We start from the raw sequence: 69,745 nt of genomic DNA, 5'->3' as shown, positions 1-69,745 counted from the left end.
CGTTACGAATGGGAGTACAATATTTTATTGATTTTAAAGACAGTTTCTACTAATTGTTTCACAGGTGAATTGTTTTTCCTAATTATTTCAAAGAAACAAATAAATTGAAGCAGCAATGTCATGTTTAGTTCCTGTAGCTGACTTAGCAAATCACGTTTTTACACCTCAGTTCAGCAAGGGTCAGCTACGGCATTTTTACTGGTGCACTAGGTCCGAACCGTATTGCTAACTATATCATCATCATCGTCCATTACCATTATCATCATCACATCGGCTTTAGCAGGGAAATCTTTCCTGGACATCAAATCAAATATTTGACAATTTAAGTTAAATTGTCACATTAGCAACGCAACTCAAGATGGCCAAAACCCGGGGAGAAATCAGAGTTTTCGGGTGGCTTAGGTTAACTTTATTGGCTCAGCCCCTGCTCCAAACCGATTTTAGAAAGTGCCACTCTTGCGTCCATCCTTGTTCCGGAGCAGCACGTGAAAACAGTTCAATAAAAAGCATTGAGCCCGCACGTTCGCACTTTTAGCAGAAACACCGATGGCCTTGGTTGCGGTTTCCATCAAAGCGAGCGGCGTAGGCCGCTGCAGTAAACACCGGAGGGGGTAGAGCCTGGCGCGCGAGAGCGGCCATCGTAAAATATTGCATCTGAAAGTCTTTCAAAACCAATTCTTACCGTTCAACAACTGGATTGGGGTGTAAATTTTACTTGCAAAATCCTAAGGATGCTCTCTAAATAGACAAAAACCGCAACACCAAAATGGAGCTTCCATCTTCACTTACCTAGCTTCACCACCAAATCTCGACGCCGGTTCGCAGTGCTGTGTGCTAATCAGTTCCTATCATAAATATACAGATGGCGCTGATAAATCGCAGATTGCGTAGATTGAGCGTTTCATTTGCGATCCATTCGAACTGAGGCGGGTTAGGACCGATTTTCATTCAGCGGCACAACAACTTAGAACGGTGTCTCCCAGAAGTACGGATGGTTCGCGACGCGTGTCGGATGAAATGAGCGGGGAAATGCATCATCAAGATGAGGGCATGTACTTTCGCGCTTGCGAAGGGTTGAGGACCATTTTATGAAAGGATGCGTGGGGAATGTTCATGTTTTGTTTCACGTTTACTGGAATGCATGTTTTAGAAATGAAATTTTGGGGTGTCGAGAATCTTCGTGTAAGCGGGATTATGTGACATCGTGGACACTTATTGTTGTGAGTACATAAATAAATACAATGAAACTCCCCAGAGAACAGCATGGTAAATCATCCGCGGATTTCACTTTCCAGTTACGCAGAAATGTGCAAGTGTACCCCTTCAACCGCACAAAATAAGTACGCTTATAAGAAGATAATGCAAACTATAAGGCTTCCATTTGTGACTGCTCTGGCTAAAAGCATGAGTTCTGTGTGCATACATGAGCAAGTTTAGGTTATATATATATATATATATATATATATATATATATATATATATATATGTGTGTGTGTGTGTGTGTGTGTATATATACACATATATAATTATAATGTATAACCAGAAAACCAGAACATAAGCGGATGATGTCCGACAGCTTTTTTTGCACCCCTGCTCTTATCGCGACTTCCAAGACTCTGACCCTTCTCCCAACCATGTTGAGAAATCGGCACCCGTGGATGTAGGTCGACAAAAACACATATAGCTGACACAACTATGCGTGGACATGCCAAAAGCCTACCTTCCCGCCCTTATTGGGCTTCCTCTAGCGTGTAAAACATAGAAGCAGCATGGGGTTTTACCTACAGTTCTGTGCCGCAAACGTATCAACAGGCTGTCTCGAAAGTGGCGAAATCGCGTGACCTAAGAAAGGTCAACCCTATCCAAGACCTTGCAAAAACCAGGTGGGGTGATTGGCCAAGGATGCCTAGAAACATCATAAGTTCTTCGAGGTTTGACAAGCTCATTTTGCAATTGTGGTAAAATCGAATCATCGCATCTGATTTCGTTTCCTTTGATTGCATTGCTCCTTTTTCCCAATTTTTGTTCATGAGCACAGTTTCCAAAGGCTCAGAGGTCTGTGCGTCAACTGGAAACACATCAAGAGACTAGAGCCTTCCTTAATGAATAGGATGCCACACCGCTGATCTTATACTCGTCTCTCATGCGCTCTTTGAGTCTCGAAACATTTTTGTCGTGCCAGGGCTAAGCACGTTTGTGAGGCGTTTTTCTGCCACGGGCCTGGAGCTGAGATTTCGCGGTCCCCTCTACATAGTTTCCCTGCCCTATTCGTGGTGCTGCGCGCACCGATGGCCATTTGCCTGGGTGTTGGAACCATTGGTGGACCGGTGCTAGGTCAGCACGCCTCCCCCGCTCCCTGCCCCAGGCGCCAGCGCCGTGGGGGGGGGGGGGGGCGACGGCTGCATGCCACAAAAGACTCCGCACTCGGTCCTGTGGCTGGTCAGCACGTCGGCCGGACACTGATCCGATGTGCGGCCCATTTGATCGTTAGTCTAATTTACCGCACCCATAATGGTTTCGCGACGGCCACCATTCATCGGGCGACCGGCAGTGACGTCAGCGTTTCCGGGGGGGGGGGGGCGACACGGCACGCGGCCCGGGCTGGCGACCCACGGCAGGAGAGCGGACGGTGCGCAGAAGCGGACAATGACGAAACGGCAAATGGAAATTTAATGGAACCATATATACCGGCTTTGTTCATTATTTACGCCAAATATTTTGCCTCAAGACGCTTGAGGTCACGTTTTTTTCGGTGATGAATTTCGAGCGAACTATCTGGTATGCATCGTTGTTTCTGCAGCGGACCTTTAAGGCGATGTTCTCGTTTTTCTTGTTCAAGTTGGTTGATATTAAACGGGCATTTTTCATTCACCCGTAATTGAAAAGCCGTGCAGGCCGCATTCTCTGCCATCAGAGCTTATCTCCGCCTTCTTTGGCATTTGACCCGGCACCGAATGACCTCTGACCGGCCAGCTGGATTCCTGCATAGGTCGTGGAAGCTCAGCAGCTGGCGGCGTGACGTAAGCAGGCAACTCGTAGCTGTCCGAAGGGCTGCAGAAACACAATTACGTTGGGTCGCATAGTTGCGGCTCCTGCACGTCTAAAACCATGATAAAAGCTATATGCCTATAAACCTATGCTCGTCTTTTATATAACCTATATACCTATAAACCTATACTCGTCTTCGAATGCGCCTGAATTTGTAAGTGCATTTTCCCGAAAAATTGCTAATAAAGTAACTGTCCGGTTATTATTCAAGTTGTGATAACCTGGCTGACAGATAAACAGCCTATGGATAGCGGCTGATTTGGCCATGCAACGAAAGGACCGTTACACTCTGCTATGCTCGTGTCAGTTTTTAACCGCCAGGGGTCCGCTCCGCATAACAAGTCTCGGCATAGGGCATTCCAGCGGAAGATACACGTGTGGAAGGGATACAGGGCATTCCAGCGGAAGATACTCGCGCGAAGGGGGTGAAGGGCATTTTAGCGGAAGATACACGTGCGGAAGGGATGCAGGGCATTCCAGCGGCAGATACACGTGCGAAAGGGGCGCAAGACATTTTGGTGGGAGACGTACGTGCGGGAGGGGTACAGTACATTCCAGCTTCAGCTTCTGCCGTCGCTTGATGAGCCACCGGCGCTGGTGCTGGACAACGCACCAGGCATGCTGGTGGAGAAGAGCTGCAGTCCCGCCCGTTACCAAGGTCGCCAAGTCGCAACGCCTCCAGGAAAGCTGACATCACCAGTCGGCTGGCTCAGCGAGGAATGCCACTCCCATCGGCTGCCACATGGCGTGAGCTGCTGCTGATCAGTCAGTGGAACAGACCTGAGCCGGTGGCACACGGCGTGAGCTGCTGCTAACCAGTCGGTGGAACAGACCCGAGCCGGTGCTACACGGCGTGAGCTGCTGCTGATCAGTTGGTGGAACAGACCTGAGCCGGTGGTACGCGACGTGAACTGCTGCTGATTAGTCGGTGGAACAGACCCGAGCTGGCGGCACACGGCGTGAGCTGCTGCTGATCAGCAGATGGAACAGACCTGAGTCGGCGGCACACGGCGTGAGCTGCTGCTGATCAGTCGGTGGAACAGACCTGAGCCAGTGGTACACTGCGTGAGCTGCTGCTGAGCAGTCGATGGAACAGACTCGAGCCGCAGTACATGGTGGACAGCCTGATCGGCCAGCGGGCACACGAGGTGGCCCGTCTGCTGCCCAGTCACCCGTGCTGAGCGCCATCGGGCGGGTCAGCTGCTTCAGGAAACCTCGCGTCCGCCAACGGTCGCCGCTAACGCGAGTCACCGGTGCCGGCCTGCAGGCCAGGCTGGAGAGAGCAAAGCTGAGCGTGGCTGGTGAGACGCCGAGCGCCGAGCCGGAGCCTTTGAAGACAATTGATGGTCCAAGGGCAGCCCAAGATGCCCGTGCGCGGGCATGGTGCCGTGGAAGCCATCATCATAGATACCATAGACTCATCTCTAAACGATTACTCTGTACATGACAAGTCTTTTGTGTGGGTGGTGTGGAATGACACCATACAAAATTCACACCAAATGCATAAAGACATTTCTGATCCTCCCCACTGCGAACACTTTATCTGCTGAGTGACCCACCAGTGTCATTTATTCCGACAATGATTTAATTATTAAAAAAGACGACTAGGTCTTCCGTCGAGATCATCGCCATTTACACAAAATGCCCTTACGAAACTGTCCGGCCGATGGGACGGCAGGAAATAGGGTGAAACAGCTTAACGCTATGCAGATTGCTCAGCCTATGCGTTAGTTTTACATAAGGGATCTGTGATCCACACGGCTCGTGCGCTGTTGCACGTGGGACTTTGTGTGTGATTGTTGATAACCCTTTTACAGCGCTTAGATAAATGTCGAATTAGCTATGCAATTCGACGTTGAATCCAAAGAAGTGAAGTTGCATGCCATAAACGTTTGTCAGTCAAGTTATATGATGAGGACAATGTTGTCACACAAACAAGTCTCAGAATTGACGACAGTGTCGGTAGCAGCATTCAACTCTTGCTGTGTGAAAATGATTGGGATATTTATTTTCTACACCTTTCCAGGTTGGCCATGTCTGGGAACAGCGCATGACCTGGTCCCGTCACCACCACCTCCATTTCTACTGTGCCAGCAGAGCAAAGGCGTCAGCAGGTCCTAGCCTCTCTCAACGCTGAGCCCACTCTTGGTCCAAGTGCTTGTACGCTGAAACTGATTTCAACTCTTTTTTCGAAGTGCGAAATGCGCTAAGCGAAAAGTTCAAGTCATGCATGGCGACGATTTGGAGCTGGCCATATCTGAACCCAAAAAACAGTGATATGACAATATGAAGTGTGTGCTTTTGTTTGATGCCCATTTTCATGCTCCTCCCCCACACACACGCAAACGCATACCAGGCCCATCCGTCCGGCAGGACGGCCTTGCCAGCGGTCGGAGTGACGGGGCAGAGCTCAGGTTGCGACGAGTGGACGGAGTCGAAGGCTCAGCCACAGAGTGACCGCGCGATAGCCTCTACACAGGCTCGATGACCTGTTTATCACTCCGAGGGAGTGAAAAGTGCCCTTCATTTTCGTTTAGTCTAACAAATCTTGATACAAAATTAGCACCCGGCCTGACATGCCCGCTGCTAAAAACTTCCACCTGTACCACGCTTCCGTTCGAAATATATCGTAAAAACGGGCTTGAAGTGGTTTACACCAGCAGAAAACGCAACACGAAGTGGTCTGACACCAGCAGAAGACGCAACACGGAAGTGATTTGACAGCAGCAGAAGACGCCACATGTAAATGATTTGACACCAACAGCAGACGCGACACGTAAGCATGCCGCAATGAAACGTATGCAGGTTTGTTTGATCAGGTGAAGGGCCTAAGTGGGCCAAAATGACCAAAGGAGTTCCGTGAGTTGATTCAATGCGGGTCTATCCTGGACTTTGCCCGATTCATAATACAAAGGAAGTGCTGCACTTTCCTCGAAGCAAAATAACTCCAAAAACAGTGCTGAGGTACTACCAGGGACAAAACTACGGTTTTGCCCATATTTCACCACTCCATATATCACCACCTTAAATTTTGTGCTTTACTTTTCGCATTTGACATCACTTTGGATTCAGATAAAAGTATGTACGCTGCCACGCAGTGACATTGCCTGCTGGCAGCCTTGGGAGGCGGAGTATGCCTGCGAGTCTTGCCCGCCGGCAGCCTCGGGAGGCGGGAGACGCCTGCAAGTCTTGCCCGCCGGCAGCATGGGAAGCGGGGGGGGGGGGGGGGGGGGACGCCTGCGAGTCTTGCCCGCCGGCAGCCTTAGGAGGCGGGGGACGCCTGCGAGTCTTGCCCGCCGGTAGCCTTGGGAGGCGAGTGACACCTGCAAGCCACCGCCCCCCCCCCCCCCATGCGTGCCAGCGCGTCCATTTCGAGCGCACCACCCGACCCCACCTAGCTCTGGAATGAGTCGGACCACACGCACATCGTGCACACTGGCGACCCTCGCAAGCCCACGGAAAACAACACTGTCAGAGCGGCCTCTGCAGCCCACCGGGCCGAGTCAGCCAAGCTGCACCCGTTGTGCGTATGTGCCTATATCGGTCGCCGGTGTTCGTGTGCGCTGGTGCGGCGAGCAGCCGAGTAGAGCGCATGCGCACCTTCGTGACGAACAAGCGTTAGTTGCTGCCTTATTAGGAAACATGCGACAGATTCTCTCACACTAAGGGGTGATCATTTGCACTAAAGTCTGAATATTCACTGCACTCCATTTCGCCCACTACATTCGTCCTATGCTATTCTATTCTTTATATTATATTCACTAGGACATAATATGTCATTCACGACATGTCAGCTTATTCATTAGTTCGGAGGGAGCGAATAATTTGAACACGATTCCAAAGCCTCAATGGAGCGGAAACAACCAGTTCATGTTTAAGACATGGAAAACTTTTGGATAAGTAGCACAGGAGTCAAAATGGCAAACGTGCGAAGTAATGCCCCTAACGTATTGTTCCAGTGTGGTTACCTCCGAGGTCCAGCGCTGCGGTCCAAAATAGCCTTATCGTTCGTGCGCCACTACGAGTCGTTTCCAACTTAGAGGAACCCAATTTAAACTTACCAGGTGGAGACTGCGCACCTCTTTCGGGACCTTTCGTCCAATCAGTCGGATTATCAGTCGGCCGCGTCGGGTGATGTCGCGCGAAAGATCCTTAACAAAGGCGATACAAATCTATCAGATATGAACTCCGGATGCTCCTAAAACTGTTAAGCACACATTGGCAACAAGGGATCACCGCACGTTGAGGCGATGACTAAATAAGCTCTATGATTCAACCTCGAAGCACGGAGTACAATGAATTCTGAGCAAAAATAGCGGTGCGTGGTGTGCAGGTTTTCACCAAGGGCATGTGCAAGCGACCTCCATTTGCTCGATCGTACTTATCTATCGATCCCTCGGGGCTCGGGCGTATCGTATCTACTCGATTATCTACTTGCGTGTTTGAAAATAAGCCAAAAGAACAAAAGTGTACGGCTGGAGGGACCTACGCACGCGAAGCATGTTGTGCGACCAATCTGTGGCGTAGGAACAGGGGGTCGATAGAGCATGGACCCGTACTTTTCGCGCAAGTTAAACATTAAGCTTATGGCGATGCATGAAAAGAAACGGCTTAAAAATGGTAACGTATTTACTCAGTCTCACTTGACACTCTCGAATCGATTTCTTTCATTGCCCAACAATTGCACTGCAGGTGCCGTGCACATAGTGTAAAGTGGTGTATCTCCCCACAGAAATACAGGGCATCAGACAAAGGAACGGCGGCCCGCAACGAGGAAATTGCGACCACTATGCAAATGACGTCACTCTCTGACATCAAAGGCATGTGCCTTCCGCATCAGCAGCTCAAAATGTTAATATCAATGCAAACGTCTAGCCCTAAAACTGACGTCCGCGGAGCAGCGCAGTCAGGCAAGCACCTCCTGCGAGGTGGCAGCCCACTGACATGGCGGAAACGGACCTCACGCTATGCCGAACCACACGCGCGGGGCTGCACGTGCCGTCTGGGGACGGCCGAGCGGGCCAGACTAGTGTCGGCCCTTAAGCAAGCCGAGAGTCGGAAACAGCGCAGTCGGAAGGGGAGCCAACCGAAAACGGGCTTTTTAGGCGCCATGGGCGCAATATAACCTCGTCTGAAACAATCAAAATGTTCATCGCGTAGCAGAGACCCGAGAGCGTTCAAGATGCAGAAACGATCTGAGAATCCCAAGAAAGGCAAGCTGGCACGGACACTGCTAGCCTCTTGATACGTTCCAAAAACCCTTGGGGATTGTAATGGGTTCCCGCAATGCCCGAGGGCCTAGAAACGCCAAATGGAGCGTAACACAGCGCACTGAAGAGGCTGAAGCCCCGGGATAACCGCGGCTGCCAGGGACTCTGTAAGGGCGCGAGGCAGACCACGGGATGAGCAAGGCCGCCAGGGGCTCTGTTAGAGCGCGAGGCAGACCACGGGACGGGTCTGTGTGTATCTTATGCGTAATTATGACCGCGTATAAGGCGCGAGCCGGCAGTCGTCGAACTAGGAGGCTGCATCGGCGACGAAACAAAGCAGGAAATCACGTCAAACATGCGGGCATGTAACGTTTTACAGCCCCTCGGTACAGACATTTCCCTGGCTAGAAAACGGGGAACAACCATTCCAGAACGGAAATTGCCAACATTTCCACACCAGAAGTACTCACAGTTGAACACCTCTGCGCCGTACCATGTGCTTTCCTCAGCTGGACCTCTTCGTTCACTCTCTGCCCCGGCCGTGACCGGCCTGTCCAGTGCAGACTTGTGTCAGACTTCAGCGGAATCGAGCCGAATCGGAATCGATTCTGTTGTGGGAGGAATCAGGTTTGGATTCCGCCGCGTACGTTATTCTTTTTCTGTGATTATTGCTTTTACGCTGGGCTGATCCACATCATAAGTTAAGTGGAACATGTTGCTGATGCACCAAGGCACCTCTTGGTTGATATCGGTATGCCCGATTTGTCCTGTTCCCTCACACGCGGTAATAATTCCTCTGTATGCTCCGTGAATTGCAATTCCCTGAAAGCCACCATACCCACTGGGGTATCCGAACAATTAGTTCATGAGTCCACTGGAGTATCTTTATGCACACACGCACGGACCCGTGCGCACACACGCGCGTGCACACACACACACACCATATACGTATATATATATATATATATATATATATATATATATATATATATATATTGCTGACTGCCCCTTCTTTAACAATAAAAGCTTTTGTCGGCCTGGGAATCACCTCTGGTAATTATAATTGTGCCCGAGACAAACGTCGTTGAAGTCTAATTTGCGACAGGCGCGTTGTCATGTTCGGCTTCAGCTCCATTCCATTTTATTCGGATTTTAAAGCACTTCCAACCCAGCGGAATGAAGTGCATTTCAAGTCAGGTGACGGCCCCCCCCCCCCCCAGCATGCCTGTGGAAATAAGATAAAATACAGAAAAATAATGCAACTACAAGGCAAAGAACGTAATGAATAATTACACGCCAGACAGCCGCGTCCTTAGAGCTCCAGCCCCACCATTGCGAGCCGGGCGTAAGCCGAGCTTAAACAAACCTTAATGTTGACGACATGTTTACTTTCCATTAGGATTCCAAGGCTTATGTGTAGGCACAAACACAACCCCATCAATGTTGCTAATTATGTTACTAATTTGCAGTCAAATATGATGATGTGGTTCCAGACATCACCGCACGCGCGAGCCTCGGAAAGTTCGGTGGCGACAGCACACAATCATTCAGTCAGTGATGATGGACTCCACGAACCCGCCACCAGAGACGCTGTCCAACTTCCCGTGTGTAAGGTGTCCTTCTAGGAATGAATGCCACCTTTGCGTCGGGTGGAAGGGTGCACTACGAACTTTCACTCCAATAAGTTGGATCGCGATTCGGGACTTCCTAGACTATGGCGAATACAGTATCAGGGTCATTGGGGCAGCAAATATCGACGCATCGTCACAACAATGGACGACACTTAGTCCCGCTAAGTGGCTGGCAATGCTGGAAAATAGGGAGACATCAAAGAGCACGCGCCTGTGCCAAACGGCAGCCAATCGGCACAGGTACGTATACTGTATTCTGCTTCCCAATTGTACTCGATGCCAGGCAAAATGTACTCCGCCTCCCCAACTGTACCCGATACCAGGCAAAACTGTATTCTGCTTCCCCAATTGTACTCGATGCCAGGCAAGATCACCCGCTTACAAAATCCCTACACAAGTCATACAACCGGGTCCAACATTGCGTGGTCCTACGACCACGTGTAGCAGCCAATGTATAGAACGGTTGAAACGGGCCAACAACGCAACGCAGCAGCGAAACAGCAGACCGGCTGACGCGCCGTCACAACGGGCTTGAACGGGAATTCAGAACTGTCCCGAACAAAATCACGTGGGTTGGCGAAAGACAAACGTTTTACTTAAGGGCGGACTCAAGGGACACAATTTGATTTCGGTTTCCGAGACCTCAAATGACGTCCTGAACCGAAATAAATGCATCAAAATCGGCGACCGTCATCTATTACGATTAGCACACTGCAAAACATCCAAGTTGCCTGACACACCACCAAAAAACACCTGAGCATCTGTTGCACCCTTCCTACGGTCCTCGCTACCCTACACCAGACGGCTACAGGTCCGCGCTCACTCCAGCCTGCCGCGGTCTGCCCCCCCCCCCTCCCCCCCCCCCCCGCCGCTACCCGGCGCCCTCGAAGTTGGGTCGCGGCGCGCGCCGCTCGTGTTGGCCGCTCAGCTCGGCCAGTATCGCGGCGGCCAGCCACGGCTGGGCGGCGGCGGCGGCTGTCACCAGGGAGCGACGGCTGGCGGCGAACACGGCGTCGGCGGCGGCCGACGAGCCGCGCGGCAGGTCCTGCACAAACGTCCAGTCCAGCTGCGCCTCCGCCGCGTGCTGCAGGCGGCGAGGGAGAGGGGTCAGCAGGGCGGGGCGGGGAAAGCTTCTGTGGCACTGGAGGACCGTTGCGAGCACACTGCATGGTGGTCTGGCACACGGCCATCACGCCAGGAGCTCATCATACAGACATAACTCTAAAATTCCCCGCACGGCCATCATAGGACAACTTTATCATGTGATCATCATATGGAAGGCCCACAACGCAACCACCGCAATGGAGGACCGTCGCCACTTTACTGTTTAACCGTTTCGCCTCGACCGGTACGTAATTATGACGTATACTTATTCTAGGACGCACATTTGAGGTATTCCCGCAGCGGCATAGCGAAACGGTTGCAAATGGCCTGGAGTGCTTACGAAAAGGCAGCGCATGACGATGACGACTGACAAATACGTCAGCGTACGCCATCGCCGCAGTCCGTCTTTGAACCATTTTTGTATAACCATCATTCCCATCCGGGGTGATTTCGAGCGAAACAATTGGCGTTGGCTCAGCAGCTCTGTCCTACCCCTTACCCGCCTGGGCAGAATCATACGCGTTACCCGCACGTTTGAGACTTGTTATCGAGGTATCACAAACATCTCAGCTTTAGTAGTCATGTCGCGTTGTCTGATCTTACCAGCTGCCTACTAGCTGTGAAAAATGGTGTGCAAGAAAAGGGCCACTTGCAACAAAATACGGCATTGGTTACCCATCAAACGGACCTAAAATTTCACCCGAAATGACTTGAAATGGAAAGAGGATTCCTCAAGAAAATGCAGATTCCAATTTGTTGTCGTTTCGTCGCATGATAGATAAAAATTGGGGATTTGGTTGCCAAAGCGAAGCAGGCGTTGTGTTTATCTTGGTGCGTTTAAACTACTCGTCTTTGTGGAGAGGGTGAGAGATAACATTAAGCTGGCGATTTGTAATTTCTATAAACATAATACGTATTGCTTATCGCAAACATTTCGATTTGTGTTCACATAGTCATCTAACGCATACTGCTATCAAAAAGGCCTACATGACATGCATGTCACCTCTTGTAAGCTTAAAAAAGACTTCTTTTGGAATCTCGCTGAGTGTGGTGGGTTCAGGAAACCATATGTTTCGTCTCGAACTTGCTTCGTAATTGCGTGTCACAAGGCGCTGTCAACATATTACGTTGTGCATTCTTGGCCATTCCCAGCCCGCGTCCCCTGAATGCATACTGGTTAAGGGGTATGTTTCACATTTAAAGATAGTGAAGCAGGCATCAGATATGAGACAAGCCCACCTACAACTATTGGCATACTTTTGAAGTGGAAAAGGTGCCCTAGACGGCTTTAGTACCCACGCTCATCAATGAGTCATGGTTTGATTGCGTCATCGCACCTTGCACAACACTGACTGAAAGCCAATTGGCGGCCGTTACGTCTGGAAATCGTGCTCACGAGCGCCACATACGAACGCCTCAAACATTTTTCTTTCTTGGCCTTGATCGCCGCATGTCTCATGGAATGACAGGATTTAAATGACGTCATTATGACGCCATGAATGCCCAGGTGACTTTGAAATACTTTCCCCGAAATGCTACCTCCATTTTCGCAGGCGTGTAGCTCAGAAACTAGGAGCTTACGTCTCAAGAAGGGCAGGATTGTGAACAGCGCCGAAAGGTCTTAAGGATGGCTATTTCAGTTCAAAACCCCCATACACAGGTGGAACACTTCATTGAAGCCTGGCGAGAACCTCTCCCTGCTGGTTTCATCGGCAGCATGCGTAACGTTCAAAATAAAATATTCGTTTGGCTCCAAGTAGAACTGGAATTAGTTGCGAAACAAAAGCGGACGTGTCGCCCGCCATGAGGGAAAGCTAAGGGCGTCCGGCCTTCGCACGTGAAAACAGCAGACTTCGGTATCAAAACCCCCCTCTCCCCTTCAGGCGCAACATAATCCATACACCGCAGCTGACACCGCACTCCTGACAGAGATGACGTCAGCCAGCACGAAGGCAGTCCGCGCACTGATGCCTCCGCCAACATACATACGTGATTCCTGTCGAGCGTGAGGGCTAATTAAGAGCCGCAGCTCCAGTAACTAGCAGATTAAACACGAAATAACGGGCTCTGATCCTGATACATAGCCTCACATTGTGACTACCGCCTGAGATTACGCAGGGCAATGGCCTGGATTACCAAACGTACTCAGCAATTTTCTTTTCAGCTTCATGCCTTTTTCTCTTTTTGTAAGCAGAAATCTGTTGTTTAGCCACGGAACCAGTTTACAAGCACGCGATCATCACGCCACATTCACAAGCGAACTAGGACCTTGAAGCATGTGCCCGGTCGATGAGTATGATTGATGGACTAGCCCTTGTCTATTTACATAGCAACGAGCCAACAGCGCGCCGCCTTACATCATACCGGCCAGCGCCGCTATTGATTGGAGAGTGACGTGCCCGGGCCGCGCAGTACACACACCATTCTCGCCGGTGTTCGGCGCCGCAAGCGGATTCTGACCCGAGGCGGACGGTGTACAGGTGCCGTCACGTCAGCCTGACGCCTCACCGGCGGTTGGGACGGACAGGCTCCCGACATTACGCCACAGCATGCCGCCTCACTATGTCAGTCACTATTCTATGGAATTAACTGGCGTTCGTTTTCATCCTCATTTACATTGGCTATCATGTGAATACCATGTGCCGCAGCAGCAGGTGGTCCGGAGCCTCGACTGCATAAATTTTACTGGGAGTTTACTGCAGTTAAATGTACCTCCATGCCCCGTGCCAAATTCATGTATGCCTCAGCATGCATGCATATCAAACCCTCTGTGCCAGCTGAACCCTGCGAAGCCCTTGGTCACGAGGAGCGCGGAGCTGCCCCCGGTCCGAGCCCCGCTGTGAACTGCCCTCCTCATAACGCACTGCCCACGCGCGTCAGAGCAGCGCGGAGCTGCCCGCCGGTCCGAGCCCTGCTATGAACTGCCCTCCTCATGACGCACTGCCCGCACGCGTCAGAGGAGCGCGGAGCTGCCCGCCGGCCCGAGCCCTGCTATGAACTGCCCTCTTCATGACGCACTGCCCGCCCGCGTCAGAGGAGCGCGGAGCTGCCCGCCGGTCCGAGCCCTGCTACGAACTGCCCTCCTCATGACGCGCTGCCCGCACGCGTCAGAGGAGCGCGGAGCTGCCCGCCGGTCCGAGCCCTGCTATGAACTGCTCCCCTCATGGCGCACTGCCCGCACGCGTCAGAGGAGCGCGGAGCTGCCCGCCGGTCCGAGCCCTGCTATGAACTGCCCTCCTCATGACGCACCGCCCACGCGCGCCAATGGCCCGGTTATATCCCGGAAACATTATTGTACAGCGGTGTAATTACCTATGCCGTTAAGAAGCGTCCACCCCTCCTCCTCCCCCCCCCCCCCTCCCCCACACACAGAGTTTGAGAGGGCAGTGAGCCAAATCCGGGGAAAACCCTGTTTGTTGGCTGTTTTGAGCGTAGGCATTTTTCACAGCCAAGCTCCAACCCGAACTCATTTTGCGAAGCTACGTCCCTGTTACTGTATCATGACGCATAGGAGCACAATAACCCAATCAGCGACGCGCAGCAGAAGCTCCTCAGCTTCTTTGCGATTGAAACTATGAGCATGTGCGCGCCAGCGAAGTCTTCAGTGACCCCAGCTGGAGACCGAAGCCCACGGCGTACCGTGTAGTGCGCCTCCTCGAGATTGCCACAACTCACGGACGGCCCAGCCGCCTGGTTCGCCACTTTCCATCCGCATGGAGCATTCGGCGGCGCTCCCCGAGGCGGGACAGTCAGCCCCCCCCCCCCTCTGCAGCCGCACAGAACCGGGGCGACGCCAATACACTTAGCGCGCGACCCCAACCTTCACCGGTATTCCACTCCGTCGCCAGGAAAATGGCGCAGTAGTGACTAAACTGGTTGTGAGAGGACGACCCAGTTCGGCACAATGGTGAGGAAGGAGAGCGTTTGCTTGTGTGGATCACTTGTTATTGTTTTATCATGCATGCATCACTCCCGCTGTTCTGCTTTGTTTAAGCGGACGGGCGTCTTGAACAAGAGCCGAAGTGGAACTAGCATGCCTAAAATACATTCTCCCGCACAACTTCGGCAGGAACGTTCCGTTCATTGTCATAGGTTGGTGTTTGCATTATGAGCTTATGAGCCAGTGAGGCGGACAGCCAAAAGCTACTTTGTTGGCATGCACTGGAGATATTGTTTTTGTGATTTGTAATTTTGTGTGTCTGTGTGTGTGCCCTGTTATGTTAGTCTTGAAGGGTTTAGTTACTGGGCTTCGAGCTCTTTTGGGTCATGTGTGTCAGGAATCAACTGCAGGAAACTGTCGTAATACTTGGCAAATATAACTTATCATAATGCAGAGTTTGTGTTGCAAACGTAAACACAACGGGCCGAACGGATTATGTTATGGGACGTTGCGCTTAGCACAGCGCCACCAGGGGAGCGCCTGGCGTAACCAGTGCATAACAAAGGGAGGGGGGGGGGGGGGGAGAATGGCAAAAACTGCGTAGTGCAATTTCTGAACGATCTCCATATCACTTGTTGGCCCTATAACCCGTGCCTGAATACAAAATGTTTGCATTTTAGAGGTAAGAAGCGGACGTAACCAGCGCTGACGAAATGCCGAGATGTTTTAATTTAAGGAAAAAGGCGATCGCAAACAAAAAGAACAAAAAAATCGGAAGTCTTTTCGGTGGAAGGGTAACCTAAATGAGGTCGAACGTTTATCAGATGGAGAGTCCCCCCCCCCCCCCCCCCACATACACGCGGTGAGATGTGATCGGCCGTGCTAGCCGACAGTGCCGCGCCTCAGGGACGGCAGCGTTGATGCCCTACCTTTTCGCCGATCCGCAGGTGTTCGTGACCGTGGCCCGTGGTGGCCAGCACGTGCGCACGGTACGTGGCCTCGTCGACCGTAGCGCAGCGGCTGAACTGGGTGTTGAGTCGGATCGTGCGGCGCACCAGTTCACCGAACTCGGCCTCACCGACGTCCTCCGTCTGCCAGGACAACAACGCTGACTTTAACAGTTACGATGGGGGTTGTAACCGCACTGAAAGTTTCAATGCGTGTTTTGCATATTTGTAATATGCGGTCTTTTCCTGGAGCGTCTGGTCACAGTTCGCAAAGCTATGGCTGCAACACGCCTAACAATGTTGAGCGCTTATCCGCAAGGTGGAGGGCAGAACTGAGGACGCAGGTCACCGGCACTAGATCTGAGTCCCAGACGTAACAAGCGAGCCGTCCGCTCACAGTTTATATAGTGGTCGGTTAGCAGAAGCTCAAAGAGGGCAGGGTGGCTGTGTGGCGGCGTGCGCGGTAAAAACAGATCCATAAGCGTTCATTTATTTTGTCGTTTTTTCTTTTTGCTTAAAGACCGGGCAAGGTAAAGCCTGAGCGAACTAGCTATCAGCTAGACAATACCCGAGCCGGGCTGCCAAATGATGCGTTCCGCGGCAGGACAGCTCACTCTGGCTATCAGCACGGCCTCAGTTCGACGGGCTCAGTGCTGGTCTGTATTGTGCTCCAAAGCCCCACATATCGGTTCTCACGCCTCAGCAAGGCAACGCTTGCATGCTGAAAAGATGGCTTCAACACTGATCTCAGTCAGCCGGTTCCTACACAATCTCGTCGGAGAGATCAGTATCGTTCCTCATTGGACATGCTGCGACCAACACACTTGGCCCTTGATCTGGGAGTCCGCCGGTTCCGCACAATCTCGCTGGGAAAATACACATCATCGCTATTGCTGCACATGGCCGCAATCCACCCGTCCATCCCTGATACGAGAGTCGGCCCGGCTGCGTGCGAGCCTACGGGGAAGCCTCGTACCGCCTGCCGCCACCACCCACCTCCGGACAGCAGAAGCGCAGGTGCATACCGAGCCTGGGCATCATCTGCAGGTAGGTGTAGAGACGAGCACGCGCCGGACCCACCCAGGACAGCGTCAGCCGTTTCAGGTGGCTGGAAAGCGCGCGCCGCACGGCGTCACATGGAGCCGCGGTGCGCCGAAGGAGGACACCCACTCTCATTGCTTTGCTTCAAATACATTTAGCTGATGAGGCTGAACATAAAAGTCCTCAGCAATGGCTCGATGACTAGGCTGTAGGGCGGTATAAATGAGGCCTTTCTAGCCACGGGAGCACTTTCACCATGCACTGCAACAGTGGCATTTATTAGCATTTATCGTCGCGAAGAGGTAGTTACTGTTGTGTTGGCCGCGCCATAGCGTGAAATTTAAGCTCACTGGAAGACTCTACACTTTCCCGAGCAAATCAGCATTCATCAGTTCTCAGTTGGGAGGGCAAATACATTTCGAGTCGCCTACCCATAGTGGTCCAGCATAGCAAGCAGCTCTGCAAACACGGTGATCGGGTCGTGGCCCTGGCTTCTTAAACAGACCACCGGGACGGTGGCGCCATCTGCCACGCGCTGCACAGACGTCTGGTGGCGGCAGCTGACAGCGATGACGTCACTCATCGCCGACAGCGAACTGCGGGCAACTCCGGCACGCGCGAGGTCGGTTAGCACGGCCATCGACGTGGATGCTGTGTGTGACAGGAGCAAAATGTTTTTGTTGATGTCATTTATTGTGAGCAAAGTGGGATGAGCATCATTCTTCAATTGTTGAACATTTTCATAACTGATCCCCTTTCACAAATGTTGTGGATAATGCACCAAGGACCATGTTCACCATGGTTTCATTTCCATTGCCCATTAACATTTAATAATTTGATCACTGTCCAACCACAACTTATGAATTGTGAATGCAGTCTAGGGTAGCAAAACTGGGCAAACACATACCTAGCCATATCAGAGGCATCCACTTCACTAAAGTTAACAACCATCTTGCACACATCTCCACCCAGGCAGTGGGTGGCTCTTGTTATAGCCACTGAGCTTAAGGTGTCTGGTTCTCCATGTTCCTGGAGCAAAGTCACTGACTTTCCCTTCAAGTAGATGAGTGCCTGAAAGGGAATGTTAAACAAGCTTCAGCCATAACTAAACTTTTGTTCAGCAATCCTGACTCTCAAAGGCCAAGCATGACTCCCAAAGGCCATGGCAGGTGAATGCAGCTGGAAATATTAAGCCAAGTGCAATCTGAAGATAAAAACATACTTTTTCCTGCTGAACCCATTTCTACCAAGTATCTGCACATTTCTTCTCCTCTAAGCCTTTCAGATCACAGTAAGCCATGGTAATGGAACTGCAAAATAAAAATTGTAATGATCATCCATTACTTGACAGCAGCACCTTGTTTGAGGCATGAAAAGCTAGACTAAAAATTGCATTGTCTAAAGTGAGAGAGCAAGACAACATGCTCAAAACATAGGAAATCTACCTTGCTTAAATACCTCTTTTTCCTCTCCAACCCTGTTCCTGATGTCTGTAGCAGTCCATAATACTGTCTTGAGCTCATCAGAACTCAAATCACCATTTATGATGTCACGGCCCCTCAGGTTTGGCCTGTGGATAAATACATTTTTCACCAATAACACTTACAAGATCACTGAGAAAATTGGTAGTTTGTATGTCAGGCTACCTAAAATCTGGACAATTTTCATGTTTACCTTGAACTAAAACTGCACTACCCAGTACCTGCCAACCAGCAGTGGGAGGCTGGCTACAGGCAATCATGGTATTGTGACAATTATTATTAGCCAGTCATTGTGGTGACTGATGATAAGCCAGTCTGAAGCACAACATAGCATAGCAGCATGGCATAGTAGCCAACTGATCAAAGAATGCACTTGCTAATAGCAACTGAAACCTAGCTTGTAAGCAGCGCACTTCAAAACAGAGCCACGCATGGATCACTCATAGCTCAATGCAAGTTTAAAACCTACCCACCGATGATCATTTGATAGCGTTCTGATGCAAACAAGATGCCTCAGCCTTCGCTGCAGACAACGCAGAGTTGAAACCGCCCAAACCATGACGAATGAAATGAACGCAGGCCTTGGAGCTGATCAGCGCCATGGATCTTGTGCCCGGTCACCCAATTTGCAATTCATCCCCAATCGATGAAGATGAAACACTGATCCACGTCTCGCCCTATTTTTTTCAACGGGAAGACAGCGTCAGCAAATCTCCAGGGACATGCCCAGCCGGGGCTCGCACTGCCCAGGACCAGACCACAGCACAAACGCTGGGGCACCAGGACCACGTCATTTGGCTAGCGCATAGAATCGTATCCAATGACGTCATGAGGCGGAAAATATTAAGCTACCATATCTTGGTTCCTCAGTTAAACACACCCTTGGTTGCAGTATTTCGCGGATTTGAGAAGGGGTTCAGTTTCGCAAGGTGAATTGATAATTCGTTTGGTGAGCTTGTGTGTATACCAATTGCTAGCTATGAGCCATGAGAAATAAAGCATGCATGCACCATTATCTTTGTTTGACGATGTTCTTGTTTATTTTGAGAAAATTATGTTTCCAAAAGTGCATTTATGACAATGTGTTTACGATTTTTATATTTTCTTTTCCTAATTGCTGAACCAATTGATCCCCAAATATCAAATGGTGATGGAGCCACATGCTTTCTATTGCCAGACTGTAAAAAAGATGCATTACACCATACATCTATGTTGTAGAAACTAGCAGCTCAAGCTTAAAAGTTCTTAAAATGCATTTTTTATGAAGTATTGGTGCAGGATGCATGTTAGTTTTGTGCATTTATACTACACTACTGCACAAACATTCTAACAAATACTTACATGGTTGCTGACATGGTGGATGAGGATGACAGTGAACACTTACCACAGGTGAGAAGCAGCCATGGGGAGCACAGGCCTGGCTGACAGCACCATCTGCCGCCTTTGTGGCTTTGAGAGTGAAAACTCAGTCCTGATATTTGACACCACTGATGAAGAGCCTTTCTACATCAAGATCAACCGCTACCTGCCCATACAGGTGAGATCCCATTCTTCCATGCCATTTGCAACAATGCCATCCATTTCTGGAATCAAAAGCACCAATGTCTGCACCCATCATTAGGGGTATGGTTGTGGAGGGCAGCTGATGGGTGCCACAATTAACTCTGCTGTTCACCAGGTGTGCGACGATGGCCAACACCCGCGCCGCGTGTGCAGCTCCTGCTACCTCAGCGTCACAGCCACCCAGGTGTTCCTGGACCGCACGCTGGACGGCCAGCGCACCATCAGCGTCCTGCTGCGCCGGCCGCACGCAGGTCGGTGGTCTGACTCCGCCGCTAGGGGGCGTGACGCTACCAGCTGGTCGCTGGCTCATCACTGCGAAGTTCCGAGAATATTGTGGCCTGTACTGCTTTGCAAAGGATCTGCCTCCAGGTGCGGCCACGAGCAGTGACGATGTGTATCACGTTAGCTCGAATATTCGCGATCTGGCGGATGTTGCTCACGGCGGCCCGTACTCTGTCAGCTTCCCCTGCTGGCCTCTGACTGCACGTGGCCGGCGGTCTCCAGGCGCTGCCGACACAGGCCAGCTGTACCCGGCCGGTAACGAGCTGCAGCGACAGCTAACCGAGGACGGCGTGGTGCTGCAGAAAAGACGGCCCGGACGGCCCAGGAAGGCCGAGCAGAAGCCAAAGGGTGCGTCGCCGGCCGGCGGTAGTCCACCTCTTGCGCTGGTGTAGTCGGATTGAGTTGTCCGGGTGCAGTGATTTCAAAAAACGCATTTTGCACACCTATGTGTCCAACGAGGTACTCGAGTGACTTCCGCTGTGATGCGCGTCTCCGCCGCCAGAGCCGAAGCCGGCGGCGGAGGCCGCGCCGCCGGCGCCGCTGCTGCGCTCTCGGCGCTCGCGCGGCCGCCTTCCGGCCCGCTTCCGCAACAGCGTGGTCAGCCGGGAGCTGGGCCGCGTGTTGCGCGAGGAGGCGCCGGCCGAGGAGGAGGGCAGCGACGCCGACCGGCCGGCGGACGGCGAGGACAATGGTGAGGCGGCGACCGGCTCGGCCGAGCGGTGCACCGGGCACCGTAGGTGAAGGATGGGCAGGCCGCCGCACTGTGGGGACATGGAGCCGACGGAAGGCCTTGTATTCTTGATATTTTGGGGGCCTGTCCCGGGACATTTTCGGGTTACTGGTATAGACGCATTTGCACACCGTACACTATACGCGGCAGAGGTTTCGTACTTTCGGCACCCTTGTGGGATAGTCTCGACAACGCGCTAGCTGTCGGGATGCCCGTCGTGGCGCGTAATAGCTCTGGGCTATTTGGAATTTCGGAAATTGGGACGCGGGCCCGTCCCAGTTCCTCGGGGCCGGTGGTCAGAAGACTGACTCCAGTGTCCTGGAGTGAGGCCGTACCCTCGGGGTGGGTTACCAGATGGGAGGGTCCATTTAGAGGCAGGCCATCTCGTGAATCCAACACCGCGAGCGCCGATCAGCACAGCGTAATCCCACAGCAGGGAGTAACCCCCCAGCTGCTGCCTCTAAAGCTCCTACCCCATTTTCCGGGTAGTAGTCGGTCGACGAAAAGCCTGCCGAAGTCAGGTTTGCGCGAAAGATCTCCCATCCATGTTTGCACGCGCACCGAACGAATGCGCTACCCAGGTGGTTCACAGATAGCCTCGTCGGGACGGCGGGGGGGGGGGGGGCTTATGCCTCTGCGGCGACCCGATAATCCGGGGTGTAGGAAGTTACCGGTCCGGGTTCGGTATTTTACGCCGCCGTCTGGTCAGTCTGGGCGGAGCTTGTCATTTAGATTAGCCCGTTTCTTCACAATTGAGCTGTTTTTACAGATGACGTACGGATGTGTTATGTGGCCATGTGCTGTCCCCTTGAATCGTTGGTACATGAATCGGCTGTTTTGGTTTGATGTTAGTGCCTGCAATTGCCGAGTTGGTAGCCCCATCAAACGCACATGCCGTCACCTTCCTCCCCAGCCTCACCTTCAGGCGTTTTTCACGCTTCCACCGTGTTCCCGCAGCATGTTGCAAGCTCATCGCGGTCTGTGATGCCTGTGTCGTGTCTCAGCTCGTTAACAGCTCGTTTCTCGGTGTGCCGAGGACGACTATCACGTCGCGCTGCGTTACGAACTCCTCCCCCTCTTGGTATGCCAACAACTCTTGCGGTCCCGGGCGTGTCGGTAACACCCGCAGTCCTGCGGAGCGTCGCACCCCTCACTCCGCCCGTGTGTCACGCCACCCCCGCCCCCGTGCGACGCCGCCAGCTCCATGCCACATCCAGGTGGCGGTGCTGTCGCTACCGCCGCCGGCCGGCCGCCCACTGCCCGCCGGCGCCGACGAAGGCGGCTGTCCCCAGGACGGGGCGGAGCCGCGCGCAGGTGGCAGCACCACCGCACCGCAGCAGGGGCCGTCAGGTGAGGGGGCAGTGACTTCAGGTAAAGAAGCTGTCTCCCGGACTTCATTTGCTCATATTTGAGCTCAGTCACACATGGGAAACACACTTCGTACAAATGCACCGCGTCATGTTCATGATGCTGTTGAGTCAGTGCTGAAATTGGCGCGAGCAAATATCGCATATACGGGACAACGCCTATCTGGCATCAGCGGTCACCAAGCTGTCATTAGCCGTCAACAGCAGTTGTGAAATATGTTTCTTGGAGGCGCTTTCGCCACCTGCCTTATATGTTTTAGTCTGTAATGCATCTCCGAGAGGCCTGCGCACCTTTCAAAAATTCGCATCGCATCCTATCGTTGCAATCCGGAGGACAGTGTCCCTGTCTGTGCGGCGCTTCAGTGGCCCGTGGCGCCGATAGCCCAGCAGCGGTGCCCCCTCGCCCTGACCCTCGGCAGCCCGCTGACCGCAGACGAGCAGCCTCCCCCGGCGAGAACGCAGCGCGGCCGACGGCGCCTGCTGCGCTTCCAGTGCGAGGTGTGTGGTAAACGCTTCTACCACGAGGGCCGCCTGCAGTTTCACAGGTGCGTGGGACGTCTGGCAGCCTGACCTGAGCCGTGACCCGGCCTGGGGTCGTGACCTGGGTTGCTTCGCTCCGGTGCGGGCACTGGAACCGGCCACATGGGTGGGCGTCTGGCCATGTCGGCGCATGGATAGATCCAGCGGTGGTGCTTCATAAATGATGTGTGTGGCCCTAGATGAACGCGCCTGTGCCATATGTGCTGTGTTCCTAGCAATGCATGGATGCAGATTGTCATCCCTGCACGGCGTGAGTGTACTCACGTGCACCGCAATAGTCCACCACTTGGGTCATGGCGGAGTTGGGCTATATTTGGCGGTCTGCCGAACAACAGGGCATGTGTCACGCGTGTCTGGTGTATGACCGCTGTCTGCCGGACAGCAGGGCTTGTGTCACGCGTGTCCGGTGTCTGACCGCTGTCTGCCGGACAGCAGGGCGTGTGTTATCCGTGTCCGGCGTCTGACCGCTGTCTGCCGGACAGCAGAGCGTGTGTCACACGTGTTCGGCGTCTGACCGCTGTCTGACGGACAGCAAGGCGTGTCACGCGGGTCCGGCATCTGGCCGCCGTCTGCCGGACAAAAGAGCGTGTGTTACGCGTGTCCGGTGTCTGACCGCTGTCTGCCGGACAGGGGGCTGCACCGCGGCGTGCGGTACGAGTGCCTGCCCTGCTCCAGCCGGTTCAAGCAGACGGCCGAGCTGGCCATGCATCAGACGGAGACGGGTCACACCGGCCAGGTGAGTGTCGGCTGCCGGAGACGGACCGCGGGCCGGACGGTCCAGGCCACACCGGCCAGGTGAGCGGCGGCTGCCGGAGACGGACCGCGGGCCGGCCGGTCCAGGCCACACCGGCCAGGTGAGCGTCGGCTGCCGGAGACGGACCGCGGGCCGGCCGGTCCAGGCCACACCGGCCAGGTGAGCGGCGGCTGCCGGAGACGGACCGCGGGCCGGACGGTCCAGGTCACACCGGCCAGGTGAGCGTCAGCTGCCGGAGACGGACCGCTGGCCGGACGGCCGCGCCCCGGCAGCTCGCACAGCTCGCCAGCACGGGGCACATGGCGCGTCAGCTTATCGAGCTGTGCGTGTGGCCGTGTTAGTAAGGCCTGTCATCGCTTGATGTAAAAGTTTTTGACATTGCAATCTGCAGTTTGGTTGGGTGGTCAAAGGAGGAGTGACGGATGTGACAGACTGTAATGAATCAGTACCGCCAGAACGTTTGTGATCTTGCAATGGGAAGTGATGGGATATTGACGAGCGTATTGCAAATTGATGCGTTTACTTCTGATGATCACAATGGTTCGCTGGGTTATATATAGGTCCGGTAGGGTGTACGACAATCTTCCACTTGCCTGTATATTGGTGTTGGTGTTTGTGTTTTTTTCGGGACCCACCGCGCACACGCATCAGCTCGGTATGTGTGCACGTGCACACTTACCGTGTCCCTGTGAGCAGCGGCCAGTCGCCTGGTCTCCCTGTAGCCAGCGGCCGCCGTGAGCCGGCGCCGAGCCGCGCCCACCGTGCCGCTCCGCTGACCTCGGCGGCCATCGCCAGGGCGTGGTGGAGGGCGTCGATGACGAGGCGGTGGTGGACGCGTCGCGCGTGCAGTGCCCCGAGTGTCGGCTGACGTTCCGCAGCCAGCTGACGCTCAGCGTGCACGTGCGCGAGCGGCACAACACCGACAAGAAGCTCGCCTGCGACGTCTGCGGCAAACGCTTCGGCCACGAGGGCTCGCTAAAGCTGCACCAGAAGTACCACAAGGTGGTGTATACAGCTGCGCTGCCACTAATCTCTGGGCTGCCCAGGCGCCAAGTGTGGTGTGCTTAATTATACGATGGCCCACGGAGTGTACGTGTCATCTGTCGAGCGGGGCGTTTTCGGTTGATTTCGGAAACATTGAAGAAAACGGATCTCGCATACATAGGCGCGATACGACCCCTGCAGTCGGCGCATCCTAAAGCTGTTATAAACAACAGCTGGCCCCCAGCGTGTGACTTGTCCCGGAAGCAATGTTAAACTTAATTTCAAAGATTAATGCGGAAAGTCGGCGTGTTGTAAATAGAATATATGTTTTGCTGGGCATACAATTCGGAGAGGGATTTTAGCACTGATGCGGTGTTCGGCATGTATCCTCACGTTTTCCGAGGTAGTGGTCTTGCTGAGGCAGTGACATGCCTTTCTGTGGTAAATGCCTGTCGCCCCACCGCGTGACGTGTAGGTCTGGTACTGCGCGCCACGCGCCGGCGCAGTACGAGACCCGCCACTCACTGCTGACGACTCCAGCGGAACCCGTCGACGGCCGGTGCTGGCGCCGGCGTGGGCTGCGTGATGTCTGAGCGGCGCTAGTGCCGGCTTTGTGACGTCTGAACGGCGCCGGTTGCGTGACGTCTGGGCGGCACCAGTGCCGGCTGCGTGACGTCTGAGCCGGGCCAGTGCCGGTTTCGTGGCGTCTGAGCCGGGCCAGTGCCGGTTTCGTGGCGTCTGAGCCGGACCAGTGCCGGTTTCGTGACGTCTGAGGTGCGCGTGGCGCGGGAGCGGCGCGTGGCGCGGGAGCGACGCGCGGCTGCGGCCTGACGCAGCGGCGTCGGTGTGCCGTGCAGGCGCGTCAGCGAGTGCGCTTCTCGTGCGGCGAGTGCGGCAAGGTGTGCAACAGCCGGGCGGCGCTCGCCTACCACACGGAGGCGACGCACGCGCCCGGCCGGCTCTTCCTCTGCAACCTCTGCGGCAAGAGCTTCCGCCACCAGCAGCTGCTGGCCCGGCACGCGGCCGTGCACAGCAACGAGAGGTGAGGCGGGGTGCGGGACCCGGGGAGGCTTCAGGCGTCACGTGACAGACGGGGGTGTCGGAGGGCCGCCGGTCAGGTGGGGTCACTGGAGCTGCGGGGGCGCGAGGTCCCTGGGAGGCTTCAGGTGTCACGTGACAGACGGGGGTGTCGGAGGGCCGCCGGTCAGGTGGGGTCACTGGAGCTGCGGGGGCGCGGGGTCCCTGGGAGGCTTCAGGTGTCACGTGACAGACGGGAGTGTCGGAAGGTCGCCGGTCGGGTGGGAGGTTTCTGGGGCCGCGTCTGGCGGGTGGGCTGGAGGGGTTCGGCTACGGAGGGGTGCATTAACGCGTGCAGCTTCTTTTGATGACAAGCGCCACGAAGCGTGAGGCCGTGTGTGGCGATGAGGGACAGTGACGAACGGTCTATGGTTTACAACCCGTGGCCCCCGAGGGTCGTGGCACCACCGTCCTGGTCGCCGCCCCCTGCAGGAGTGCTGGAGAGCCAGCTGAGCACCCCGAACCTGGCAGGGCACGGCTCGTGCCTAGATCCTCCTCGGCCTGTTTCCTAGCATTACTGGGAGCGCAGCATTTGCTCAGCAGTGCCAGTGCTGTCCGTCTGGTCCCCTTAGCGACGTGTTAGCGCCGCTTCTGACCTCCTGCGTATACACACAGAAAGTACAAATGTGCCGAGTGCGAGCTGTCGTTCAAGACGCCGGGGAACCTGAAGAACCACATGGTGCGCCACACGGGCGAGAAGCGCTACCACTGCACCGAGTGCGGCCAGAGGTTCGCCTACAAGACGTCGCTGGACATGCACATCAGGTGGCACACCGGTGCGTGTCGTGGTGACCGGGCCAGGCTCGTGAACGGTGGTGCCGGTGGCGGCACATTTGGCAGCTAAGGGGACAGTTTAGTCGCTGAGCGAGCGATTGTTTGTCGGGGTGTTAGGGGAAGCGATGGTAACGATGTAATAGCGCATGCTTATGGAGGGTATTCCAGAGTTGAGCTTTGGCTGCAGTGAGGACTGGCTGTGACTTGTGGTAATCCTATCTCTGGAACTGCCTCGCCATGTTCTAAAAAGGCGGGTAAGAACGGATATTCAAGGCCAAACCTTCCTGACGTCAAGTCTCGCCGGGTGTGCGGTATGAGCACAGGACGTCGGTGCGCGCGACAGGACGCCCGCCGCCGGAGCCTCAGGACCGGGCCGAGGCCGCTTCTGACACGCTGCTCCTCTCCCCTCGGCTCCCAGGCGAGAAGCCGCACGAGTGCCAGGTGTGCCACAAGCGCTTCACCCAGCTGAGCAACATGCAGGAGCACCTGCGCGTCCACTCTGGCGAAAAGCCCTTCCCGTGCACGGTCTGCTCTCGCGCCTTCGCCACCGGCTCCCAGGTGAGGGGATGTGAGAGGCGCGCCCGCCGGCCCCGGCCCCGGCCCCGGCCCCGGCCCCGGCCCCGGCTGGGCTCGCTTACACTGTTGCGGCTGGTGCCTGCCTGCTCTGGTGGCGCTGTGTTGCGGCTCTGCGGGTGATGCTCTGTCGCTCGCCTCCGCTGGCGTCGTGTGGCGGCCTGTTCTTGGTAATGTCCTGTGGCCTGTCCTCGCCAGACATTTTGTAACCTGTTCCCTATTGAACCGAGCGTTCCGGGCGACATTGCTGACGCTGTGCCACCTGTCGTGTCTGATGGCGGCCAGTTAGGGGCCCCTGCCCGTGGGGCTTTACTGCCTGTCAGCCGATGGTGCCGACTCCCTGACTGGCCACGGCACGGCGTCACCTGGGCGTGTCCCGCGACCTCTGTGTTGCGGTTCGTGTGCCGTTATGGCCGGTGACAGGGCGTACAGCTGCACTGACGTCCTGTTGTCGCCCTCCCCGAGAGAGCCCGGCGTGCCGGGTGTCTAATCTCCCCCCTCACATCCCTCGCCGCTGCGCCAGCTGAGTGTCCACCTGCGGCGACACGGCGCCGGCCGGCCCTTCTCCTGTCAGCCGTGCGGCAAGCAGTTCAGCACGCGCGAACGGTGGCGCGCGCACGCACGCCTGCACGGTCCGGCCCGGCCGCCGGCCTGCCCCACCTGCGGCAAGCGGCTGGCCGACAAGTGGAGCCTGCGCAAACACATGCGCACGCACGCCGCCAAGGGCACGGCGGCGCCAGGTGCGGCCTCCGCTCCGGGGTGGAGAGAGCTGTGACCGGGGAGTGCGTTGGGGTGGCGTGAGGGCGTTGGGACCTCGGTGCTGGAGCAGGGAGTGGGGGCGGAGGGGGAAGGTTCGGACTCTGGTGGGCCCTAGGGAAGAGACTCAGCATTGCGCTCGGATCGGCATTGAGTGAGTTGAAAGCTATTTTACGTTGCATGTGGACTACGGCCAGCCTGTGTTGTCTTCATGATCGCAAATGGCTGAGTTCTCAGTCCCGGGTAAAATCGTTCGCTCGCTGTCGCAGACTGGCTCCAGTTCACTATGATGTTTCTGCCGTGCTCCATGCGTGAAGTGACAACTGCGCGACTTCTGTGCATATTTATTCGCAGACGCGGCGAGTCTGGCGCAGCAGAGGGAGGCGCAGGGGAGCAGCGCGATGACCACAACGACGGTAGGTCACTGTCTGGTGCGCAGGTCACGGGATTTTTTGCCCGTTACTCTCCCGGTGTGGGCCGTCTTGAATCGCTTTCTCCGCGTAGCCTCGAGTTCTTTGGTCAGTGTGAAAATGATGACAGCGATTATGCTTTGTTCGGTTGCTCTTTCAAGGGGACGAGCCGGATACAGTCTTCCAACCGGTTGCCATGGTTTCCACAGCTGCCCGACGGCTACCAAGCGACGCCACTGCTGCAGCTGGACCCCAAGGAGGCGCAGGTCATCTACGTGACGTACCAGAATCCGGCCGACCCGTCCACCGTGCAGTTCGTCAACGGCATGACCTGCGTGGTAAGCCGGCCGACCGGACCCCGCCCCTGTCCGGTGTGCGGCCCGCACACCCCGCCGACAACGCGGTGTGTGGCCGTGGATGTTCTGCCACGTCTGCTGGCAATGCCTAGCGGCTTCCGCTGTGTCAGTAGACGGGAACAGACTTCCGCAATGTCTTGCCTCTTGTCGCGTCAACGGCCTTCGACAGTATCTCGCCCCGCTCACAGGGCAAGCGTATCCCAGGCAGATGCCTCCCTGCCCGGCTGGTGTTGTGTTGGGCGGCCCGTCTGACGGCGCGGTGTCTCGGTGACGGGACGCCGGCCAGACAGTGCAGCTGTCGGCCCTGGTGTTGCGTTGTGCGGCCTGTCTGACGGCGCGGTGTCTCGGTGACAGGACGCCGGCCAGACAGTGCAGCTGTCGGCTGACAGCGAGGTGCTGCTGGGTGACGCGGCCGCCGGCGTCGTCCAGCTGGCCAACAACAAGGGTCTGATGACGGCCGAGGGCACGCGCACGCTGGAGCTCACCACAGAGGACGGCCGCCACATACAGGTGAGCGCGCCCCCGCCCTATGTCGCGAACATTTTCGGGCTCATAACGCTATCCACAGGCCTTGCGCTGTTGCCGGGTCCGTGTATATCCACTTGCCGTGTCAATCCGATCGCTGAGGAGCCTTCTACGTTGGCCTGGATCTGTGTGCATTTTCTCGTAGGGCCCCTCGCTGCTGTTGGGACATTATGTGCTAACATGCCGGGGCACTCTGGATGGATCAGGTTTTCCTCCACGGCTCCTTCCCATCCGCCTGGAAGGCTCTACACTCTTTTTCCGGGCTCCATATGTCAGCCACACTCCTTTGCTCAGGGGCCCTTTACATTGGTCTCGGGTTCTTTCCACTCGCTCAGGTGGTTTTGTGCTGTTGCTGGGGCTCATATAAGGTATGTCACCGAACCACCCTATGCTCAGGGGCCCCTACTTTGATCTATGCTCTACTTGATCTCATTTGCGGAAGACCCTTCACTCCTATCAGGGCCCCTTCCGCCTAACTGCCGGAGCGCTCTTGATCGCATAGGGACATATATATATATATATATATATATATATATATATATATATATATATATATATATATATATACTGGTACTGGGTAATTTTCATTTGCTCAGAGGGCCTTGTACTCCGGTCGGGGTCCTGTACGTCAGCCCGCCGGGACACTACCGTTCGATCAGGGGCCCACCACGTTGGTCGTGGGCTCTTCTCGCATGTTCTGAGGACTTTATGCTTGCTGATAAGACCCTTTTTGCTGGCTTGCCACGGCACCCTCGATCGCTCAGGTCTCATCTCTGCGGGCCTTGGTGCCTTAGCCTTAGAGCAGCAGTCGGATATGCGCCGCTAAATTTCTACGCGCAATTGTCGAATGTCACTTTACGTGCCGCCGGCGTTGCATGTGTCATTTCCGTCGATTATTATTGGAGTTGTGACATTTATTATACTCGTGCATCACGTTCTTAACATGTTTTAAATCGTAGGATATTTTGTTTCCCTGTATAACAACCGAAAACTCTACATTACTCATCAGTTGATCACATCGACAAGCCGGCTAGCTGCAAATAGGCTAGGAACCAAGCTCGTGTTTGATTTTAGTGATATTTAGCAGGCAGCCTTAGTTTATTTTCCCTGCCTTTTTCCGGAAAACTTGGCTTCAAAATGACAGGATTCACTATACTCTGGAGAAAATTAATAAACTATATGTGTGAGCATACATAGTATGCCTAGTATTTTAGGGTTATGCACGGTAAGATTGGTTCCCATATATAAGTAGCATGCTGATTATCTTAAAATTTTAATGGTTGGAATGTAAGGATTTTTTATGGGGCCGCAAACTCTAGGGGAGGCACAATGTTGCGACCCCCCCCCCCCCCCACCCACCTTAACGAAGTCCTGGATCCATCCCAGGCCTCGCATAGCTGTTGTATGTATGTGTATATATATATATATATATATATATATATATATATATATATAGATTTATTTATATGTATACATACATACATAACTGCATAAGTGTAGACCAGTCTTGTCTACAAGTTCCAGCTTTTTTTATTAAGGCCATCATAACAATTGTCTATGTGATGATGAACACAGCTCGCATTGGTCAGACTTAACCGTCTGTCAGTCACCATGCCTGTGTCGTCACATGAGGTCCGCCGTACAGTGACAGTACTCTACCGCGCACAGTGACCCGCACGACTGTTGATCTCACCCCCCCCCCCCCCCTCCCCCGCGGCAGATCACCCTGCGTGACGACAAGGCGGACCTGGAGGCGGTGGAGCTGGTGGGCGGTCCGGCCGCCGTCCAGCTCGGCTCGGGCCCGGACCCGGCCGGCGGCGACCAGCCGCTGGTGGCGCCACCTGCGCCGGACGGTGGCGGCGGCGCGGCGCCGGGCCCGGTCAGTTGCGGTGACGAGGGCGGCGGCAGCACCGGGGCTGGTCTGGCAGCGCCGTCTTGGGGTGGTCGTGCCGCGTGACGTAGTGCCGCGCGTGGCGTCACGCCGCTACGTTGCGTGACGGCGTACGGTGCGGTAGTGGTGGTGCGGCTGCTGACAGTGTCGGTTGTGTGGCATGTGATTTGGTACATCACGTGTGAACGTGATGTGAGGACGTCTGAGAGTGGCGTGTGCCAGCTGCCGTGTGGCGCTGGCCTGTGCCGTCTGACGCTGGCCTGTGCCATGTGACGCTGGCCTGTGCTTCCTGATGCTGGCCTGCGCCGTGTGACGCTGGCCTGTGCCGTGTGACGCTGGCCTGTGCCTCCTGATGCTGGCCTGTGCCGTGTGACGCTGGCCTATGCCGCCTGGTGCTGGTCTGTGCTGTGTGCCGCTGGCCTGTGCCTCCTGATGCTGGAGTGTGCCGTGTGACGCTAGCCGTGCCGCCTGGTGCTGGTCTGTGCCGTGCGACGCTGGCCTGTGCCTCCTGATGCTGGCCTGTGCCGTGTGACGCTGGCCTGTGTCGTGTGACACTGGCCTGTGCCCCTGATGCTGGCCTGTGTCGTCTGACGCTGACTTGTGCCGTCTGATGCTGGCCTGTGCCGTGTGACGCTGGCCTGTGCCGTGTGACGCTGGCCTGTGCCTCCTGGTGCTGGTCTGTGCCGTGTGACGCTGGCCTGTGCCGTCTGATGCTGGTCTGTGCCGTCTGATGCTGGCCTGCGCCATCTGACGGTATGCTCGGTATGCCGGCAGGCGGCGCCGCTGCCGCTGCAGGAGGGCCGGCCGGCCGTGCAGCTGATGACGCCCGACGGCCGGCCGCTGCGGCTGATCGCCCCGGGCGGCCAGTACGCGGCCGACGCGGCCGCCCGGCCCCCCTTCGACTGACCGCCGACCGGCCGCGGCCTCGGGCGGCATCGTCGCGCTGCGGTGGAGCGCCGGCGGCCGGCAGCGCGGCCCGCCGCCCGGTACCTGGGGCGCCTGCAGTGGAGCACCGACGGCCGGCAGCGCGGCCCGCCGCCCGGTACCTGGGGCGCCTGCAGTGGAGCACCGACGGCCGGCAGCGCGGCCCGCCGCCCGGTACCTGGGGCGCCTGCAGTGGAGCGCCGGCGGCCGACAGCGCGGCTCGCCGCCCGCCATCGGGACACCGGTCGAGTTGCGGGCTGCCGGCTGTGTTAGCGGCCTTGCCGGTGTTGTGGCGGTCGAGTGACGGATTACAGGCGGCTAGCCGAAGGATTGGACGTTTGTGCCGTGCTTTAAAGTGTAGCATTCGTATTGGAAAACTTGCTTCCAACGGCAGTGATCTTTCGTACTGTGTTTTGCTGGTTCTGATCTACTTGGCGTATGAGATGCCATTGTCAGCGTGCTCAGCCGACTGTTTGTTCTATTCTAGAAATATGTGTATGCGTGTTTGTTTTTTGTTGAAAATGTGTTGCATCACGTACTGTGGCTGTGTATAAATTTGGGTTCCCATTGGGTTCTCGGTGTGTACCTTGTGGAAAACACGACTTTTTTAGAAGATCCAATTTGAACCTTCTGAGTGGACATATTTCTGGATCATAGCTCACGGAAGCAGTGCAGCGAGCCTTGGCGGCTACCATCCGATCGCGCAACTCCAGGTCAACGGCGGGATTTGGTGGCGAAAACTTAACGTGTCGCAATGCTCGGCACGGTCCGTCATGCCCTTTCAAGTCATTGGATCTTTATCGCGGCCGCTGCCACCGGCCGCAGGCCATGCCCGTCAAGTGCAAATACCGGGCATCTAAAGCGACTCGAACCCACCCCGCCACGGGTGGATGAATCGGGAGGCAGACGTTCTATCCAACTGAGCCATCGAAACGGGCCAGACAGACCTCATAAGCTATATCACGCGTGAAATCCTAACTGGCTCTGTCTGGTGGTGCTCTGATTGGTAGCTCGAGCCCCTCTCTTCGCCACTGTTTTTAATCTGAAGGTGTGGTCACGGGCGCTGGAGCCAAAAGAATTATCCTAGTGTGTCGCCCCAATGGTTCCGTGAAAATTACATGCCCGGCAGCCTTTGGCAGCCTGGACTGTTTGGCAGTTGCTTGGAACTGATCCATGTTTACCGTTTTGAGATGGCTGTCCAGACCAATGGCAGGCATTTTAGCGCTGGTTGCTTTCGTCCCCTACTTCACGTGGCGGCGCTAGGTCCCTGGATGGCGTAGGGCCTGGCCAGTTGCGGCAGAAGGAAGAGGGGACGCAACGTCGCTGGTGCACGTCGGGCCAGTTCGTGGTGACTCGTATGGTGAAAAGAGCTGTGCAAGTGGAAGGTCTTAAATAAGTCGATGCTTGCGAGTGAAGGCCTGCTGAGTCTGCCGTGCGAAAGACTATGTTCCTCCCACGGACATCTCACGGAGGGCCAACAGGGTCATGGCTCCCGCCAATGCAATGGCTCAAGGGGGGGGGGGCAGAATGTCACGTTCCTGGGCTTTGAGGACAATCCAGATAACCTCGACTAAATTTGAATTTCTTTCCAGTCAAGCCCATGCTAAATGCTCGGCGGAGAGGAACTGCCCTCATTTGTTCGCGCACCCATGTCCTGTATAGTCGGATATGGTCATGGCATGTCTACGGAGCCTCCAAAGGCGACAAATTGGGACCTGTTGCAGCAAATGTGTGGCGAAAGTTGTGTGCATATACGTGAAACAAAGTCATGGTCCAATGCTGTAAACGCGCAACTTCTTTTGGCGGCTGGCGAAAGGTCTTACAACGCAAATAAACACGCCGGACAAATTCGATGTCATGCAGAACTACGCGTTTATGGTATTAGGCGCGCGGCCAGAACCTTGGCAATGGGGGGGGGGGGGCAGGGTTGGTAAAGGACCTCTTGATGGTAAAAAGCCCCTCCCCCCACTAAAAATGTGCTGGATATGTCCATGTGTTACGGAGGGTATATTTTCATTAACATTTGTTTCCTTTTTTCTTCCATAACTAGAACAAAAGCCGGACGCCATCGCGGAGTAAATTCCAGCTGAATTTTATAGCCAACAAACTAAAAAGTCATGCCTTAGACGATTGCATGAAGTAAATCAACGGCGCTGTCCATGTTACATTGGTTTAGGGGAGGGATGCATCATACCGCATTGGTCCTCCTGACTCGTGTAGTTGGTCCCAGATCGACGGCAGAAATCCGCATTGACGCGACATACCTGATCGCCGTAGGTGGTTCAACAATTGGCACATATGTGAGGTGTCAGAGAACACCTATGTCCAAGCTTGTTAATGTTTGCGTTATTTGGTGCGCGCCGCTTAAAGGCGCTCGCTTTCCCCTCCTGCCCCTGGCGAGCCGTGCGAGGAACGCGACCGTGGGGCCAGGAGAGGATGCAGTAACAGGGATAAGATTCTGGGGGCCGCCGGCGCGAGGACGGACCCCTTGGGCCCCTTGTCAGCACTGGGTCTCCTGTAAGGCGCTGCAGGGTCCTGCCAGAGACTGGGGCCCCGACCAATGTAAATCGCTGGCTCCTGATTTATCCCTGCTTGGGGAGAGCCCTCAGGCCCATACCAGCTGTTATTGGTGGTGCCTGACCAACACAGAGGCCCTTATCGACTCACGGGGCTCTGATCAGCGCGTAGGGCCCTGTGGACGGCATTGAAGTGCCCGGCCCTGCGGGCCGGCCCCTGAACACGACCTCCGGCCAGCCTTTCGAGTCATTAATCATAGGTTCCGAGGTGCCCAAAGGGTCCCTCGGCGCCTTAGGGGGTGCGTGCCCCCTGTGCTCCCTTGCCTGTGCCACTGTATGCAACGCGCTTTGTTACGCGCTTTATTGTTTTCTCCGTTGAAAAATCTAGAAGAATCATGGAAAACCGTAGTGTACGGTTTGTCCGATGACGTCATCGGCCAGCGCTATGTGCCCGACAGGGGACCAATGAGAAGCGAGAGGCTGCACCGGTGCAGTCGCGGGTCAGAGTGGGCAGGGGGAGCACCTCCGCGTATTCGGTGATTGAACTTGCCGGCTTTTCCCACGTGTGATAGTTGAAGTTAGTTGGTATTCTTTTTACCCATCGAGAGCTTAAGGAGGTGCAGCATGGCTTCAGATACGGAAGACAGCAAGCTCGCGGCAGGTAACATGGACGTATTTTATTGGGAAGGGCCTTAGATAGCGTGTTGTTTTTGTTTTGGTTTAAGCGGTAATTTCTTGTATGAGGCGTTTGTAGGACATTTTTTAAATCGTTTTTTCAAGTTTGAAGGCACTCTGTACCTGAAACTGTAGCTTCCGTATTGATCGAGATTAATGCGGGGTCGTGTCACAAGCCACTTTTTGAGAAGCGGGGTCGTTGTCTCAGCTCAGCTGGGATGTGACGTCATCAATTCGCGGCGGCGCGCGCTGGAAACGGGGCGCGGGAGCCGGTAGCGCCGGTCCCGCGTGCAGCCGGCGGGGTGGGTGGGATGGACAGTCCAATTCATAAGCCGGAAATGGTTCATGGGTGTTTTGTCCCACTGATCTTTGAACTCCCTATGCTAGATTTACTGAAGGGTTGGCAAATAGTGCTTTATCCATTTATCGTAACATGGATATAGCTTCTCCGGGGAACCTTTCAGTGATGATGCCCATGTGAGGTAAAGCAATGCTATCCAGTAGTATATGGTGGGAAGTGAGCTGGGGGGAGGAGGGCTGAATGGTGAAGAAATAATAGCCAATCCTCAAAATACATCAAGAAACTGGTTGACCCCTCACCCCCCTCAGAGTTGACTGGAGCTCCCTGCCCCCCCCCCCCCTCCCCCAACAGAATAGGATACTGCACCCTTGATTTCATCATGTGATGAACTGGATGCATGGACCATGGCCATGGTTATAATGATGTATCATTTGTAGGGGCCTGCACCTCCCCCACTTCAAAACTTTATGCACAATCTTCCAGCCAAAGCATGCTCATGATCAGTCTCAAGAAAGGCATGCAGTGAAGAGATCAGCATGAAAAAGTTAATATGTTGCATGATGATCCTCTCCCACTTCCACCCTCCTGTCAACTCCACCAGAAGTAGAGGAAACCAAAATCTTGGGGTTTAGTTTCCATTCATCATGGGCAAGGTGTGAGTAGAAACCTGTTCAATTATTTTTAGGTTTGGTTTAGCCATTTTCTCTGCTCAGACTCTGCTAACTCATGTGAGGCTACATGTTGCTAAAATTGTTGGGAGGTTTAGTGTCATCTTACTGTCACTAATGCATAATCTGATTAAACCCTATGCTAAATGTCAGAAACCTGAGGGATCACATCTGTGATCTGTGAGAGCTCAAGATGCTGTCTGCATCTGGAGCCGTCAGAGGATGCAGGTAGCTCCTTTTCATTAGCCCTGAAATAAAAAAAACAGCAAAGTTTGGATGAATACCTCAGTTTGCTCTAAATTGCCAGCAGTTAGCATTTGGGTTATCCTTGGTTAAGGACCTCCACAGGTGCAGCCAAAGCCAAACCCCAGGCTGTTGGATGAAACTGGGCCTTTGGAATAGTGAAGCTGGCTTTATCCTCATACCTGCTCATGATTGAGTCATCTGGTTTTGATAATTGTTTTTTGTTAACTAAGCAGAACACAGCTGGTCTTCATATCTGTTACTCATTTCAGATGGTGATGTTGGAGAGGAAGAGGATGCAGTTGGGGAGGAGCAGGCTGCTGACTCTGAAGCTCTACAGGTCAGCAATCATTGGGTGTCTTGTTATGTCATGTTGCTGTGCTGTATGGTGTGCCTATGGTGGGCTTGCACATCCAATTTGAATGTTGCTTTATGCAGCTGGCTGGTTGCTAAAACATGCAGCCAAAGAAATGTGGTTGTTGCAGCCTTTGGGTGACAGACTTTGGCACTTCTTTTTACTCAGGAAGAGGAAGAGGACAATTTTGAACCTGCTGGTAAGAAGCGCAAAAAAGGCAAGAAAAGGAAAGCTAGAGATGACAAGAAAAGTAAGAAGAAGAAGAAGCGGAGGAAGGCTGACAGCGATGTAAGTATTTCACCTTGTGGACACTGCTCTGAGTAACAACCTGAACCACTGATGATCTGTTGTGGGTGCTTTTGATCAGATCTTGTGTGCCCCTTCTCACCGTGTCTGTGCCCACCAGGAGAGCGAAGAGGACAATGACTCGGAGGCTGCCGAGACATCCAAGGCACGCAGGTCGCGGGGACCGTCGGCGGCCGCCAAGCCACTGAGGGAGCAGACCTCAGAGGCCAGCAACATGCCCACCTCAGCAGAGGTGAGGCGACATGGCTGAAACGGCCCACGTCCTAGTGCTCCTGATGTCTGCAGTCCCACTAATGCAGCAGGCATGCAGGCAGCAGGAGCACTGAGAAGGGACCAGAGGCAGGGGCTGTGATCGTGTGAACGGCCACGTGCCGCCCTGTTCGTCTGTGGTCCATGCCGCACCAGACAGCTGTCCTTGGGTAAGATGTGTTGCCCAATCCAGCCATGTGTGACGGCCGTCGGCTGGTCGGAGGCGCGTCGGCGGCGGCGTCTGACGATCCGCGTCCCGCGCCAGGTGTGCGAGACGTTCGGCCTGACCAACGTGGAGCTCGAGTATTCGGACGAGGACTACCAGACGCTCACCACGTACAAGGCCTACCAGCAGCACATCAGGCCGCTCATCACCAAGGAGAACCCCAGGGTCAGTGCAGGCTGTCCCAGGAGAGGGGGCCCTGCCCGGGGTTCGGACAGACCGCCGTGTGCTCCGCGCTACCCCTCACTTTGCTGGGAGTCGAGCTGCTGAGGCGTGAGCTGAGCTGCTGCTGCTCAGAAAGCTGGCTTATGTCCTGATGTCATTAGTTTGTGTGTGTGTGCTTTGCCCCAGACAACTATGCAAGTGCTTGATTGTCTGTAAGCTTTTTTCAACCATTCCAGTGAATTATAACCTATAACCTGTCTGGTCATACCCTGTTGATGGAAATAATTTTGGTCCCCAATTGTTTGACAGAGTGGAAGTAATTCCACAGGTAAACTCCAGCATGCAGGACGACATTCTGTGACTTGCAGTAACTGCTTTTTGCGCCAGGTAGTAGAATGTGGCATTTACCCATCACTGCTATCATCATATGTAGCATTGTCTTAAGCACGCGGAGATAGCAGAAATATCAACTGGCACGCAGGCGAGACGTTGGCTACCGTGTTTCCCATGACGCGGTGCCAGCGTTTCGCCGCGCTCAGCCTGCCCGCCTGCGAGGCTGCAGCCGCTGACGGGCCACTCTGCCGCGCTGCAGGTGCCCATGTCGAAGCAGATGATGCTGGTGGCGGCCAAGTGGCGGGAGTTCACCGCCTCGCAGCCGGCCGAGTCGGCAGCCGCCTCGCCGGCCGAGCCCGACTCGGAGCCCGAGGCCGACCAGGAGCAGGCGCAGGAGGAGGAGCCCGAGCAGGACCAGGACTACGACGTCGAGCAGGAGCCGGAGGTGGTCCGCTCGTCGGCGCGCAGCAGGGGCACCAAGAAGAAGCAGGAAGCCGTGAGTGGCGGTCGTGTCGGGGGCAGTCCTCGTACTGATGTGATTGGGTGAAGCCTGCAGCGTCAGCCTGACGCCAGGCGGTGACGTCGGCAGGCGAGGTGGCTGCAGGTGGCGCCTTCGTGTTCCTGTGGGCATAGTGCACCCGGCATTGTTTCCTAGTCATTTGTCTCACATACACCTGCTGCTGCCCTTGCCCATATAAGTTCAAGTCAGTAACTTCCGGCGTAGTTCGGTCACACCATGTTTTTACGGTCATTGAACTTCTAAACAGAATCTTGTCCTGGGCGCGATTTCACGAAGTGTGGTGTGGCGGGGGGGGGGGGGGGAGGGGTCTGAATAGTGAGGAAGACGAAACCTACCCCACAACAGCCAACGGTCTGATTTCTCCCCAGATTTAACTTACTTCCGAAAGTCGCTTGGCTCCCTGCCATAGCTGAGTACAAAACTACAGCCCAGGTTTTGGCCGTGATTATTTCATACTGTAACAGTTATCCTATTCGTTTTGTTTTGCCGTAGCCGGCGGATGAAGACGAGTACGAGTTCGAGGATGACGACGACTCGGCCAAGAAGAAGCGCTCCAGACGCTCGAAGGCTGGCGGCTCAGCCAAAAAGGGCCGCGTTCCCACGCTCAAGATCAAGTTGGGCAAACGGAAGAAGGGCTCCTCGGTGAGAGGCCACGTCCGGTGATGTTTGCTGACTCTGTATGTTGCTTTCTGGTCCATGTGCTGCTCATGATTAGATGTTGAGGTCTGCCTTCCTGCGTCGCCTCCCGGAATGCTGAATTGCCAGTGTCCGTCAGGTTCATGTGCAGACAACGACCGTCTAAGTATCAGCCGTCCTGGCAGTGGTGGACGGTTGTCAGTGCCCGCGGCACACCACGCACCGTCGTCCGTCATGGCCCCTGCTCTGGTCGGCGCCCTCGACCGTGGAGAAGTGTCGATTGGTCCCGTGCTGCGGTGTGTTGTCGCGTAGTGTCGCGCGAAGTCGGCGGGCACGCGTGTGTCCGGACGGCCGCGCCGACCGGGGGGAGGGGGGGGGGGGCGTGTCCGCACGGCCGCGCTGACCGGAGCGCGTCCGGACGGCAGGACGAGGACTCCGAGGGCGGCAAGGACTCGGACGCCGAGTTCGAGCAGATGCTGGCCGAGGCCGAGGAGGTCAGCAAGAACTCCAACGATAACGACGTACCGCGCCGCAAGGCCAAGACCAAGATCGGCAACAAGAAGAAGCGCAAGAGCAAGAAGCCGGGTCGTGACGAGGAGGGCTACGAGACAGACCACCAGGACTTCTGCGAGGTGAGAGGCCCGTGCATGTGCTCACGTGCATTTGTCTTCATGTAGGCCTGTAACCATTTCTAAGCTTGAAGTCCGGCTGTTTCGACCATATCCATGGTGCTAGCCGCGAAAGCGATCGCCATTGTGCGACATATGGCGCGTGTTTGCACTCCATACCACGATCCCACTCTGGTGACCGACCAGTGGCGCCGCGGATGAGGCTGGGCGCCCCGGGCTCTGCTCCCGGCCATGTCCCACGCGCGCGGCTCGGTCGGGCGCGCCGCCTGACACCGCCTGACACCGGCGTCCGCCGCCCGCAGGTGTGCCAGCAGGGCGGCGAGATCATCCTCTGCGACACGTGCCCCAAGGCGTACCACTTGGTGTGCCTGGAGCCCGAGCTGGAGGAGCCGCCCGAGGGCAAGTGGATGTGCCCCACGTGCGAGCGCGACGGGCCCCCGGAGCGGCCCGACCGACAGTCGGACGACGAGCACCAGGAGTTCTGTCGGTACGGCCGGCCGACACTCGCTCACGGCTGGACGGGGTGGACTGCAGCACGTTTTGGATGTGTTTGAGTGCCGAATAACCGGGGCAGTCGGCAGGCCTATAAGCCGCAAGCATTTTTGTTATAGTGATGATTACATGGCGAATCGCCAGTCGTTGTGTTTGTGTGCAGCATGTGAGACGTGTCTGCTGTATTACCGCTCGTCACCCGCTGCGTGGTGCGTCCAGTGTTCTGCCCGAAGTCTGCAGAGACGGGCGCAGCGGCGGCCGGCTGGTGGCCCACCACCGTCAGCGTGGCGCCTCTGTCCACTCCCTGCGCACTGTTTCAGCACGTGCAAGGACGGCGGGGAGCTGCTGTGCTGTGACATGTGTCCGGCCGCCTACCACACACACTGTCTCAACCCGCCGCTCAAGGAGATCCCGGACGGCGACTGGCGCTGCCCGCGCTGCTCGGTGAGTCAGGCGGCGCCCGCCGGCGGACTCGGGCTCGTTCTCGGTCTCGGTCTCGGCCTCGGCCACGGTCTCGGTCTCGGTCTCGGTCTCGGTCTCGGTCTCGGTCTCAATCTCAATCGAGACGAACTGAGCCCGGCGCCGTCGCTCAAACGTTAGGGCGGAACGCGTGGCCGGTGTCGTGTTAGAAGATACGGGTGAACGCGGCCGGCGGCTCCCTCATCACCACCTGCACAGGATGGCGATGAGGAAGCGTACCGTAGTATCTAATCGCATCGCATCATAGCATCTGAATAGCGCATGTTGGGCTACCCTGGGGGTGTGGCCGGGCTGGCCGCTGACGGCCCGTCCGCGGGCGACGGCTGGGGTGCGGTGGTGAGCCGCTCCCTCCGCCCGTCTGCCGCCGCGTGAGCGTCGGCTGAGGGCCGCCCCGCTGACGGCCCGTCCGCGGGCGACGGCTGGGGTGCGGTGGTGAGCCGCTCCCTCCGCCCGTCTGCGGGCGACGGCTGGGGTGCGGTGGTGAGCCGCTCCCTCCGCCCGTCTGCCGCCGCGTGAGCGTCGGCTGACGGCCGCCCCGCTGACGGCCCGCCCGCTGGCGACGGCCGAGGTGCGGTGGTGAACCGCTCCCTCCGCCCGTCTGCGGACGACGGCCGAGGTGCGGTGGTGAGCCGCTCCCGCCGCCCGTCTGCCGCCGCGTGAGCGTCGGCTGACGGCCGCCCCGCTGACGGCCCGTCCGCGGGCGGCGGCCGGGGTGCGGTGGTGAACCGCTCCCTCTGCCCGTCTGCCGCCGTGTGAGCGTCGGCTGACAGCTGCCCCGCTGCGCCGACAGTGCGAGCCGCTGGCCGGCAAGGTGCAGAAGATCCTCACATGGCGCTGGGTGGAGCCACCCGAGGAGAAGCCGGCCGACCCGGCCGCCGCCGCCTCGCCCAGGAAGAAGCCGCCCCGGCAGCGCGAATACTTCGTCAAGTACCACGAGCAGAGCTACTGGCACTGCGAGTGGGTCTCCGAGCTCCAGGTGGGCTGGCGCCAGGAACCGGCGGCACGACTGATGTGGGCCTCCTGACACTATCAAGATCTTGGTTGTCGTCAATTTCAAGCATTCTTTTAAATGACATGTTAAGCGACGAATTGTATAATCTGTGTTTTTGTGTTGTTAAGTGGAAGACATGTGGCTCTTCGTAGCCACGAGATTGTCCCGAACGCGTGTAATGCGCGTTGTTGGCCGAGTTAGCCGTGGCACGGGGCGCCGTGTGTTCGGTGCTGACTGAGCTCATGGCCGGGAGGTCTCGGACCAGCCGCCACCGTCACGCCGTGTGACGCCGCTCGTTCCCCGCTGCAGCTGGACATTTACCACGCCAGCCTGCTGCGCTTCTACATGCGCAAGTACGACATGGAGGAGCCGCCGACGTTCGAGGACGCCGAGCACACGGAGCACTACCGGCAGAAGCACGTGCAGGACGACCCGCAGCACCTGGAGGAGCGCTTCTACAGGTCCGTCGCCGGCCCGCCGCCGCCGCCGCCGCTTGGAGAGGAGAGGCGCACACCTGCGGCGGCAGGACTTGCGCCGCGCGCCGCGGTCTCTTTACACGGAATGGGAGTGGCGCGAGGGACGTGTGCCCCGCTCACGGGCCGTCCGGGGTCGGGGTGTTAACGCCGCGCTGGGGTCACAGTGCGTCCTGCTAGCCTCCGCCCGGGACGGACATTGCACAGTTTGGCGTGGGTGCCGGGGCGTAGCTGGTGGCTGGAGCCGAGTCCCCGGTGGCGGCCCGTCTGATCTCCCCCTCCCCCTCCCCCCTCTCCACCCCGCCCGTTCTCAGGAACGGCGTGCGTCCCGAGTGGCTGGTGATCCACCGCGTGCTCAACTACCGCACCATCCGCCACGGCGCCGTCCAGTACCTGGTCAAGTGGAAGGACCTCGGGTACGAGTACGCCACCTGGGAGAACGAGGACGCCGACATCACCGGACTACGCGACGAGATCGACGCATATAACGTGAGGCCGGGCGGGGAGAGCGGCCGCGACTCGCCGGCCCAATACGCGTAGACGCACGGGTGGGAAAGCCGGCGGAAAATTGTCACGAGAGGTGAAAATAACCGCTATTGTTGGTTTTGTGTTGGTTTGTTATTGCGTCTTGAAGGGCGCATGCCATGTGATGGAACTAGGTTGCAGGGGTCTCCGATATTGCATTTTCAAAAGGAGAAACTTGAAAAGAGAACAATGAGTTGGTTATCGTTTTCCGAACATGCTCGGCTCGTGTTTGGGGACTGCTGGTGACCAGCATCAAACCAAGCTTCAGTCGTCTGCTAACTGGGTGCGGTTGTCCGTCGGTTTCCTCTAATGTACGCGTATGTAGTGCTGCCGGCGGTGGCCTCAGCGCCGCACGTCTGGCTGTGCCGCGCCGCGTCCTGTGCGCTGCGATAGCTCAGCCGTGCCCCAGAGCGAGACCGGCGCCTTCCGTGCGGTCCATCGGTGGCGCTGACCGCACCGTCGCGCCCCGCCGACAGGACCTGCACGCCGTCATGTCCGGCGAGCCCTCCTCCAAGAAGGGCAAGAAGAAGGGCAAGCGCAGCAAGCACCGGGACGCCGACGAGGACGAGGACGGACGCAAGAGGTACGCGGGCCCGCCGCGCCGGCGGAACACGGCCGGGGCGCTGTGACTGCTGTTGCTGACGGACAACGTCTCACGGCAGGGTTCTGAGACGCGTGCTGGTGTTGTCCTCCGCGATTGCTCTTCGTGTGTCTGAGCCGTAGACCAGTCGCCGATGTTTGCTACCCGCCGGTGCGTGTGCGCCTTGTTTTCGCGTGTGCCATGTTCTCGTGTGTGATGACGTCACGTGTGATGGGGTGGGGCTGGCCGGCTGCTCCGTGCTGACGCCCCGGCGCCTGCCCCCGCCAGGCGGTACACGCTGCCGCCGGAGCGGCCCATGCGCGACACCAACCGGCGCTGGGACAAGCAGCCAGAGTACCTGGAGTGCACCAAGATGACGCTGCACGACTACCAGATGGAGGGCCTCAACTGGCTGCGCTTTTCCTGGGGCAACGGCACGGACACCATCCTGGCCGACGAGATGGGCCTGGGCAAGACTATTCAGACGATCGTCTTCCTGTACTCGCTCTACAAGGAGGGCCACTCCAAGGGCCCGTTCCTGATCGCCGTGCCGCTCAGCACGCTGGTGAACTGGGAGCGGGAGTTCGAGACCTGGGCGCCGGAGTTTTACGTGGTGACCTACGTGGGCGACAAGGACGCGCGCGTCACCATCCGCGAGCACGAGCTCAGCTTCGAGGAGGGCGCCACGCGCGGCGGGGGCAAGGCGTCGCGCGTGCGCACCAACAACATCAAGTTCCACGTGCTGCTGACGTCGTACGAGCTGATCTCGATCGACAACGCGTGCCTGGGCAGCATCGACTGGGAGGTGCTGGTCGTGGACGAGGCTCACCGGCTGAAGAACAACCAGTCCAAGGTGAGGGCGCTGGTGCCGGGCGCGGGCGAGGCCGGCCCGGAGGGCGGGGCGTCGTGATGGTACGGGACGGTGGCGTGAAGTGGGGTGCAGCCCACCCGAACTGGGGTCTGTCCGCCGGTCATGGTACGGTGGCTGATGACCACTAATGACACGCTCTACCGATCTTTTTCAGTTCTTCAAGATCCTGGCTGGCTACAAGCTAGCCTACAAGCTGCTACTGACGGGTACGCCTCTGCAGAACAACCTGGAGGAGCTGTTCCACCTGCTCAACTTCCTATGTCCAGAGAAGTTCCAGGACCTGCTGGCCTTCCAGAACGAGTTCGCCGACATCGCCAAGGAGGAGCAGATCAAGAAGCTGCACGAGATGCTGGGTCCGCACATGCTGCGCCGCTTGAAGGCCGACGTGCTCAAGGTGAGTGGCGCAGCTCCCCGGCCGGCCGGTGGTGCGGCGCCACGTGCCGGTGGGGCGTGTTACGGCGCCCGGCGGCGGCCGCGGCTGCGGCAGCTGATAGGTGTGTGCCGGGCCACTTGGGTGAAGTTACATTGTGGCCACGTGTTGTACGCCGCGTGCGATGTTTTTGTGCAGAACGGCTCGTATGTGCTCCCGTCTAAATGGTGACCATTTGTTCTTCACTTTCGTGTATTCGTGCTATTGGTTTCACTGGCTTACCTGATGTTCAAATCCGTCCTCAGAACATGCCGTCCAAGTCGGAGTTCATCGTGCGTGTGGAGCTGTCGGCCATGCAGAAGAAGTACTACAAGTACATCCTGACCCGCAACTTCGAGGCTCTGAACTCGAAGTCGGGCGGTCAGCAGGTCAGCTCGGGTCATCTGGGCACTCCTCGGGGCACCCGCGGGGCGCGGCCGTCGCCCTGATCCGCCGTATAGCTGTACCGGCTGGACATGTGTGTGGCCTATTTCTCCAATGTGGCCACTGTTGTGAGATGGCTATGTAATCCATTTAGCTGGATGTCACCGGTTCATATGTTGTGTCCTACTTTCTAGCATAGCTGGAATTCCTGATATGCTACCTCAAAAGGTGTCGGCGGATGAATTGAGCACTTGTTACTCGAGGGGCAAAGCAGAGAGCACTGTATGACGATACACAGGACACAGTGATTTAGATCTAAGGTGATCTCTGGTCTCTAGTTTACCCGGTATACAACTGGTCACCAGTCTGTAAAGGAATATGCCGCCCTCGTAGATGTCGCTGCTGAACGTGATGATGGAGCTGAAGAAGTGCTGCAACCACCCGTACCTGTTCAGCGTAGCCTCCAACGAGGCGCCCAAGCTGGCCAACGGCATGTACGAGACGGACGCCGTCACCAAGTCCAGCGGCAAGCTCGTCCTGCTCTCCAAGATGCTGGAGAAGCTGAAAAACGATGGCCACAGGTCAGAAGCGCCGGCGGCAGCTGACGCGGCCGCTGGCACGCTCAGTCGACAGGGAACATAGCCGGGCGCGTGGGCGTCTCGTGGCCGTCCACACTGCCAGGAGGCAGGGCGGCTCGTGGTGGCGCCAACACTCTGTATGATTGCTAGCGGTGGTGTCGCTGACGGGAATCATGCGTAGCGGGTGGCGGGTGCTCACCTGTCGCGGCGGCGCGGCTGGCGGGCTGAAAGTGACCGCGCCGGTGTGACGCGCCCTTTTCCGGCCGGCAGGGTGCTGATCTTCTCGCAGATGACCAAGATGCTGGACATCCTGGAGGACTTCTGCGAGGGCATGGGCTACAAGTACGAGCGCATCGACGGCGGCATCACGGGCGCGCTGCGGCAGGACGCCATCGACCGCTTCAACGCGCAGGGCGCGCAGGCCTTCGTCTTCCTGCTGTCGACCAGGTGACGGCGGCGGGGAGGGAGGAAGGACGACCGCTGTCGACCAGGCGCGGGCGGCGGGGAGGGAGGGAGGGAGGACCGCTGTCGACCAGGCGCGGGCGGCGGGGAGGGAGAGAGGGAGGACCGCTGTCGACCAGGTGCGGGCGGCGGGGAGGGAGAGAGGGAGGACCGCTATCGACACTCGGATGCCGTCCGGACGTGGTGGGGTGGTGGGGACAGCGCCGATGCCTCGCTGCGGTTCCGTTCCGGTAGACGACGGACGCAGAGATGCGTGTCCGCCGGGCTGGAGGCCGGTGGGGTCGCTTCTGGACAGCCTTCATTTGTCTGGTCTTCTTATAGTGTTGGTTAATATTGGTTAGGCGTTTGGAACTCGTTAACGCGGTCCGTTGGTGTCGTTCGCGCACCGGGCACTGAGGGACGTAGTGGTTCAGCGCCGAGTGGCGCGATGGCACGCCGCGAGCTGCCTGCGAGAATGACTGACGCGTCTGGCAGCGAGTCGCGGTCCATCATCTGACCGTTGTGTGTCGGCAGGGCGGGCGGTCTGGGCATCAACCTGGCCACGGCCGACACCGTCATCATCTACGACAGCGACTGGAACCCGCACAACGACATCCAGGCGTTCTCGCGCGCCCACAGGATCGGCCAGACCAGCAAGGTGCGGGCTCCCGGCCGGCCGGCGGCGCTGCCCGCCAGCTGCAGATCAGCGGGCCTGCTACGTGGGGGAGGGGGGGGGGGGGGATATTGGCGGGAGGTCTCTTAGTTGAAGGTGCGTACGGTGCGCTATTGTGTCCGCCAGAGGCGTGACGTTGTTCAGAAGTCGGTGGCACAAGCCGTCGTGTGCAGCCCAGGGACTGGTCTGATTTTGATGATGGGCGGGTTGGTGGTATAAGACAGAGTCAGCTGCGTATGAGCGGGCTGCTGTGGTGGATCGTTGACGCCGAACTTGTGGCTTCAGGTGATGATCTACCGCTTCGTCACGCGCAACTCTGTGGAGGAGCGGGTCACCCAGGTGGCCAAGAAGAAGATGATGCTGACCCACCTGGTGGTGCGCCCCGGCATGGGTGGCAAGGGCACCAACCTCAGCAAGAAGGACCTGGACGACATCCTCAAGTTCGGCACTGAGGAGCTCTTCAAGGAGGACGAGAACAACCCCGACGGGCCTGAGAACGAGATCCACTACGACGACGCGGCCGTGGGCGCCCTGCTTGACCGCTCCCAGGCCGGCATCGAGGAGAAGGCCGAGTGGAGCAACGAGTACCTCTCCAGCTTCAAGGTGATGATGCCGCCGCGCGCTCACCGGCGCGGTCCGCTCGCCCTCACCCTTGCAGGAACTCTTTGTACCTCCTCTTACCGAGGGTGGGATTGGAGGCTGTGTGTGCGAAATCAGTGCGTTCAAAACTAGTCGCTTGCTGCATGCGATTAGGATGTTCCAATGGCCTACAAGGATGCAGCTTTCTCGTTATGTTTCGACCTTTGTTTTTCTGTTTCAAACGCGCAAGCGGGACGAATTTCTTGGCCAAACGCTGCAGCGTAAGATGGCCGCCTTCAGTCCATGCCGTCTCGTGGCCTGGCCGTGTCGGTCGGGGCCGGTGTGCCGTGTGGCCCGCTCGGGGCGTGGTGGCCGCCGCTGACCGTCGGCGCCGCGCCGTCAGGTGGCCACCTACGCCACCAAGGAGGGCGCCGAGGAGGAGGAGGACCTGGAGGTGATCAAGCAGGAGGCGGACAACACCGACCCGCAGTACTGGGAGAAGCTGCTGCGCCACCACTACGAGCAGCAGCAGGAGGACCTGGCGCGCACGCTCGGGAAGGGCAAGCGCGTCCGCAAACAGGTGCGTCCGCGCCGGCGGCGGGCTCGCAGAGTCTGGAGGAGTCAGCGACACGCCGGCATAGCGTGCGCCCGGACTCCGGGCCGCTTCAGCATGCTCGTCATTGTTTAGTTGAGTTAACCGGTCATGTTCTCCAGCGCGGGATGTGTCAAAGTTAGGTTGCTGGACCCTTGCGTTAACTGAGGGTGGCAAGTGTTGGGAAGAGGGTGAGGTGTGTGGAAGGTGTGTGTGAAAGCGCCTGGAGGTGTGTGGAGTAGGTGATATTGCAGGAGGGCGTCTGTTGTCCGGTGCTGCGCAGCTGGCGGTGGCTCAGGCATGCCTCTGGTCCCTCACCCCATCTGACCTCACCTGACGCCTGCCCTCAGGTCAACTACAACGACACGAACGACGGCAGGGAGGACGGCAACTGGCAGGGCGAGAACCCGTCCGACTACAACTCTGACTTCTCGGTGCCGACCGACGATCAGGACAGCGACGCTGACCTGGACGACGGTGGGTGGCGGCGTGTGGCGGCGCACTGTCCGGCACCCCCGCCGCGCTTGCTGGCTCGTGGGAGAGGGGGAGGAGGCTCAGTTTGCTGACGATCTGTCGCATGCACTGTGTCATAGGTGATGTCGTCACGTCGTCGTTATGTCATAGTTTATCTGCTAGTTGCCGCGCCATTTGCCTCACCATCACGGTTCTCCGCACTCCCAAATGATGTCATAACCTCAGCGGGCATAGCTGGGCTACGTAGTAGTACGCTCGGGCGGTCCATCGTACCGTGCCTTTCCCGTCCATGTGTGTATGTGCTCGCGCACATTGCTGTGCCGTGACGTGCGGTACGGTCGTTCGACAGACCGGCGCCGCCGCCGCGGCGACGCCCGGGACCGGCCGCTGCCGCCGCTGCTGGCCCGCGTCGGCGGCAACATCGAGGTGAGTGTCGTCGCGCCGCGCCCGGCCCCGGCGCCGGCTGACGCGGCAGCGGCCGTGGGAAGCGCGCGTCTCGAGCCGAGGGGAGCGTGGTCAGCGTCGAGGGCGTGCGCCTTGGGACAGGGCGGGCGGGATGGGACGGCCGGTCGCCTGCGCGGGCCGGACGGACCGGCGACGCGCCGACCCACGCCGGACAGCAGTGGCCGCCGCCACCCGAGGCCTTTTAGGCGGCTGGCTCCGAAGCCTCGATGTCAGCTGCAAAGGCGGCCTCGGACAGTGGAGAGCGAGGCCGGCCGCTGACGCCGCCTGACGGGGCGCTGCGCTGTGGGCGTGGTGGTTACATGCCTGCTCTGTGCCCGCCAGGTGTTGGGGTTCAACGCCCGGCAGCGCAAGGCGTTCCTGAACGCCATCATGCGCTGGGGTATGCCGCCACAGGACGCCTTCAACTCGCAGTGGTGAGTTACGATGTAATGCGTGTGGCGCGACTTGTACCAACCAAACAGCGCCCGGCCATGTGAAAAGATATGCTAATGTTGCTGGTTTCGTCAGTTGTTCTGCCGAGTGTGGTGAAAACACATCCTTGTGGCTGGCCGGTTCCAGCAGGCTCTTAAGTGGTCTGCACAGCAGTCAGCAGGGTCGCACAGGAGGAGATTGTTCGTAGTGAGGCGAAATGTTCGAAAAACACGCTCCTGACACGGAATTGTGCTGCGGCCAGCCTCCCCTCGTCCGGAGAACCACTGCTGTGGCTGACCGACCTGACCTGACGGGACCTGACCTGACCTGACCTGACCCGTCCGTCCGCTCCGCCAGGCTGGTGCGTGACCTGCGTGGCAAGTCAGAGCGCAACTTCCGCGCCTACGTGTCGCTCTTCATGCGGCACCTGTGCGAGCCGGGCGCCGACAACGCCGACACGTTCGCCGACGGCGTGCCGCGCGAGGGCCTCAGCCGCCAGCACGTGCTCACGCGTGTCGGCATAATGTCACTCATCCGCAAGAAGGTACGGCGGGACGGCGGCCCGGGTGTGCTGCGGTGCCGGGGCGTGCTGGGCGCGGTGTGCTGACCTGGTGTGGCGGACGGCAGCCACCAAATGTGCTGGGTCTGAGGCCAGTGGTGCCGCGATCCTTGAGAGAAAGGATGCGTACATGAGGGAGAGGATGGGAGGCTGGTGTACTGCCGCTGTGTCCTAACGACGTCATCTCCGGCGCCGACCAGAGCTGACCGCGCTGCCGTTGTCTGTACCGTCCTGGCGTGACACGCCTGGTCTCCGTGGCTGAGCCTGACCGCGTTGCCGTCGTCTGTACCGCCCTGGCGTGACACGCCTGGTCTCCGTGTCTGGGCGGCAGGTCCAGGAGTTTGAGGCGGTCAACGGCAGCTTCTCGGTGCCGGAGCTGATGGAGCGGCGCCCGGCGGTGCCCGTCCTGCTGCCGCCCACCGGCGCCTCCTCGGCGGCCACCTCCGACCAGACGTCAGCGCAGACCTCGGCCTCGGCCACGCCGGCTACGTCCGCCGCCCCCAGCCCCGCCCCGCCCCCGCAGGTCAGTGACGGGCGCCGGGCGTGGTCCGCCGCGCCTTCTTCACGCGATGGCACACGCAGATCGGTCGCGATGTGACCGTGAAAGCCCACTGTTTGAGAATGGGACAATGCTGTAGTCGGTCGTACGGCTTTTTAGCACGCTTATTGCTGTCACTCGCGCTGTGACGCGTGCTCTGCACCGATGGCGTGCTTGTTGCTGATCACACGCGGTGACGAACTGCCCTCGAGGATGCTGAGATGCGGTTTCGTCATTTCAGAATGGTGAAAAGAAGGAAGAAGCCGAGGAGGAGAAGAAGGTAGACAAGGAGGTTAGCAAGGAGGCCAGCAAGGAAGCCGACAAGGAGCCGTCACCCGCCGGGGAGGAAGTCAAGAAAGAGAAGGTTGACGAGGCGCCAGAGAAGGCGGAGGAGGCGCCGAAGCCGACCAAGGAGGAGGCGGAGACCACGGAGAAGTCCGAGCCGATGGAGACGGACGTGAAGAAGGAGGAGGCCGACACAGAGAGCAAGCCCAACGAGCAGGGAGACGGAGTGAAGGCCGAGCCCGCGGAACCGGCAGCCGCCAAGGACTCCGCCGATGCTAAGGAGCCCGAGGAGAAGAAGCCCGAGGATGCCGCCAAAAAGGACGACGAAAAGAAGGAAGAAAAGAAGGAGGTAGTGAAAGACGACAAGAAAGAGGTAGGTTGTGTCAAAACTAGTACTTATGATTAGAGCATTGTTCTCATGTGTTTGTTGGTTTATTGTTATGCTGTAGCATATTTCTGACGGAATTCCAACCATCATGCTGGTTTGATGCACGAAGGAAATAGGCACCAGGTTCCAGTTCGCGCTATGACGTCACTGATTCGGCTTGACGCCAGCGCGCACCGCGCTTTACAGCTCACCAATATTTTTCTAGGGGCCAGCATTCTGCCAGCGGTTCTGCTGGCGTGGCATGTGTGGTGGTCATCGGTGATTGTGATGTAACCGTACGAATGTTTGGATTGACCATCCCGGCGCGCCGCGCGCTCGCCTCTCCTGCCGCTATCCCCCCCCCCCCCCCCCCCCCCCCCCCCCGGCATCCGCCCGTGCTCTGACCCGTGCGGTGCCCCGGCAGGAGAAGAAGTCACCGCCGCGACCCAAGCACAAGTTCATGTTCAACATCGCCGACGGCGGCTTCACCGAGCTGCACACGCTGTGGGTGAACGAGGAGAAGGCGGCGGTGCCGGGCCGCGAGTACGAGATCTGGCACCGCCGGCACGACTACTGGCTGCTGGCCGGCATCGTGGTGCACGGCTACGGCCGCTGGCAGGACATCCAGAACGACGTGAGGTGAGGCGGCTGGGGCCCGGCCGGGGCGGGGCGGGGCTGGCGCGGCACGGGGCCGAACCCAGACTGCCGCCGCTCCAGTCTCGACTTTTGAAAACCACGCGATGTGGTGAGATTGTGCTCTTCCTTTCCTGTGTCGCTGTCGTCCGTTCACATGACTACGTTACGGCTTCCGTTCATGCTGCGTTCGCCCCGCTTTCCTTGTCGCCCTTCGTCTGCCGCTTGGCCGCCCATGAAGGCCGCGAATCCAATGACCGGACCCCGTGTCAGCAGATTCGCCATCATCAACGAGCCGTTCAAGATGGACGTCGGCAAGGGCAACTTCCTCGAGATCAAGAACAAGTTCCTGGCGCGGCGGTTCAAGCTGCTGGAGCAGGCCCTGGTGATAGAGGAGCAGCTGCGACGGGCGGCCTACCTCAACCTCACACAGGAGTCGAACCACCCGGCCATGGCGCTCAACGCCCGCTTCGCCGAAGTCGAGTGTCTGGCTGAGAGCCATCAGCACCTCAGCAAGGAGAGCCTGGCCGGCAACAAGCCCGCCAACGCTGTCCTGCACAAGGTGGGAGCGCCTTGTGCACGGAGGCACGCTTTGCGGCGGCAGGTGGCGCCGTGATGGATACGTCTCTTGCATCCGGCTGTAAAACCCATCCGATTAGCGGCCTTTGGGCCGGGCTATACGATGACGCGAAGCACTGATAAGGTCTCGATTTAGCTGGATGCGGTGTGCACGCGCGCGCGGTCTCACGGAGCTGTTGGGGTTTTGCTCCTCTTGCTTCTGTGGTATAAGGCTGTTGATGCATGTCTCAGATCAATTGAAACGCTTTTCATTGTGCTTTGCCTGCCTTTGAATGTCGAGCTTGCCCGTGTCGGTCAGATCCGCCGCCTAACGGTGTGGATGCGCCGCGGCCTGTGGTTCCTGACGCCTCGCCCGCCCTCCCAGGTGCTGAACCAGCTGGAGGAGCTGCTGACGGACATGCGGTCTGATGTAACCCGGCTGCCGGCGTCGCTGGCGCGGATCCCTCCCGTGGCGCAGCGACTGCAGATGTCGGAGCGCTCCATTCTGTCCCGGCTGGCAGCCGGCACCGCCGCCCACCCCGGTCAGTGCTGTCCCCCCCCCCCCCTCGTCCCGGGGCCGGGGTCGTGTTGTTTACCGCCGTTCGCAGGCGGCGAGCGGGGCCCCCAGCAGGATCGTCAGGTGTCTATGTGGGGCGCAACACCGGCCAGCGCGTTTGGCTCGGTACCGCGTACAACGTGGCCTGCTGGCCGCTTCTACCGCATTGCAGCGAGTCGTGGCTCACCGCCGCCGCGCCGTGGGCAACTCCTTAGACTTAGCTGCCGTGTCTAAGACGCTCGGTGTGACCGGTTTTTCTTAAATCTGGCCAGTGAATGTTAAGTTGGCATGCATTACGAGTTCTTTTATTTTGGACAAACCACTTCGTGTAGTTCCCAATTAACGACATTGCTGCTTCTGGTCGTCCGGCACAGCACGCTGTCACGCAGCTGTGAGTGCGGACAGTGCGTCGGCTCGGCCACCGTCCCGCAGCCGTGTCGCGTGACCTGACCTCGGTTCCGGCCCTCTGTGCGCAGGCGCCGACGCGACCCCGCAGTTCCCGGCGGGTCTGCAGGCGCAGTACGCCGGCCTGAACCTGGCGGCGCTCCGGCCGCAGTACTCGGTGCCCGGCATGTCGGCGCCCTCGCACCCGGCCTTCCCCGGCCAGACGACCGGCGCCGCCGCCGCCGCAGCCGCGGCTGCAGCCGCGGCCGCCACCGCGCCGGCCGCCGACAAATGAGCGACCGGCACCGGCGCCCTGTCTGTCCGTGTGGGGACCTCGCGCTGGGGCTGGACTCGCTCTCGCGCGGCGCCGGGACGGTTCGAACACATCACTTCACCGCTACTGTAGACGGAGCGCGAGTGTGGCGGCCGGCGGCGCGCCCGACATAGTCGGTGTGCGCGCGTCGCCCGTGTCGCCGGTGTTGGAGCTCGATGTCCGGGCGACCGGCCGGGCCGCACTGGTCTGGCTGGGCTCGCCCGTGTTCACAACTCTCTGTTAATAAACAGGCACCATTGTCGATGGACTGTGTCTGGGACGGCATGCGTGGTGACGACGCTTGTTGGGAGCTGCGGCGTGCGAAGTGGGAGGCGATGCCATGTGAAGCGATCTGTCATGCCGCGCGCATCTCCGCGCGAAAGTCACTGGACAGTCACCGGACCCCTGCACGTGACGCAGATCAGTCGATCAGGGAGGCCAGGGGCTGAGACGGCGCTTGAAAGGAAGCCATGTGACCAATGACGATTGTAGGCGGAGGGTTACGTGGTATGGTTTTCGGCAGTTTTCACACGAATCATTACGCGGCGTGATCACACACCACACGTGGACAGACCGAACGCCTACATCTACGGATTTGCGGGCTCCGTAAGGTGGGGGATGCGTTTGTCTGCCGATTCAAGGACCTAGCGGGCCACACAAGGCCGTTGGTGACCCTCTTAACCGCGTGTGGGAAGTTTGACCAATGGCATCCATAGTTCACTTGAATGGTGCGTGACGCTGGTAATATCACAAACAAAAGTAGATAGTTTTCTCTTTTGGTAGCTCCTCGCTGGTCACAAGAAAAAGTAATACGACTGCGCTGATTAGAGAAAGGCCTGTACGAGTGCGCTCCCGCAAAACCTGAGAGACAGCGTGTTACTGGAAGTGGGCCGCATGTGCGTACTTGACCTTTTTACGAGCCTGATAGACTTCTGATGTCCCTCAATGGAGCCCGACGACTCCACTACGGAGTCATGACTGCCGGAGGAATCGTTTCACGGAAGTCGTGTTCACGAAAATGGTTCTTCGTTGGGGTTTGTCGGTGTGCGGCACGGCACCAGAAGAGATCGGCGCGTACTTTCCCACGTATGGGAAAGAACGCACTGCTGACGCGCAGCTCCAGAGGCCCACGGCCCCTTCCCTGGCCATGGGAAGTTTCAACCATGGGGAGAGCGGTTGTCGACTGATGTCGGTGTAGCCTCCGCGCCGTGCGCTGCCGGTTTGATCGCTCGGTCCTGGTATGTGCGGTATGTCCATACCTTCATCATCGAGTTGTCAAAACTGAACATTTGGCTAGCGTGGCTCGGGTGCCACCATGGAGACGTGGGTCGTGTGAAAGTTGTGAGGATGTAACCAACACAAACCGGAGCACATTTATTCACGACAGACAGCAAACATCACACAGCTGCGAAGGCCCACCAGAAATGGCTCTTGGTTGAAGGAATATTTCCGTGCTCAAATGGCGCATACTGTGCTCCGATTTCATTCTGTGCTCCGATTTCCCAGAAGCGTCCACTTCTCAGGTCCTCCAAGGACTTCAGAGCTGACTTTCCTGTGTGATCCAGTCGATAAATTCTGAAACAGGGAATCAAATCTATTCGGCATCTGCGGCATGCACATGCTGGCCCTGTGCGTGTGTCAGACAGCTGTTGACTATCCCCTAGCAGCTGCCAACACGAACGTCCCCCGCGGTATAAATGCACATCCCTGGCGCCGTATCAGCGGGTTTATCTGTTTGGGCACATTGAGTGGTGCACACGCAGAACACATGATGCACCAAACTGCTCAGGAGCTCGAAGTCCGACCATTGGGGCCCTTCGGGGCCGGGCCGTGGAGAGATCCCAGTCAGGCCACGCGCTGTGAGCGCTCGGCTGGCCTTGTTGGGGCAGACGTCGCGGTCATGACCGTGTGAGTCCGCCGACAGGAGATCTGAGTTGTAAAGACATGCCACACGCAGAGGACACCGGTCGATCGGGGCACGCTTGCATAAGCATGCCAACCTTCACGGCTGTATGAGCATGCGGGCATGCACGCGGCTGTATGAGGATAGACGCACGCAGGCATGATGCACACAAACACAGACAAACAGAGGTCCACTAGACAATGGTCTGTTGACTAACGTGCCACCTGGACGCCACTACTTGCGGATGTACGCAAACGGCATGCGGGATTCTTAAGAACGTGCCGGTATGCGTAGACCGGTCTTTGGAATACACGTCCCCAGATACCGGGCTATCGGAGCATCCGTGCGCGGGCACCCGCCTGTGGGTTGCAGGCATACTAGCTAGACGCTGGCATGGCTTTGGGCAGGCACAACCCCTACTAAGCACAAGTCAGTCACCGGGGTGTATATGTGCATGCAAATTAATCGGTCCTTGGCATGCCCTTACGCCCACACACGCAGGGATCCATCTCTGGGGATTCGCGAGCTCTTGCGCTCGGGCGCTGGAATGCGGACGCCGGGCGGCGCGCGAACGAGTGCTGTTGCGGCGGGACGGACGTACCGGTCACGCGCACGTAGACGCCGGGGAAGTCGGGCGAGGCGCAAAACAAGCCGAAGCTGACGACGCCGGCCAGCGTGAAGGCGCCGTCGGACCGCTCCAGCATCATCGGGCCGCCGCTGTCGCCCTGCCGACATAACCAGCTCGCCGTCATGCGAAGCAGAACGGAGCGGGCGACAGGGTGGGCTGTGAAGACTTCGGGTGCCGCCAGCAACGGCACTGGCTTTGTCAGCGCGGCAGCTCGCTCTGAGTTGTGTATCACTCGTCCAACTATCCACATGTCGTTACCTGACATTCGTTCCGCTTTCCCAGAGATGCGGTGACCTATTGGGGGAGGGAAGGGGCTCTAGCCCCTCTCCCCTACTCTGAGAAGAAAGTAGGAACAAAAATCCGGGGAAAACTACTTTTGTGGCGTATGTTGGGAGAAACTTTTATCATGTTTAGCAGCCCCCCCCCCCCCCCCCCCCCCACACACGCACAACACATTTGCGACAAACGACGCTCCTCCGCTCTCCACGTGCCCTTTCCCGTCCCCTGTCCCGCTATCCACGTGTTCTGCACCTGACACCGTGCTGTGACACCATCCCACCATCCACCCGTCCCCACTCGCCACACGGCGCTCATCCCGCTCTTCGGCTGCTCCCCTCATCTGCCACTGGACCGCTCTTCAGCTGTCCCCGTCCGACAATCTCACGCTCTGCACTTGTCCCCACCTGTTTTCATCCGATGCCTACCCTCACCTGAGACGCGTCCCCATCGGACACCTGTCCTCACCTGACAAGTGTCCCTCCCCCCGGCCTCGAGTCCGGCGCAGATCATGTTGTCATTGACGCGGATGTCTTCCCGTATGTAACTCTCAGCGCAAGGGCCGTTCGGCAGGATGTTGACGCTGGTGTACTGTAGTTCCACTGGCTTGGGGCCACCCCGCTTGAGCGAGCCCCAGCCGGCCAAGATGACCTTGCGCCCCAGAAAGCAGGCGTCACTGTTGGAGCCGCCGCCGCACGGCGCCGTCGGCAGGCAGATGGGCCACACGGTGCGGGCCAAGATCAGTTCCCTAAGTGACTCCTTCAGCCTGCAACACACACGGTTATTGGAAGCGGCTCCTTCAGCCTGCAGCACACGCGGTTATTGGCAGCGACTCCATGCTGCAGCACACACGGTCATTAGTAGCCACTCCTTCAGCCTGCAGCTAAGGCACGGTCATTGGCAGCGATTCCTTCAGCCTGCAGCACACAAAGTCAATGGCTCCGACTCCTTCAGCCTGCAGCACACACGGTCATTGGCAGCGACTCCTTCAACCTGCAGCACACAAAGTCAATGGCTCCGACTCCTTCAGCCTGCAGCACACAAGGTCACTGGCAGCGACTCCTTCAGCCTGCAACACACACGGTCATTAGTAGCCACTCCTTCAGCCTGCAGCACACAAGGTCACTGGCAGCGACTCCTTCAGCCTGCAGCACACACGGTCATTAGTAGTCACTCCTTCAGCCTGCAGCACACACGGTCATTAGTAGCCACTCCTTCAGCCTGCAGCACACACGGTCCTAAGTAGCCACGTCTTCAGCCCGCAGCTAACACAGTCATTGGCAGCGACTGCTTCAGCTTGCAGCACACAAAGTCAATGGCGACGACTCCTTCAGTCTGCAGCACACGCGGTGACTGCTCCTGACAGATTTGCTCGGCTCGATCGCACAGTAGCAGTATTCCGCCGTCACGAAAGTGTGAGAGATGTCAGTGACATTTTCGCAAGTACAGAAACATTGACAGGCCGGATTCTGGCATATCGCTGTCCTTGGTGTCTGGTTACTTGTGATTACGGCATGCAATTTATGCTATGCAACGAGCGATGCATCTAATCTAATGAATTATGCAATATATGCTGTACACTCTGCTGCACGGGAGAATGGTGTAAATATAGGCCACAGACGTGTCAGCCAGCGGTCTTACTCCAGCAGAGCCAGGTCGGCAGTGAGTGTTATGGGCCACAGACGTGTCAGCCAGCGGTCTTACTCCAGCAGAGCCAGGTCGGCAGTGAGTGTTATGGGCCACAGACGTGTCAGCCAGCGGTCTTGCTCCAGCAGAGCCAGGTCGGCAGTGAGTGTTATGGGCCACAGACGTGTCAGCCAGCGGTCTTACTCCAGCAGAGCCAGGTCGGCAGTGAGTGTTATGGGCCACAGACGTGTCAGCCAGCGGTGTTACTCCAGCAGAGCCAGGTCGGCAGTGAGTGTTATGGGCCACAGACGTGTCAGCCAGCGGTCTTACTCGAGCAGAGCCAGGTCGGCATTGAGTGTTTTGCGACTGAAGTCTGGATGCCGGATGATCCTCTTAATGCTAAACTTGATCTGATTGGCGTCCTTTTTCCGAAGTTGCTTGTTGACCAGCACGCTCAGAGTAATGGGGTATCGGCTGAAAAGAAGGTTTGAATATCAGGCTTAGTCACATCTCGAAGATCATAATCGACGCAGGCTGGACATGGACATTTGACATGTGCGTCGATGCTGGCGTTTGATGACAGGCGATGGAAATCAACCTCGCAACGCCCCATACTGATACCTCGCCAGCAAACGGACTGCTCACAGTACAGATAACCCATTTTTTAAGTACTTATACTTAGACTGGAGCGGTCGTGTGATGAACATTATCAATGCCCCCATCTTTGTCAGGGTTACGATAGTCCAGGTTAGTGTGGTGGGTGATAACCAAGCAGTCGTAACTAATGGCCAATGCAGTCCGATCTCAAGATTTCTTAACTTGGCGTCAACTTAATTCAACTGGCCGACTTACCATGAGAGTAAATTACTGACGTTTGAATCACGAGGCACCAGTGGTCATCATTGAGTCCATTATGTCAGCCGTCCGTGTATGTCAAGAGCAGCGTCCATGGTCACTTAGTTTGCTATTAAGGGCGCGTTATAGGCGCGTCGACGGCAACGGCCATTTTGCGCCATCACTATCAATGCTCCCCCCCCCCCCCCAACGCACGCTTTGTACATCCATATCGCAAGTACAGACCACGGAAGGCTATGGGCGGAATTTACGGGCATCGCATTGCATGACCAAGCTTATGAAGCTGCGGATGGTCATATGTATATATATATATATATATATATATATATATATATATATATATATGTGCGTGTGTGTGTGTGTGTGTGTGTGTGTGTGTGTGTGTGTTGGCGCCGGTCTCTGCTCCTGACGTGCTGCCATGCCGCCAGCCAGTCACTGAATGCAGCGTTTTGCATTCGTCCTAGGTAAAACCGTGACATAGACGTCGCCACATGATGTCCGTGACGCATCAGCCGCGAATATTGAACGCGCATCATTGTATGATGCGAGATTATCCGCTGTGAATAATGCAAATTAAATTGGGAACGCCGACGACGTCAGCGCGTGAAACCTTCAAGGTATTTTGCCGAGCAAGAAATTTTCATATCGTCTGGAATCAGGTTGCTGGGAGTAGAGGAATGACGTTGGTAGAAATGCAGGGGTACCTAGTTTGGCCAGCAGATTAAATATAATCCAGAGCACCCACGCTGAGTTACGTTGGGTCTTGACATCGACATGGGGGCGCAACAAAGTTTTGGGATCACGAACACACGTACTGGTCCGTTTTTTTACGACTGGCGACGTGCTCAGTCATGAATGCTTTTCACCGCCGTTCTGGCTGCCAGCTCCGATGAGCTACATAGACAAACAGCTGAGCAAACAACTGAGCGGCGTCCGATGCACGAAAACTAGGTGACGCCCGAAGGGCGCGTAAAACAAGCACGATTCACATACAGAACTTCGCAAGGATGCAAATGTCGCGTCATGTGGTGCCCAGGCCGGCTGACGTCACGCGTGTCACGTGACCGGGGCGGGACGCGCGCTGAGCGCAGGGGCGGACTTAAACAGAAGTTAAAACAAAGCAGTTAAAACAGCTCAAGTTAAAACAGACGGCAAGAAGACGAAACTTTTATGATGTTCTGGGAATGTTTTGGGGGGGGGGGCCAAAACACACTCTCAGAGGTTTTGGGGGGCCATGGCCCCGTGCCCCCCCCCCCCCCCCCAGGAGATCCGCCTATGGTTGAGCGTACCTCATGAGACAGTGGGCGGCCGTCAGCACGAACCGCTCGTTGATGATGGCGCCGCCACAGAACGGGATCGAACCGAAGAAGTTGGCCACGCCCACCTACGACAACGGTGACCTCGGTGACCCGCGGAACACTGGTCAGAGGGATGCGGCTGGCAGTGCTGGTCATCGCTCTGTCGTGGATTCAGGGAGAGGGGGGGAGGGGGACAACCGTTAAGATGTTACAAATGTGCTTCGTTATTGTTTGCTTTCGTATGCTGCTGCTGTTTACTAATTGCCGACCATTTTGGGATCTCTGCGGGCTTATACGTCGCCATTTAAAGCTTTGGAGCGGCGTTTTGAGCAACAACAAGTGGGTCTGAGTGAAGTGGTCCATATCCCACGCGGCAAAGAAGAAGCCCGGACAGCTGAGCGGGCCGTATGCCGCCGCGCAGTGCGCACCAGCCATACCGCGCACCATTCCGCGCAGTGCGCACCAGCCATACCGCGCACCATACCGCGCAGTGCGTACCAGCCAGGGGAAGGCGCCTGCCGGAGCCGGCCGGCCACCGACGATGCGCAGCGGCGGCCTAGGAGGCGGCAGGGCGGGCTCTGCCGCAGCGGCGACGGTCACAGGCTCCTGGATCGCGGCGAGGAGTCGGGGCGATGGTGCGCCGCAGCCGGGGGCGTTGACCTCGATCGGGCTGGACGGGTCGCTGCGCCCGATGGTCTCGGCGAGCCGCGGGCCGGGGTCGGCCGGCTGCCGGGGCTCGGTCTCGGCGGCGCACGTCACCACCGCCTGGGGGCACCAGCGCTGTGTTACACAGCGCCCCGCTGTTGCGGTGAGGCGGCCCGGCATCCATCCATCGCCCGGGTCGCCGACAAGTCGGCTGAGCCAAGACCACCGCTGCCACGGACGCCACACGCAGGACTCGGCGCACCCGAACATTGTGGTGGAAGGGTCGGTGAGGGGATCACTTCTCGTTCAAGCGTATGGAATGTGTGTTGCGTGGGGTGAAATAGATATATCTGTTGCTGCGGTTTCCTTTACTTGTGGTTGGACTTTCTGGACAAAATGAGCCATGTTGAGGTAATGTAATGCAATGTATCAAATGCCCTCTCCCTTGTTTACGCCGGACAGCATAAGCTGGTAACACTTCTTTAACACAGTCCTTTGCATGGCCTTAAGCCAGAAGTAATTCCTCCTCTGAAGTGACTCTAGGTCTGTTCAGAAAAAAGAGGTCTTGCAGAAACAAAGGGGGAGGGGCGTGGTTTTGAGCCGCCATGCACAGTTCAAGGTAGGCGCTTATGACGTGTAGATGGCTGGTGTGATAGCTTACGCATAATGCATTCATGCTCGTAAATACACGCACATATACCGACTATGTGCACCGGTACCAGTTCATGATATCCGCGCCGACGGCTTACATGTAGGTAGTTTCGTGTGTTTGTGCACACTCCTCCGCGTCAGTCATGGCGAGATGGTCTTAATCACCATGTTTGTTCCCTGTATCTGCCCAGTCATTGGTCAATGGTACTGCAAAAGTAATATGCTCTCCTTATTGTTGAAAGCGACCATACAAGGCCATTACTTTGTATAGCCGGAAATTAATACAAGTGCGGTATGACTGGCAAGTGACTCACGAGAAAGAACTTGAAATGACACTGACGAAAACTTGCAACAGTTTCCAGGAGCCTTGCATTGTTTGTACGTGCGCCATCACGTGACCCGCCTAAACTAGGTGCTTTTTTATTGACGAGTGAGTCCAGGCCCCATTGCCGGTACCTACGCCCCACGAAAAGACTAGCGAACCCCACCAACGCCAAAAGGTGCAATACCTGGCGTATCAATGAGCTTTTGGTGTTGGTCTGCTCTGGTGCATTTAACAATAGTTTCAGCTGCGTACATTCAGCTGCGTACACATGTACTCGACTATCCGCTGGTTTTGTTACGCAATTACGGCTGTTGTCTCTACATTTCGCTGTTCACGGAAGTGCATTTATAATTGATGCAACAAAGATCCTGGGCACCACTGGGCATTAAAAAAGAGATGATTTAGCCCGAACCATTGCATAACATGGATTTCTGTGATGAAAGCTCCTAATGAACAGCGCTTGTTGCGTTAACCCTGGCTGCATGGTTCGATGGTGAAATTCCAGATCAACGGCGGGATTCTGTGGCGCAAGTGTCATGTGTTGCAATGTTCTGCCCGGTCCGCCCAGCACTTCGACGCAGCATGGCTTTCGATGCGGCTGCTGCCGCCGTCCGCTGGCCACCTTAGTCACGTGCGAATAGCGGGCGCCTGAAGCGACTCGAATTCACGCCGCGACGAGCGGAAGACTGACCTCTCGAGCTGACCGGGAAGTCCGAATAGGCAATGACAAGTACAAAAATGCTTGACATGTGCTCTTTCCATTCCTGAATTGCGTGTATCGAAACCAAGGGTGGCTGGGTAGCCCACGCCCCAGATCCCCACGCGAGCTCACGCGTATACACGCGCCATATATGTATACGGCGCTTGACGTGAGCCGAAACAGCCACCCTCCACCCTGGAGTCAGCTGCACCGCATCGGCCCGGGCGGAGGCCGACTGCCCCGTGACGGCGGCCGGCGTGGTCAGGGGCACCATCAGCTACGTGGTACCATCCCTGAGTCCCCGCCGGGCTGGGAGGGGACGTTTCTTGCGGGAGACCTCAGCACAGCAAGTCCATAACACCGAGGCTCGGGTAGTCAATGTTTCGTTTTGTAGCGGTACGAGGTCAAGACCTAGTCGTGTGGGTCAACAATAGGTGGCGCCAACGAGTGCTGTCGTGTGTGTGGTATTGCGCGTCGGGTGAGAACTGTGTGCGTCCCCACAGCTTCGCTGTTCAGTTAATGTTAGTTAATGATATTAGTGATATGCCTACCACAGAACGGTCAAAGGGCAACTACTGCCACATTTTCTCTTTCGTCGCAGAAGGCAGTGACGTGCGCTACAGTTTCACAACTCGTTCGGTTTTTGCTAGGTGTCGCCTGCACGCGTGATCACTGCACAGGCCGGCGGATATAAAAATATTTATGTTCTGTGTACACGCATATATGTATATATATATATATATGTATATATATATATATATATATATATATATATATATATATATGTGTGTGTGTGTGTGTGTGTGTTATATATGTACACATGTTTTATCAAAAATCAAAGCGAAGCAAACTCAGCAAAAATGAAATTTTTGGCCGTTTGCTCGACACATTTATTTATATTCATACTGTTTCTTACACCACAGACACCTATAATGGCCCTGGAGGTGGATGCAAATACATCATACGATGTCCTGCACAAAGAACTAGATCGCCAATAGTACACCAATCCTTTGTTTGAGAATGCTGCACGAAGATAACAATACTCAGCACTTAAAACCTTGATAATACAGCAATAGCCAGAAAGAACGTCCATGCACACATAGCTTACAGCGGCGGTTAAATTATGCATGGCGACAAGACGAGACTGCACTAAGTGGGTGTTTTTTGAATGATCCCTATACCCAACATGGCTTGGTCTGACAATAATATTTTCAACGTTGATATCGTTGAGTTCATTTGCAATTCAGAAAGTCGGCGAAACCTGGCCCGCTTTCGTCTAAGTTCCAGCGGTCTCCAACGTAGCTCAACAAGCATACCATTCACACTTTCTTGCCCACGATACTTGCTTGCGACAAGGCTGGCTACCCTCCTTTGAACCACTTCTATGCAATGGACTAAGTGCGTGGCATTGGGGTTCTATACGCAACGTGCGTATTCCAATATTGGTGGGACTAATAATTTATAGACAGTTTTTATACATTTCTGGTACATCTGCTAAATACTCTCTAGCCAAGCCTGATTATTTGGCTAACTTTCCCAACCATGTTTTGATATGTTCATTTCCATTAAGCCTGTCTGATATTTGCACACCAAGGTAATTATATTTATCCACCATTTTTATCACAATGTTATTCAAAATATAGGGCGTGCCGTTAGAGATCTGCTTCCAGTTTCTCGCATAATGGCACATTTAGAAATCTTAAAGTCAATTAATTAGCCATTTGTCACCTTACCCAGCTTTGGAGCACAAACTTGCCCACAAAATCGCACTCGTCTGGCGAGCACAATCGACGCATGAATGTATAACCACGTCATCAGCAAATAAACATATTACGCAATTAAATCCTTTGACTATACCCTTTATATACGCAAGGAATAACAAGGGTCCTAAAAGACGGTCGTGGCCACCTCGGAACTTACAAAAACACTTACAATGGACGCTGCCCATGATCACCTTCTGTGTTTAGTTTGAAATAAACGATGGTATCCAATTTAAATATTTTCCAGTTTATCCCACAATATTTTAACTTCTGGGGTGGACGTTTATGGGGAACATTGTAAAACGCCTTAGTGAAATCAAGGAATGCTAGATCAGTACTTTTCCCTTATCATTTATGAGCATTAACAAATGTGTCTTGCTTGATGAGTTTCGTCTGAAGCCGTGCTTTTGATCAACTATGAGCTTCTGTTCCTTCAAATAGGAAACCATTCAAGATGCCAGAATCATTTGGATCAGCTTGCAACAACTGCACGTAAGTTACATAAGTTTATAATTAGAGGATCTCGTAGGGTCCCTCCTTTATAAATAGGGGAGACTATGACTTCCTTCCGGTCATCGGCACCTATCCTGTGTCTATCGACCGGTCAAAATGTCTTTTAGAAACATCGCCGTGGCGACTGCCCAAGTCTTGAATATAGCGCCAGGCATGCCGCCTGGTACATATGCTTTTCTGGTTCACTTTTTTACTAAGGTTACCCACAACGCTGCAGTAAAATGTCAGAACAATCATTTCCCGATTTGCACGGTTACTTAAAGTGGGAACGTCATTTCTATGTTTTTGAGTACATATTCGTTGATGATGCCTGTCCCAAACACTGGCGATCGAGCCATGCTAATCGTGCCATGTCCGCCGAACATTGCATTATGCAAGCTTTGTGTCCTGCTCTTAGCACGATTCCAAAACTTTTCGCTGATATCTTTTGTCACGTCACCAAGCCAGCTTTTATATCCATGTTCCGAATCCCTACGTGTCTGGTTCACATTTGAATGGACTTGCAATCTGATGACAAGAAGCCAAAGCTATTTGATGCAGCTTTAACTTCGTGTTTCTTCGTGTGTGTATGTGCGTGTGTGTGTGTATGTGCGTGTGTGTGTGTGTGTGTGTGTGTGTGTGTGTGTGTGTGTGTGTTGTGTGTGTGTGTGTGTGTGTGTGTGTGTGTGTGTGTGTGTGTGTGTGTGTGTGTGTGTGTGTGTGTGTGTGCGCACACGCGTGTGTGTGCCCAGGACACCGTTTTGTAGGTGCATGGTCAGACATCTGGAGAGTGTCATTATTGTGTGGCCAATATGTGCATTATTAGATAGGAGACCACAGTCTTCTTATTGGATTTGCAATTATATATGAGCTAGCTGTTGTATCTTTAAAGATACATTGAGCCAATACCTGGCCATGCAATATAGCAATTTATTTCTCTTATCATAAGCTTCAAGTCTCATGCTCCTTGTACCATGAGCTTCAGTGTCATTTTAAGTGAACATTGACCGGAACATCTCATGAGAGAGATACATCGAGAAAACATCCAAAAATACTCTTAATACTGAGTTCGCAGTGATTTGCAGCAAAACATAAATAAAGAGCAGCCTGCTTGCTAACATTGCCTGTATATTGATATGTATATGCATATAAATGGTATATACCCCTATATATATATATATATATTTATATATATATATATATATATATATATATATATATAACCGACACTTCGACGGCACGAAAGCAACAGTACATGGCGACGCGGCGTTCGCGCTGCGCTTCTGACGCGCCAACAGTGCACAGGCGCGCGCGCGCAAGGCTCACGTGGAGGGCCAGCAGCAGCGTCAGCACGGCTTCAGCTGACGGGAACGGCATGACGCCTGAGACGAGGCCGGCGGTGCGTGCAGTGCTGACGCCTCGGAGGTCGCAGGCCGGCTGCTGCCTCTCGGCCGTCGGCGGCGGCCTCCAGGCTGCCGTGCCTCTCCGCCGGGCCGGTCCGTACCTGCCGACCGGTTTACTCCTGGTCCGTCCCACTAATCCGCTGGCTATCCGATTACGGATGGCTCCTCTGAACCGGCCGCCTGCCGCGTCGGCTCGAGTTCACATGTCGGATTCAGCGCATCTTTGGCCGCGCTTGCAAGTTTATCCGGGGCATTTGGGGCAGGCTTCATCTGAGTGCGGCACTCACGTGCACAAATTCATGGCAAGTCAAGGTGATAGTTGTCCGTAAGCTTCGTAAATATAAGATAGTGTGAGGGATTATTTTGGACTTAAATTGTTTGCCGAGTATACCAAGGTATCCGCATCACATCCTGTAGCACTATGTCTGCATTGCTCACGGGATAACGTTTTCATGACCTTGCCACCGAAACACGATCTGCCGCCGTTGCACATATCCACTGATGTGCTTGCAATGCTTTCATGTAATGCAGTCCTGTACCTGCGTTTGTGATTATAGTATATATTATGTATAGAGTATGATAGCATTATATGTAGAGTATGAGACTGCACTACGTGATTGCGAACAAGAGAAGATAATCCTGGCTCGGCATTTTCGGTGAGGCCACAACGCGACGACATGCGACTGGACTAAGAAATCTGAGGATAGGGTGCGACTCGGCCAACTTTTCCGTCCCCAGCCTGTACTGGGACCGCCTGGACCAGCTGCAGTTGCTCATCTACGCTGACGTCTTTGAATGTTTTGTCGTTCACAATTTCTTTAGATTCCAAACGCTTTAAGGTCCATGCACCGATTCCGTGATTTCTTTCCCTGCAGGAAACGTTGCTCATCTTTTAAACCAATTAACGTGGTCATTTGGAGTTTGGTTCCCGCGATGGACTTGGTTTCCACCAACAATTTCGAGCGCGAATAGAATTCCCGGCGAGCTTAGTCGATGGGAAAACTATAGTCATGTAAGAACAATTCGTCCCGGAAGCTGCAGGGCGGGCCCACCGGAACCGACCGATGCACCCAATAGCGCATCGCAGCGTCTGTGTACGCCAGGGAGCCTCTGACGACCTCCTAACGCGGGTGGTCGAACGGCCACCCGGGAGACCGACACGACGCGGGCCCGCCAACGCGGCCAGCCGGAGTCGGCCACCCAGGAGACCGGCACGACGCGGGCCCGCCAACGCGGCCAGCTGGAGCCGACCACCCGGGAGACCGGCGCGACGCAGGTACGCCAGCACGGCCAGCCGGAGCCGGCCACCCGGGAGACCGGCGCGACGCAGGTACGCTAGCACAGCCAACCGGAGCCGGCCACCCCGTAGACCGGCGCGACGCAGGTACGCTAGCACGGCCAACCGGAGCCGGCCACCCGGGAGACCGGCGCGACGCAGGTACGCTAGCACGGCCAGCCGGAGCCGGCCACCCGGGAGACCGGCGCGACGCAGGTACGCTAGCACGGCCAGCCGGAGCCGGCCACCCAGGAGACCGGCGCGACGCAGGTACGCTAGCGCAGCCAGCCGGAGCCGGCCACCGGGTATCACTCACGGCCGTCATTTTCCTTTCCCCGTGCTCTGCACCACCTCTCCTACCACGCAGAACCGGCCACTCATTCATCCATATCCCTGTTCCACTCCCTTTACGGATCACCCCATCCAGAGTGACCCGGCCAGGTCAGGCCAACGAAATGACCGCCGTCGCAGCCGGTAACGCTGGCCTGGCCTGCGCCGCCGACGCCATACTACCGGCACGCGCAACGCGATAATGATATGAAATTTTTGGTGGAGCCAGTATGCACAGTGCAGTGTGGTGGATAATAAGGTTACTCAAGGATAATAAAGGGCGTAGAGCTTTAGGCCACTTGATGGTATATATATATATATATATATATATATATATATATATACACATATATGTGTGTGTGTGTGTGTCTATGTGTTTGATAAAAAATAATTGCTGACACAGCATTGACGAGCTTTTTGACGCATCGTTCTAGTTTCCGGGCTTTTAACTTGGCATCATCACTTAGATTAAAGATGGTTTGCACAAAATTACTCATATATTCATCGCTCCTAACATTCTAACATTTCGAGATCCTATCTCATCGTCGAAGAAGACTAATGGCACAACAAATAAGTGTATGGTTTTCAAGGACAAAAAAGTGTGCACTACTGTTGGAAAATGTCTTTTGGTACGGAGAACATAAATGAAGCAAAACTAATTGAAGTAAGACAGAACTCTATTTTCACTTTGATGCATATAAGAAATACTCATCATGGGAGCATTACAAAGACACAATGAGAACACTATTGCCACAATCATATCAGTAGTGCTCACCGCCCACCACCCATTAGTTCAAGAGTTGTGCAAGAATTTGTCTGTGTGCTTAAGGCCGTAGAGAGTTCGTTAATGAATATGCTTTCCCACATTTGAAAGCGTCTTCTGCCATTGCACGTCCGTAAAATGTCAGTGCTGTCTGTCAGTTGTTGTGTCAATGTCATGTCGTGTTCGTGTCGCATGTGGTCCAGAGGTGCCCCGTCACGTAAGTGCATTGTCAGGCGCAGTGAGAGTGTCGTGGTCGTACCAATGTGGTGTATGGTAGGATATATATATATATATATATATATATATATATATATATATATATTGTATGCGTAACCTGTGACATCGCCTCTCCCTCTCTCTCTCTCTCTCTCTCTCTCTCTCTTTCTCTCTCTCTCCCTCTTTCTCTCTGTCTCTTTCTCCCTATCTCGCTCTCTCTTTCTCTCTCTCTCTCTTTCCCTCTCTCCCACTCTCTCTTTCTCCCCCCCTCTCCCCTTCTCCCTCTCTCTCTCTCCCCCTCACTGTGTGGCACATCGACACGCGAGAAGCGTGTGACTCATCCGCGCTGCCCTGCGGGGGCAGAAAGCGGACGAAGGTCTCATCTGCGTAGTTAACTTATGTATATGTACATTGATACCTTAGGTTCTTATTTTGATCGTTCTGTGTATGGATTTAACTAATCCATCGTTCCGCTCGCTGTTATACTTCCTTTTTGCTTCGTTTACTATAGGTATGTAAATCTATCATGCAAAGACCCTAGCTTTTATCTCTCCTGCTAACGATCCTTCTAAGTCGCTCAGACATCCGATCAGGCCGTAGGTTGCCGGAGAAAGTAAAACTTGCAGTCATCTTGATAACATCACCTCGCCTTCAAAACGCCGTCAACATGCATGGACAGCAACCAAAACCGTGCTGAAATATATTATAAAAGAAAATAACTTGATAAAGATAAATATATAAAAACAGCCAAGAAATAGCTGCTCCCCCGGACAAACGCCGGCTTCCTTGCCAGGGTGACTGGCCGGCGGTGTGATTATCCACGGGTAGAAGTCACAGCTCGCCGGTCCAAGCTCCGAAGACCCGTCACAAGCATGGCTCTGTGTTAAGTCAGTTTATCTCTTACATGTATGCACCAATTGCCTGCCTTGCGGACTGGTTGGGGAAGTATAGTTACTAGAAAAATCCCGTTGTGCAATGCATGCGTTATGCTGAACAAACAGGACCACTGTAAACGCCAAATTGCATGAGGGCTGCAGATAAATTCGAGAGGACCGTTCTTGAGGAGATAGGACTCAAAGGGACCGTGGTGCCGAGACCCGATCATGATGCTACTGACGTTTCTGCGAATCCTCCAGATACGACGCAACTAGAACCGTTGCACGAGTGTTGCGGTGTACTGAGGCGTTCCCTCGCCTTCTGTTGTAGGTCGTGTAAAGTAGGAAAACCACTGTCTCCAGGAACAACACCGCGACCGCGCTGAGCATGCCTGCCAGGACAATGAGGAATACGTACTTCAAATTATCCATGCCAAAATGATTC

General features: G+C 56.1%; 3 protein-coding genes across 3 annotated transcripts; 1 reads left to right on the top strand and 2 right to left on the bottom strand.

The window, feature by feature from the left end:
* Positions 1–7,954: 7,954 nt before the first annotated feature.
* Positions 7,955–19,111, bottom strand: LOC119109963 (ornithine carbamoyltransferase, mitochondrial). Its single transcript, XM_037233709.1, has 8 exons — positions 18,812–19,111; positions 18,307–18,431; positions 17,769–17,932; positions 17,293–17,457; positions 16,817–16,928; positions 15,803–15,964; positions 10,860–10,973; positions 7,955–7,987 (listed from the first exon to the last, which is right to left on the bottom strand). Exons 2-8 carry the CDS (start codon positions 18,382–18,384, stop codon positions 7,955–7,957), a joined length of 828 nt encoding a protein of 275 aa, XP_037089604.1. The 5' UTR covers positions 18,385–18,431; positions 18,812–19,111.
* A 15,756-nt stretch (positions 19,112–34,867) lies between these two features.
* On the top strand, positions 34,868–53,542 carry Mi-2 (chromodomain-helicase-DNA-binding protein Mi-2 homolog). The gene is made up of 32 exons (XM_037232957.1): positions 34,868–35,025; positions 36,524–36,591; positions 36,775–36,894; positions 37,013–37,144; positions 37,427–37,552; positions 38,142–38,378; positions 38,895–39,044; positions 39,464–39,670; positions 39,970–40,154; positions 40,480–40,603; positions 41,430–41,615; positions 41,940–42,091; positions 42,418–42,592; positions 43,105–43,211; positions 43,497–44,061; positions 44,234–44,473; positions 44,755–44,877; positions 45,266–45,453; positions 45,721–45,897; positions 46,426–46,549; positions 46,850–47,167; positions 47,547–47,723; positions 48,086–48,212; positions 48,559–48,635; positions 48,996–49,087; positions 49,443–49,629; positions 49,976–50,167; positions 50,424–50,840; positions 51,259–51,473; positions 51,744–52,029; positions 52,411–52,567; positions 53,058–53,542. Exons 1-32 carry the CDS (start codon positions 34,989–34,991, stop codon positions 53,258–53,260), a joined length of 5,871 nt encoding a protein of 1,956 aa, XP_037088852.1. The 5' UTR covers positions 34,868–34,988; the 3' UTR covers positions 53,261–53,542.
* A 1,103-nt stretch (positions 53,543–54,645) lies between these two features.
* Positions 54,646–65,823, bottom strand: LOC119110443 (trypsin-1). The gene is made up of 7 exons (XM_037234273.1): positions 65,764–65,823; positions 60,363–60,629; positions 59,856–59,950; positions 58,042–58,185; positions 56,554–56,851; positions 55,783–55,906; positions 54,646–54,853 (listed from the first exon to the last, which is right to left on the bottom strand). The coding sequence occupies exons 1-7, from the start codon at positions 65,812–65,814 to the stop codon at positions 54,816–54,818; spliced, it is 1,017 nt and encodes a 338-aa protein (XP_037090168.1). The 5' UTR covers positions 65,815–65,823; the 3' UTR covers positions 54,646–54,815.
* Between the last annotated feature and the right edge of the window lie 3,922 nt (positions 65,824–69,745).

The sequence above is a fragment of the Pollicipes pollicipes genome, unplaced genomic scaffold (assembly GCF_011947565.3).
Source record: "Pollicipes pollicipes isolate AB1234 unplaced genomic scaffold, Ppol_2.1 Scaffold_7231;HRSCAF=8579_pilon_pilon_pilon, whole genome shotgun sequence".
Lineage (NCBI taxonomy): Eukaryota > Metazoa > Arthropoda > Thecostraca > Pollicipedomorpha > Pollicipedidae > Pollicipes > Pollicipes pollicipes.
Note: the sequence above shows the minus strand (reverse complement) of the source record. Positions and strands in the feature narration are given on the sequence as shown.

Bases quoted from the DNA above. Each gene is read 5' to 3' on its own strand.
- LOC119109963 (XM_037233709.1), bottom strand. From the start codon at position 18,384: ATGAGCTCAAGACAGTATTATGGACTGCTACAGACATCAGGAACAGGG. The intron at 17,933-18,306 runs GTAGATTTCCTA...ATTCCCTTTCAG, and splicing joins AAAAGAGGTATTTAAGCAAG to GCACTCATCTACTTGAAGGG. The intron at 17,458-17,768 runs GTATGTGTTTGC...AGTTGCCCGCAG, and splicing joins GATGCCTCTGATATGGCTAG to TTCGCTGTCGGCGATGAGTG.
- Mi-2 (XM_037232957.1), top strand. From the start codon at position 34,989: ATGGCTTCAGATACGGAAGACAGCAAGCTCGCGGCAG. The intron at 49,630-49,975 runs GTACGGCGGGAC...TCTGGGCGGCAG, and splicing joins TGTCACTCATCCGCAAGAAG to GTCCAGGAGTTTGAGGCGGT. The intron at 52,568-53,057 runs GTCAGTGCTGTC...CTCTGTGCGCAG, and splicing joins CGGCACCGCCGCCCACCCCG to GCGCCGACGCGACCCCGCAG.
- LOC119110443 (XM_037234273.1), bottom strand. From the start codon at position 65,814: ATGCCGTTCCCGTCAGCTGAAGCCGTGCTGACGCTGCTGCTGGCCCTC. The intron at 60,630-65,763 runs GTGAGCCTTGCG...TGGTGCCCCCAG, and splicing joins CGCTGCTGCTGGCCCTCCAC to GCGGTGGTGACGTGCGCCGC. The intron at 54,854-55,782 runs GTACGTCCGTCC...TCCCTGTTTCAG, and splicing joins CGTCTACGTGCGCGTGACCG to AATTTATCGACTGGATCACA.